At 43.0% G+C, this 72,089-nt stretch overlaps 1 protein-coding gene and 1 pseudogene across 3 annotated transcripts; one reads left to right on the top strand and one right to left on the bottom strand.

The window, feature by feature from the left end:
- Window positions 1-32,865: 32,865 nt before the first annotated feature.
- LOC144710825 (28 kDa ribonucleoprotein, chloroplastic-like) lies at window positions 32,866-35,559 on the top strand (annotated as a pseudogene). The gene is made up of 4 exons (XR_013583428.1): window positions 32,866-33,612; window positions 33,929-34,030; window positions 34,535-34,785; window positions 35,434-35,559. The product of XR_013583428.1 is annotated as a 28 kDa ribonucleoprotein, chloroplastic-like (transcript).
- A 244-nt stretch (window positions 35,560-35,803) lies between these two features.
- Window positions 35,804-52,849, bottom strand: LOC144710824 (RNA-binding (RRM/RBD/RNP motifs) family protein). Of its 2 annotated transcripts, XM_078584634.1 has the most exons (8): window positions 52,432-52,849; window positions 51,682-51,757; window positions 51,543-51,610; window positions 37,835-37,924; window positions 37,611-37,741; window positions 36,396-36,518; window positions 35,995-36,025; window positions 35,804-35,891 (listed from the first exon to the last, which is right to left on the bottom strand). In XM_078584634.1, exons 1-7 carry the CDS (start codon window positions 52,736-52,738, stop codon window positions 36,002-36,004), a joined length of 819 nt encoding a protein of 272 aa, XP_078440760.1. In that variant the 5' UTR covers window positions 52,739-52,849; the 3' UTR covers window positions 35,804-35,891; window positions 35,995-36,001. The 2 variants fall into 2 exon arrangements, with proteins under 2 accessions (XP_078440760.1, XP_078440759.1); XM_078584633.1 differs by having other exon boundaries at window positions 35,804-36,025.
- Window positions 52,850-72,089: the final 19,240 nt, after the last annotated feature.

The following is a 72,089-nucleotide window of genomic DNA, read 5'->3' as shown; positions in this document are numbered from 1 at the left end:
CCATGGGTATACATAGTATTAGGTTTTGACGGTCCTGGTCCGGTCCGGTTTTCTGGCATGGACCTAAACCATACCTGAAGTTTGGCCCGGTTCTGGTCCAGTCTTGTTCGGTCCTGGTCTGGTCTGGTAGAGGGGTGGCGGAGGAGCATGGGGGTGGTGAAGGCATTGTGCGCGTGGAGCAGCGTCGATGAGGGCTTGGGGCGAGTGATGGGAATGTCGATGGGGAGGGGGATGGGTAGTGCGTGGGATAGGGTCCGGTCCGGTCTGGTCCGGCTTTTTTGTATGGACGTAAACCTTACCTGAAGTTCGGTCCAGTTACGGTCCGGTCTTGTTTGGTCCCGGTTCGGTCCCGTCCGACCGATCCATGGTACAAAATGTCAAAGCCTACATAGTCTCATCCGTGTATGACTACTTAATTCTGTCCATGTAACGAGCAAGGGATGTAAGCTATAATGTGCCCCCTTCAGCAAAGATGGCGATGGGGCACTTTATTTTTTTAAGAAAAAGAAGAGTAATGCCGGCAGAAGTTTTCGTAGATGGATAGGTTGTCAATAAAAATGTAATCAATACGAAAGAAAATTATTGTAGAAACAACTCGAAATAAAATATGGAGAATAATTTCAAATGGTGTTACATAAGGGAAGCCAAAACAAGCTCTTGTGAGCAGAATAAAGAGATGAGAGGCGACTCGTTGCAAACAAAAACAAAAATTACGAAAGGAAAGTGAAAGAGATAATCTTCTTGATATATTTTTTGCTCATTTATCGAGAGTGCTTCAAGAAAAGGAATCCTTCTATTGTTAGCACCTTCTGTTGTTGCGGGTTTCCTTGTCTCGTATGATGAGTCCAACTTCGGCGGTTTTTTCCATATGGTATGCTGTGAGGTTGTTTATCAATTAAGCCTAAATTTGGGTGTGATTAACGTGAAATCATCATGGCCTTCGGAAGGGTTGTCTACTTGGAATGGTCGTATACTCGTCTATATAAATTCACTCCTGTCTACATCAAGGAAGCAGGATCTTATAGCCCTCCTCATGACTCTTTGTTGATACAAAATCAGAAAGAAATATGGTAAAACGAAATTAAAATGCCCATTAAGCTCGCCATTCTGTTCTGTTGTTGTTCCCTCACGCCAGCAGTTCCGTGAGGACACAAGTTCTGTTACCCCAGCTGTTCCCCATCAGAGACAATTGGCTTATTTGAATGGAACACAAATCTTTAGTTGTTGGTCCCGTTAAAGGATAAGTGATTCTTGAATTCATGTCTGTGTTCTTTGTCTCTACTGTATGGATGAATCAAGACCAACTTGGTAATTAATTCTGTCCTGGATAACAAGAAAGGGAAGACTCTTCCGTTCAGTCATCCGTCCATACGCACCATTTCTCAATCATTACACATGCACCATTTTGCATACGTAACAAAAATGTCACGTTCAGATATTTTACGTAATCAATGCCCCCTTGAAACGTACGACCCACTCGTTTTCTTCGAATTTTACACTTTCAGTGCGATAATTTACGTATCTTAGGCGACATTCACGGGCCCTTTCATTCTGTGTCGTATGGCGCTGTCCAGACAGTATGCGAGCTCTCGTTCTCGATTCCCAATATTGGCGCATAGATGTTTGGGTAAAAGTGGGCTTTACGATATACGTAAAGCTTTCATTCCCTTATTCTGCAACTAGGAACGCTGTGCGGCCATACAAGCAGGCTAGTTGCCAGTTATTGGGTGCAAAAAAAGACGAGGGAGGACACGGCGGAGAAACAATGACGGTGAAGAAAGACAAGTCCGTCGAGAATAAAAAAAAGACACGCCGGCGGAGAAGCCCTCCTCAGCAGATGGCTCCCGGGGGGACGCTTCTACGGCAGTACGTGAGAAGAAGGGCCAGGTCGCCGGGCACGGTTATACGCGGGCCGAGGAAACCCCGCTGGTTCGCCAGGCAGAGGCAGGGTCCAGTCTGCCGGTCAGTGAGCCTTCCGATTACGCTGCAGCAGCCGTTCAGCGGCGGAGGTAGCCCGCGTCTGAGACGGGTCAGAACTTGGCCGCACACGTCCAGCCTGAAGGGCAAGATCGGGCAGAACGCAGGCGGAGGTGGAGATGGTGGTGGCGGAGATGGCGGTGGCGGGGGAGATGGCGGCGGCGGAGGTCGTGGCGGTGGCGGGGGCGATGGCGGCGGCGGCGAACGACGGATGGGGCGGGGGCGGATGGGGAAGAAAAATCTTGAGCCCTGTGCTGACGCTGTGTTGGGGAGGAGAAGAGACAAAAGGAGCACAAGACCCACGACTCCGCCCTTAAAGGCCATGGCAGCTGCGCAAAGTGCGTTGCTCTGGCTTCTGCCTAAAGAAGGGACAGTAATTTATAGAGGGAGGAAGGTTATGTTTTAGGAAGGGAAGTCACCGCGTTCACTCTCGTGTGGATCGCTTCCAAGTTCCGAGTCTGCGCTCTTAGGGAGCTGGTGGAAGTGAGCTTTCGCATTTAAGGAGGATGGGTAGGATAGCTGTGGCTTCAAGATGGAAGAATAATTTAAGGTTTTGACTTTCTGGCATCTCGCGTACTGAAAGATGCTTATGTCTACGTGGGCCTGGGGTTCTTCTGGAGTAAATGTCGACAATTGAGTTCTTTACTGCCCTCGTGATTTTCATCTATAGCAGGGGACGCGTTAACGAGGTTTCGATATGAATTATTCTAAGAGTGGGTCAGTATTGGGACGGTATGATATGGCCCCAATGTGTGCGTCGATGGACACAATTGGCAAATGGCAATATTCTCTAAATTTTCTTAAAGGTCCGACTTTCCTGTTTTCTTAGTATAGGCCCACACGCGTCGAATCAAGTTGATGAGTCATTGCCATTGGTGGAGCCGTCTAGACGATAAGATCTAGTCAAACGGCCTTGTGTCTATTTTCCAGATTATATGTTCAACAACTTTGCGCCTAAAGATTTGACCGAGAAATGTGCACAGATTTCGGCGCGTTCAGAATCAGTTAATTAAGTCTCGAATAAATTAATCAACATAAGGTTGTTTTGTATTTATATTTGTCTATAGTAGCTGTCATATTCATGAGTTTCAATAACTTAATCTTAGCAGGTATAACCAAATATAACGCCTACACTAAGATGCAATCCTAGCCATTAAAGGTTTTTCCTATCTAGATTTAATCCTAGCCATTTATCTATTGTCCTATCTATCTTCTAAGGTATATTGAATCCTAGGCGCTAATTCATAATGGTTAGAGGGCATGCATTTATTTTTTACAATGCAATCTTTATAACAAGTCCAATTGGTCCATACAGTGCTGATTTGGCAGCTAAGTACACAAGAAATTGATAACTCACTTAACACCCTCCGTCAGGCACAACATTGGCTCCGTCAGGCACAGTGTATGAGCTTGTCCATGACCTTATTGCACTGAGATTTGGGGAGCGTATGGTCAATGCATCGACTAGCTGACCCTGATAAAATGGAAATCAATGTTGATGTGTTCAGTCCTGACATGAAACACTAGACTTGGAGCAAAATATGCTGCTCCAATGCTGTCAAGCCATATGACTGATAAGTTCTCAGTTATAGGGAAGGTTCACATTTGATGTGATGTACAGTAAGGTTCAAAAATTTAAAGAGCACATCGCACACCTGCCGGAAAAATTGCACCGCATATGCGCACAGATGCCGGTGCGAAATGAATGTGCGGTTGTGTCCCATCTTCTTTTAAAAAGGATAAATTGTTCTCTCCCTTGATCGTTCTTCTCTCACTCCTCTCCCTCTATCGATCTTCTCTCTTGCCCACTGCTCTCTCTCCCTCTCACAATCTATCTCTCTTCTCTCTATCCCTCTTTAACTCTTTATCGCTTCTATATATCCGTTTCACTTCTACCGCTCCTCTATATCCCTCTCAATTATATCACTCTTCTCTCTGTCCCTCTTTCTCTCTCTATTATCTCTACCTTTTCTCTCACTCAGTGATGCTGGACGTCGTCTAGGACATCGTCCAGTCGACACCGAATATGATGGTTCGGTGCCAATAAGTGATGATGGTATCGAACGTCGACAGTGTCATCATCCGACGGATCAAACCCTAATGGGTCCATGCAACTACGATGTAATGAACAGGTGTCCTACGTGTCGTAAGTGCAGGCTCCGACTCGACGGAGGTGCCGAGCTCCGAGCTTGGGTAAGAGTCGCCGAGCGTCGGTGATGGTGACCTCTCTAACCTCGTCAGAGCGACGAGGACGTCTACAGCCAAACGGACTCAATCCGTTGGGCTCGCACGTACTAGACGTAGTGGTCCATACCGATAAGACACTCACAATCGTAGTTTTCTCTCGTTTAGCCTCTCTCATCTACCTAGCCCGAGCGCGGCGGAGACAGGACGAAAGAATACTGCAAGAGAATAATTAAACGAGTGACGGGAGAGGATGGCATACCTCATCGATGGTAGCGCATAGTGCAGGATCTCGTCTTCGTCAATTGCATGTCGGAGCAGGTGGGGCGGAGAGATGTCGGAGTACACACGGCGGCCCGACGGGCAGCGGATGGTGCTAGAGCTATAATAAGGCTAGAGATAGACAGTGTGTGGGAGCTTAAAGAGCCTGCTCAAGCGTTGACTTCCCCGGCGTTGCTGTCAGGTGAGCAGTGCAAACAGGGTCGAACGACGGGGCTACGAGCAGTAACGTTCAATGTGTGGGCAAGGTGCAAGTTGATCCACGTTGGTTAATTGAAGTAGCCCTGGATACCGGGCATCAATGACGGTCGCAGCGTCGAAAGACACCGATCAAACGCTTGAGGCGCACGAAGGTGGGTGGTCTCGGAGGCCTATAGGTGGTGCACTACAGGCTCAAAGAGGAATATTGTCACTAATATCATGCGGCGCCAGACTTTCTGGCTCGATCGGTACACTCTCAGTCCTCAACGGCAGATTGTGCCCAAGCATACGGCAACGATCAAGAACCCCGTAGCTGGCGGGTGGGGGGGGGGGGGGGAGCGTTCAAGCCGTTCCATGGCGGTGGGGCGATCTCCCGTCACCAGGCGCTCTTTCTCTCTCGTTGGATCACAGGTCAACGACAGCGAATTTCAGATCTCCGCGCACGCGACGTTGATCGTGAGCCCTGAAGGTCAACAAGGAGGGCTCAATCATATCGATGACGCCAGGGGAGGCTGATTTCACGTCGCCTGACACACGGGGATGCTAGAGTCTCAATCCATGGCCAATATACTGACCAGACCAGAAAACTCTGCAGGTTCTGCTGGGGCGGACGGGAAGATTCACTTTGATTGGGCGTACGCTCAGGAGAGAGGGGGCGGCAGGTTTGATTCACTCAAAGAGGAGGGTAAGGTTCCTCCTCGTCTGGCCCACTCCCTTCCTATATTCTCTGTGGCACTCTCGTCTTCCTTCCATGTTGTCTTCTCTTGATCGAGGAAGGGAGACCCAAAAAACGCACGATTTTTCCTTCTTTGTCTTCTTGGTCTGCAGTATAAGGGCGCCCTCTCTTCCCTTATAAGGGGGAAAGAGATGGGCCCTAACATGGGCCATAAAGGGGGAATCCATTAGGGGAGCCCTTGTAAATGGGCTCCCCTCATTACAAACAAAGATAGACATAAAAACAAGGGGAGATGAGGGAATGGGAAAAGACAAGGGAGGGAGAGGCAAGGGGGAAGGGTCAACGGAAGGTCCCTCCCCTTGAGGGTAAAATGACGGATAGGCAAACATGTCGCAGACGCGACAAACACTCGACAAAAATGAAACGGACGAGAACGGAGAAAAAGACAAAAACATGAGAGAGAAGCAAAGAAAACAAAAGATAAACCAGCGTCTATCACCTGGTCTTCGACGTTGAAGGCGGGCGACACGGACAACGTCATTGACGAACTTCGATGGCGTGCGCCATCACTCAGTCACTTTTTTCTCTCTCTTATTCTCTCTCCATTTTCTCTCACTTAGTCCCTGTTTTCTTTCTCTCTCCCTTTTCCATTCTCTCCCTCTCTTTCTCTTGTTCCTCTCTCTCCTCTCTCTCATTCAGCTCTCTGGTTCCTCTCTCTCCCTCTATCTTTGATTCGCGCTTCTCACTCTCCTTCCTCTCTTTCCCTCTCTCTCTTGTTCCTCTCTCTCCCTCTTTCTTTGATGGACTCTTCTCTCTCTCCTTCCTCTCTTTCCATCTCCCTCTTTCTTTGTCGCACTCTTCTTTCTCTTGTTGCTCTCTCTCCCTCTTTCTTTGTCGCGCTCTTCTCTCTCTTATTCCTCTCTCTCCCTCTTCCTCTCTCATCCTCTTCTATCTCTTTTGTTCCTCTCTCTTCTTCGCACTATTCTCTCTCTCTCCTTCATCTCTATTCCTCTTTCTCTCCCGCTCTCTTTTCTCTCTCTCTCACATTCTCTCTCCCTCTCCTTCTTTCTCTCTCCCTCTAAATCTATGGAGAATCATCTATTTGTATGTATATAATTTCATATTGTTAAGCTATTACTTAGAAATCCCAAGTTTGTATGTGATCCACTGAATGACAGGATTAAAACATTTATGACAATAAGTATGATTATTAAATGTGTATAGGCTAAGGATGTCTGATGTAATACGATGTCGGCCGGGATCGATCGGCTTGTATTACGTCACAGGAATTATGATGCGAATGATGTGAGATGTAATTCAAGTAATGAGAAAACGGTGAATGAGCAGTTAGGGAATCGGCGGATAACGGCGTCGGCCATGCCGATCAACGAGAGAAGAATGATCCTAAGATCAAACTCCCAATGACCCGCAAAATGAACTAGACGCTTAAGCGGTGAGGGGCGTATGACGGCCCTGGAGTGTTCGGCGTCCAAGTCAAATGAATATCCTTTCAACCACAAGAATTCCCTACTCTCAACAATGGTGGCTATCCTATCAGTGCAGAGGAAAGTTGGGCAGAGGACGCGATAGCAGGTGACGAGACTAGAGAAGATAATAATGCTGGAAGTATGGAGGGAAGACAAGACTGACCTTTGGGTCGCTTAGTCCACGACGTAGAGAATCGTCTCGACTGATAACGAGGTACGGACGAATCGTTGGAGACGACGATCTGGATGCGGCTGACTCCCAGCGGCGTGGTCAGCGGATGCGGGACGACTCTGGCGGCCAGGGTCAACGGTGCACAGTGGGCGGGCGTGCGGCCAGCAAGGGCGTGAGGTGCGCGCACGGGCAGGCCGGAGAGCGCGCAGAGGTGGCCGCCGCGTGGGAGCGTTGGGCGGGTGTGTGAACGCCCATGCGAATGCGGGGTCACGGCGGGGAGAGGCGTGGCAACGAGAGGGGCGAAGGCGGCAGTGATTGGACTAGTGGGGGGGGGCAGAATGGCGATGTTGGCCGGGTAGGGCGACCAAGAAGGTGTTGGGAAGGGAGGGGTGACGGGAATCCAAGAAATGGAAGGGAAGAACGGTGGTAGATCAAGAAAGAGAGGGCGGAGGGTTGAGGATTCAAGATTTCAAGAATTCAAAAAAAACGAGGGGTGGATGACAGATCAAGAAAGTGAGGGCGAAAGGTTGAGGTTTCAAGATTTCAAGAATTCAAGAACGTGGAGGAAGGGGGAGGGAGAAATTGTCAAGAACGTGGGAGGAAGGGATCAAGAACGCGGGGAAATGGATCAAGAACGTGGAAGAAGGGATCAAGAACGTGGAAGAAGGGTTCAAGAACGTGGAAGAAGGGATCAAGGACGTGGAAGAAGGATTCAAGAACGCGGAAGAAGGGATCAAGAACGCGGGGAAATGGATCAAGAACGTGGGAGAAGGGATCAAGAACGTGGAAGAAGGGTTCAAGAACGCGGAAGAAGGGATCAAGAACGCGGGGAAATGGATCAAGAACGTGGAAGAAGGGATCAAGAACGTGGAAGAAGGGTTCAAGAACGTGGAAGAAGGGATCAAGAACGTGGAAGAAGGGTTCAAGAACGTGGAAGAAGGGATCAAGGATGTGGAAGAAGGGTTCAAGAACGCGGAAGAAGGGATCAAGAACGCGGAAGAAGGGATCAAGAACGCGGGGAAATGGATCAAGAACGTGGGAGAGGGGATCAAGAACGTGGAAGAAGGGTTCAAGAACACGGAAGAAGGGATCAAGAACGTGGGGAAATGGATCAAGAACGTGGGAGGACGAACGGGAAGGCCAAGACGAGGATGGTTGGGGTTTCAAAAAAGGGGTGGAAGAGATGGGAGAAGGAGGAGAGTGGAGATCAAGAAACTGTCAAGAACGGGTTTCTTGATTGGTCTGGGCGAGCTCTCTCGATGGAGCGGATCTCCCAGGTCGGCGTCGCGTCGTCGTCATCGTAAGCCTCCAAGAACCTCCGGAGTGATCTCGACGAAGGCCTTCTCAACTTTTGACGGCGTCAACTTCTTGAACTTCTTTAAGCGTACCGGAGTGATCTCGACGGCACGTTTAAGCACGGTCCTCTCGGAGTGATCTCGACGAGAGAGACGTGGGCTCTAACCACGGAGTGATCTCGATGTGGATGGGGCTAGCCAAACCCCCTACGCTACAAACTATGATAGGGGGGAGACAAATTGTGAATAAAATTTTCAACAATGACTCCAAATGTTCCTTGGGCATGCCATCCCCTTATATAGGGAGGATGGGTGCCAAGAGAACGTGGGAGAGGACGAACCGTCGCAAGATGTGGTTCGGCCTCTCCTTACAAATTCAAAAATACAATTATAAAAGTAAAAGGGAAATGACGAGGACGAGGCCCAACAACATTGGCCCAGTCCACTACTCCAAAAATACAAACAAACATGAAATGAACATAAGTAAAGATAGGAGTTCTTACACGGGGTACTTGAACCCCGGGTGGCGAGCATCGGCGCGGGCTGCTCGACGTGGCTGCTGTCGTCCTGGCGCGCCGTCTCCAGGATGGTCCTCCATCATCCTCCCGGGGTGGGAGGAGCTCGACTACGGCGAGCAAAGCTCCGCGATGTCCTCGAGCGGCGAGAGTAGGTCCGGTCGGAGTTGGCGAAGATCGTGCTCGGAGATCCACGTATCATCTGAAGATGGTCGCCCCTGCCAATGGACTAGAAAGGGACAGCCAACTCGCTTCCCCTCAACGTGAATTACCTCCTGCAGTATCGTTTCTATCTCATTTTGCCATACAAGGAGTGGAAACAAAGAGGGAGTGGGCTTGCTCTCACTCTCACTACTATTGAGGCTCAATTGGCTGTGAGGCTCAATGATGGGTGGCGAAGGTAGGTATAGGGATAAGTCACTGACGTTAAACGTCGAACTAATCCCCCAATGTGGTGGGATGCTGACGACATAGGCGTTGTCGTTGATCCGTTGGGCAATCGGGAAAGGTCAGGTGCTACGAGCATGGAGCTTCGTAGCGACCCCAGGAGAGAACCTCTCGGGCCTCAATCTGACCAGGACCAGTTCTCCCTCAGAGATGGACCTACGACCCTTATCCGCGGACGCCTTATACTACTCATTCATGGATGCGATGCGTGCGTGGATGTCATGATCCATACTTCTAATTTGTTCAGCAAATTCTAATGCATTTTTTGAGACCCTATGTGTTTCGTGTAATGGCATGAGGTCGATGGGTCGACGTGGTAGTTGACCATAGACTATCTCGAACGGCGCCTTGCCCGCAGTGCGGTTGACTGAAAAGTTGAAGGCGAACTCCGCTCGTGGTAGTACTTGATCCCATGCGACTACATGGTCGCCAACGATAGATCTCAGTAAATTACCAAGGCTGCGATTCAATACCTTGGTTTGGCCATCCGTCTGCGGATGGTATGCTGACGAAAATTTAAGTTGTGTGCCCATGAGGACCCACAACGTCTTCCAGAAATAACTCGTAAATTTTACGTCTCGATCTGAGATGATCGTCTTGGGCACTCCATGTAGCTTTACGACGTGGTCGAAGAAGAGGCGCACGATCCGGGAAGCATCGGATCTCTTGGAGCACAGTATGAAATGTGCCATCTTCGAGAATCGGTCCACCACGACCATGATAGAGTCGTGGCGGCGCGCTGTTTTGGGTAAACCCAAAACAAAATCAAGGCTGACATCCTCCCAAGGCCTTTCGGGGACTGGGAGGGGAATGTATAAACCCGTGTTTTGTTTAGTGAATTTCACACGGGAACATGTGAGACATCGGGAAACAAACTTCCCGACGTCTCCCTTCAGGGAAGGCCAGTGAAATTTTTCCTCAAGGGCGTGTATCGTCTTAGTGATCCCAAAGTGACCACTTAACCCTCCGGCGTGGGTCTCATGGATGAGGAAATCTCGGATGGAGCTACGCGGGATGCACAGTCTCCGTCCATAGAAGAGATAGCCATCGTCGATGAAGTAGTCTCTCGACCGGGTCGCGGGTGAGCTCGTGAGGGACGAGTAGATCGCTGAGAAATCGGGGCATTCCGTGTGGTCCTCCTTCATCTTCTCAAATCCAAGGACTTGGGTCGTCATGATACTCATTACCGTTGGGCGTCTACTTAACGCGTTGGCGATGACATTATCCTTCCCCTTCTTGTGGCGGATAACGAAGGTAAAGTCTTGAAAGTAAGTGATCCACCTAGCGTGGCGATCGGTGACCTTCTTCTGGTCATGCATGTGTCGTAGAGCTCCGTGATCCGAGAAGAGTACGAATTCCTTAGGAAGTAGGTAATGTCGCCAATGGCGGAGAGACTGGACGAGAGCATAGAACTCTCGTTCATAGTTATCATACCGCTTCTGAGTATCATTCAGCTTTTCGCTGAAGTACTCGATGGGATGGCCTCGTTGGCTAAGTACGCCGCCGATGCCAACTCCGGACGCGTCGCAGGCAACCTCGAATACATCGTTAAAGTCTAGAAGCTTGAGGACGGGTGCCTCGGTCATGAGCTTCTTGAGAAGCTCGAAGGCCTGGTCGCCGGAAGTGGTCCACTCGAATTTTTCCCCCTTAAGGATGTCCGTGATAGGGGCGGTGATGCCACTAAACCCTGGAATGAACCTCTGGTAGAAGGTAGCTAATCCAATGAAGCTTCGGACGTCGTGGATGCTCTTAAGTTTTGGCCAAGAGACGATGGCCTCAACCTTGGCCGGATCGTCGGCCACTCCCCTAGCTGATAATATAAAACCGAGGAAAGAGACCTCGGCGGTGAAGAAGGAGCACTTCTTCGGATGCGCGTACAATTTCTCCTGTCGCAGCGAGGCGCATACTTGCCGGAGGTGCTGTGCATGATCTTCCCTATTCTTACTATATACTAGGATTCGTCGAAATAAACGACGACGAACCTGCCGATGTATGGCCTAAGTACCTCGTTCATCAACCGTTGGAAGGTACTAGGGGCATTCGATAGTCCAAAGGGCATGACATTCCATTCGAAAAGGCCATCCTTGATCTTGAATGCCGCTTTCCACTCGTCTCCAGGTCTTATCCTGACCTGATGGTAGCCGCTCCGTAAGTCTATCTTGGAGAAGATAGACGCGCCTACAATCTCATCAAATAAGTCTTGGACACGAGGGATGGGAAAACGGTATTTCACCGTTATCTTGTTGATGGCTCGTGAGTCGTAGCACATTCTCCACGTGCCATCCTTCTTCCGAGCGAGCAAGGCGGGGACCGCACAGGGGCTAAAGCTTTCCCGGATCAAGCCTTTAGCTAGGAGCTCCTTGACATGTGAGTACAATTCCTTATACTTAACCGGGTCCATCCGGTAGTGAGGGAGGTTAGGGAGAGTCGCTCCCGGGACCAAATCGATAGCGTGCTGGATATGCCGTAGGGGCGGGAGCTCGCTAGGTAGCTCGGTGGGAAAGACGTCGCCATACTCCTCGAGGAGCTGGGCGATCTCCAGAGGTGGAGGGTCGTGGGCCGGATCGGCAACTCCATCCGCGAGGGTGACGGCGTAGCTGATGAGCTCAATTTTAGGGTGTTTTTTTTTACTGGTTATTTATCAGTTGAATTCGTGTGAGGATTGAGCTTATGCAACGAAATTTATAACCTCACAGCCTTTGGCAAGCAAGGGTCGATCCACAGGAAGCAAAGAAAACAGCGGAAAATTCTTTTCTATTAAATCAGTCTATTCAGTTCTCTAATTCCAAGTGTTAATCTCTGTAGAAATTTTCTTCAGAATAAGTTGCAGAGAATTCCTTGAAAGTATGGATTCAGCTAATTCTTCAGTCAAATTATCTTCAGTTAAGTTTTAGGGAGATATCTTGGCAAACTCAATTGAGCAGAACCGTCAGCAGAGAAATTTTCTTTGTTGACGGTTCGCTTATGCCCTGTGAGGCAATTGAGCAAACACCCTGCGGGTGTTTGTGCACGCGCGAACGCCTGCGCGCGGGTGAGCCTGCTCGCGGCGCTGCTGCGCGCGGGCTAACCTGCACGCGGCGCTACTGCGCGCGGGCTAACCTGCACGCGGCGCTGTTGCACGAGGGCGAGCCTGCTCGCGGCGCTGCTGCGTGCGGCGCTGCTGCGCGCGGGCGAGCCTGCTCGCGGTGCTGATTCGCGCGGGCGAGCTTGCTCGCTGCTTGGATTGCTGGCAACCTAGGCTGAGGCCTAGGTTGCTAGCAGTTGGAAGTTCTGCAGGGAAGGAGTTCACGATCGGATGCATGCGAGAACAATGAAATTTTTGCTAGACAGAATGGAAAACGATTCAATCAACTATGGGATTCGAAATCAAACGTAACCAAAGGAACAACAGAAATTGGAAATGCTGAAGACACAGCTTGTGATCTTCAGCCCAACCCTGATTGTCTTAGAAGGGAGAAGAAGATTGTACCAAAACCGAAACGCTCACGCCTCCTTGTGTCACTCCTTCCGGGCAAGGCGACGATCGTCGTGCTCCAGCTACTCCTCGGCTTGCTTCTCTCCCAGCTCCAATGCTCATCAGCCTTGGAGGGTCTGCAGAAATCCTTTCTCTCCAAGCCCTAGCTTCCTTGAGAGAAATTCTGGACAACCTAAAATCAACTCTCAAGAGAGTATTTATAGGTTTCTCTTAAGTCATGCCCAGGGGCATTTTCGTAATTTCTGCTTCTTTGAATTTTTGCCCGCTCCTCTTGATCCTCGTCTCTTTCCTTGATCTTCTTAACTTGTCTCTGAATGTTTACTAACCATAAAATGTTAAATATATTCCACTGGATTCAAAGGATCAAGTGGGGTTAGTGATTTTATAAAATGATGCATATGCATGATATTAGCATGAATTAACATTATAATTTCGATGAATGAAAACTAAAAAGTTTAATTATTTGATGACATATTTGAGAGTCATCAGTTAACACCTTTTATATTTGCCCTGGCCCGGCCCACATTTTTCTAAAAGGCATAGGGCCTCATATTTTAAACGTTTCATGGTTGTGCCATGCAGTGTGCTCCTTTTGCATGTGGTTCCAGTTGTGGCCCTAGTGCTTTCTACCTTAGCACCTACGGCTATGGTTGTGCCTGTGGTGCTGCCTGGCCATGCCTTCTAGGCCACAAAATTTTGTTCCTCTTTTTTTAGTAAACATTAATTATTACTTAGCATACAATAAATATATTATATTCATTGTCATAATCATGCTAAATTTATAAAAATGGGAAATTTTATATAATATGTGAGCTGATGCATAGAATGGAATCTATTCATCACATATCAAGAAATATGTATATTAATTCCATCTTGCAAACAACATATGACCTTTAAAGTGATAAAATGCATGCACAAATATCAATACATCAATCCCTTTTATTGTGTAGTGATCTAAAGACAATATAGCTTACGTTGTTGATAAGTTCAAAAAGTATGTCTTTAAATTTGTCGTTACTTAAGGGTTTTTGAACTTAAACACTAAAAATTTGCGATTAAGAAAGAGGTCGAACCCTAGGGAGACAACGGAGATTTTCAACTTTGAACGAATTAGGGTGAAAAGTCTAATTTTGGTGATTACTTATTTATCCAGATTTTTTTACTATTATGTGAGAGTAAGAACTGTTCTCTTTCTCATAAATATATATATGCATATGCATATATAATATAATATATATATATGTGTCTATCTAATTTTTTATTCCTAATTATTCACAAACTTGTAGTACAATACCTTGAATTTGAAAATCTTGGTTAAGATTTACTAGTCAAGGTAATTAGTGTCTTAATGTGTGTTACTAAGTGTGTACGTTACTCACGGAGTTTATAATATCATCAATGAATATCACATTATCAAGTAGCCCAAGAAAATTGAAGATGACGAGGGTTAAAATCGAGAATTGAGAGGCAAACTTGAATTTGAACTAACTATTTTGTATTCATCCATGTGTAATTCATAAAAACCATTTAAAAGATCATCAATGAATATTACACTATTAATTAATTCAAGAAAATCAAAGATGAAAATGATTAAAGTAGAAAATTAAGAAGAAAATCAAAATTGAACAACTCAGGGATTCAACAGAGTTTAGAATGAAATAAACGAAAATGTGATTCTAACCAGGCCTTGAGATACTCGCATTCAATTCGGTCTTGACTTGGGAAGCATCAGCACAATGAAGAATCTCCAAATTTGAGAATTCTGCTTCCAATTTTGGGGAAAATTGGAAGCAGAATTCGCTGCAAGCTGCTCCTGAGACAACAAGGGGGCTAGGCAATCTTCCCTTTGATAACTTGCAAATTATCATGTTTAATTAAGGAATATTACATTATATTTATGTGTTTTATTGGCCATATTTGCATGTGGTCATAGATAAATCGGGATAAATGAGTTACACTTTGACTTTATGTATGTTTCTAATTTTTTATTGATTTTACATGGTATTTAACCTCATTTCATTGACCAAATATTTTTTGACAGGGCCTTAAATACTTGGCTAAAAGTTGGTAAGGGTTTTCCTAATTTTTTTGGAATTTTCCATATTTGTTGATAATTTTCTGACCATTATTTAGTCAAGCAATGACTTTAGAATTAAAATAATTGATATTTATTAATTTATTTAATATTTAAATACGAATTTTCTATTAAATAGGTGGCATCCACGTCATTTGCCCGAAAATTCAGGGCGAATGATTGGAAGCGCCAGGATTAATCAATGATTGGCTTATTATGGCATCGCGAATCGCGATGCCATAATGAAGGAATGATTGCTTAAAAGACAGCGTGGCACGCTCGGCGAGAAAAGTTCCATTTTTTAATTTCATTCAATAAATGCACGCAGAGAATCGATCTCCACGTGCATTTATGACGTACTTCCTCATACGTACAGTTGGTAAGCCGCGTGCATTGATTGCACGCGGCAACCGACAGGCGCGTGTATAATTATTTAAGAAGTCATTTTAATTAATATATGCGGCGTCGATTCACCGCGTGCATTAAATACACGCGGAAATCAAAGCTACGTATATTAAATATAATGACGGTAACCTCACCTCTCTTTTATTTTTTTATTTTGAAGGCGCTAACGAGGGAGACGTTGCTCATTTTAATCCATTCAAAGAGAGCATTGATTCACCAATGACTGCGCGCTGCGGATGCGGATAAGGATGTGTCAGAACGCAATCCGAGAAGGCAGAAAACAAGAACAAAAATGAGGCAACCAATCAGAAAATGCCATTTCCTAGCTTCTTGGAGGAGAGATAAATTAATCAAACGGCTAGGATTAATCCTCAGTAAAACGATGATATCTTGAGATCTAGCCGTCCGATCGGGCTGAAATTTTGAGGGCATTGTCTTTCCCCCCCTCTACAATCCCTACGGTTGGATTTTTAAATAGAGGTCTGGAAAAAGGCGAAATTGACTTTTTGAAGCTCTCCCTAATAATTTGGCCAGGAAGGACACAGGAGTTGCTTTGGAAGTCGACAGATCTTGATTCTGCATTCAGTGTTTTAAGTTTCTGATTTGTATTTTGAACTTCTTCTTGAGAGATTCTAAAACGCCTTGGCATGGGCGAAATGTACATACCCTAGAAGTTGTTTTGAATGAAATTAGCATTGCAATTTAAGTCTGATTTGAGATCTGATTTTTAATCTTTAATTTTAAATAGATTTGGAACAATTCTGCAGATTTAGATTCTTAATTTAGGGTCAGATTTTACCTTTTCCCAAAAAAATTCACTTTCTCTCTCTAGATTTCAAAACTGATTATTTGGAAATTTAATTCAATGTATAAAAAACCTAAATATAAAAATTCATCTGAAAATTTATCCATCTTGAAGTCCGATTTCAAAACCCCTTTCTTGATTATTAAATTCCAAATTTTAATTCATAAAAATTGTCTTAAAATTTTATAATAATTGGGAAATTAACAATCCAAATTAATCTGATCTTACAATTAAAATTATCCCAACTTGAGATTTTTTTATCGAAAATATTTAAAATCAAAATTAAGTTTTTACTTAATTTTGATTAATTAAAATCATCATTAAGTATAATTAAGGTTTATTAATTGCAAAATTAATTCATCTTTGAATTAATTCATTAAAAATTGTATAAAAATTCTTGCTTGTTGCCACCGTTTGGTTTGACGTCTTGCTTTCTCTATACACTGTATTTAGTGATTAAGGGTATTTATGAATTTTATTGTATAAGTCTAAACGCCAAATCAACGACGTATTTACACATCATTTTTAGGCTTATCACCCTTACGCTTTCAATATCAAGAACACATTCCCTTTCTTCTTCACGCCGATTTATAGCCAAAAATCAGAAGAATGTTCCCTTCCAATTCTACGATAAATCGCTATTATTCCCTTTGTAAGCTGGTGCAACAATGCTCTTTGATTGGTCCACGTAGGATACTACAGCGACACCATTCGTCCGCACAGCGCTACGTACTCAAGTACTGTATGCGCTTCACTCTGATTCAAAAACCCAATTCATGCTCTGATTGGTCCCTGCGTGCCATGCACGGACTTAACTTGTTGCGTCACACACAGCGAGTTGAGTTGTTTTTCATTTGCCCTTAACAGTCACGTATGCATTTCCTGCGCACTACACAACTCATTAGATTTTGAACTGGCCCACTAAGGGCCAGTTTCATAAGAAAGACAATTTTATTTAAATGAAAATGAAATGCCTGGTGCAACCAATTTATTTATGCATGCAATGGTCTATCAAATTCTTAAACATGTTTCTTCATTATTATTATTTTTTATAGAAATAGGTCCATAAAAAAGTGCTTGATTTTCTTATAAAATTCAATTTTAAAACGTTTAAAATGTGTTGATTGCCCTAATTATTTATTAAAATTATTTTTTTACTTGGGAATTCGCAAGATTCTGACTTTAACATAAAATCATGATAACATGCACTGAAAATTAATGCTTTTAAACATTAAAAGCTCACAAATATGATGAAATTAGTACTTTATTAGCTCTTTATCTTATTTGCATATTATCAGTTGTATTTTACATGAATGTGAGCCATATCATGGTTGGTTGAACATGGCTTGTGGACAATGATTTGCATCATTATGGACAGTCAGCACAAGCTGTAGCAAACAGAAGGCAACATGAGTGTATGGCATCCCAATAAAAAGGGCCCCCAATGCTCTAATGATGAAATTATTTGACAGGCAGCACTTCAGCTGAGAGCTAGAGATTGATTCCATATTCCTAGCTATCATTACAAAATCCTCCACTACATTAATGTATTCTCCTGTAGTTGATTACTGAATTAAGCAACATACTGGTAGTTAATGTGGGTAAGTTAAAACCAAGATGGTGTTTGAACAATGTTAAAAAAAGTCAACCTATCATGGCAATAAGATTTAGGCCAGAGTGGACACAATATTTTTTATACAGCCTTGACTATTCTTTAATGCTGATAAGCCCTGATCAAATTTTGTGCAAATTTCCAACTAGAAAAGTGCCAAGAAGTATGTTGTAATGGTAATAAAAAATTTAGGGTTAAAATTCTTCGTTGGTGATTGAGATTGTTCAATAAAAACATATTTAACCGTATTTAAAAATACGAAGTTAGTGATGAGTACGGATCGTCTCCACTGCGAACGATGATTAAGGAATTACTTTCGTAGACTAGTGGTGATCAACGAGAGGATCAACGGAAACAAGATTCAAGGACTGAGCTAGTGATAGGGATTAAACATATGTAAGTTATATGTTAATTTTAACTATAATAAAAGGGTACATGTACGGGATGGACATGATGATGGATGATGGTATGAACAATGATAATGAGTAAATTTGGAGTGGTACGATGACCATGATGAAGGAACGAGAAAATAGAGTAAAACGAGAGTGCAAGTACAAATATAAACCCTAATTATGTTAACTATAGTGACGGGAAAGAGGCAAACGTAAGGCAAAGACACTTACCATAGATACTTACGTTCCCCCAGGATCACAACGATTAACGAGTGCCGGTAAGCTCCCCCTGTTCTCCAATGCTTCGTCCCAGACACTCAGGACACCAAGAACACTCTTGATGGATCTCAAAAGTCACTATCTTTCAATCAGCCCACAAAAGTATGAAGCAAGTTCAAGATGAATTTTACAATGACCCAGGCCTTTATTTATAGATCAGAAGGTATGGATAGAAAGAGGGGGGAGATGAAGCAACGCTGAAAATTTCAGCTAAATCGGAGTTGTAGATCAAAAGTTATGGTCGTTTGAAGTTGGAGAAATCCTAGCCATTTATATTTTCTGCCTCCTCATCATCATCCTCGTTTTCCACGCCAAGTAAGAAGTCAAAATGCCTCATCTTCCATGCTTTTTTATCCTCCACGTGCGTTTGATATTATAAACACCATTCATAAATAATTTAGACTGAAAATATTTTTTTCATAAATAATTGATATTATAAACACCATTCATAATATTAAATTTTCAGAAAATTCAAAATATCATTCTAAAAACAAATTTAATCATTTAAGGATTGATAGCACGCATGTGTAATCAACGAAATATGAATAAATATGTAAACATGGTCATATTGATAAGCCAAAATTGAGGGTCAATTATGCACTTTATTATCCCTTATGGTTGTTGATTTCAGCTTATACAGTAAAATTTATAAAACCTTATGATGGAGGACCATCAAGAAGCTCCTATTCAAGTTTGCCAGCAACCGCGACGTAATGCACAAGACGACGCGAAGAATCCGACCTTCAAATACACCGCTTGACGATAGATCGGGTAATTTATGTGGTTTATTTTAATTATGTTTTTCTTTATGGTAAGGAGATGTAGTGAGCCACCTGTTTAGGCCTAGTTTTATTCTATGTTGTATTTTGTTTAAATTGGCCCATTAGGGAAAGGTTTCTCAAATTGAACCATTTCCTTAATGATCCATTATGGCATCCGCCTATATAGAAAGTGGGGTATGCCTTAATGGAAGGGCAGAGAATTTGGCATTTAAAACATTTCGAATAGCGTTGTTGTTTCTTCTTCCTTCTAGTGGTGGGACCCACTGCAGATCTAATTGGGGGGGAACGGTTATCGTCGACAACGTTGGTGAAGGTGTTTTCCTCCGCTCATCTCCAACGTGACTTTCTGGTTGAAGATCAAATCTTGCCAGAAGAATAGATACAATCATCCCTGCCGGTGCATCAGATCATCTCGAGAGCCCAATATTTTCTTCAAAAAGAAAGCAACTTCTTTGTCTTAGATTTTCAAGGATGATTTCTTCCTAATTGATTCTGGTACAGAGTGCTGTAAGAATTTGACCACCATTATCCTATTTGCCTCGATTGGTTGTCTTTGAATCTTGAGACAGAGTGCTCAAACTTGGTTCCTTCCTGCCTGTTTTTTTCTGATCGAGAGCTGGTCCCATTCACTCCCAAATTTCAAGTACCACTGTTCCTTAATCGCTCCAGCCATCAATGACGTAACGACTATAATTCTGATTGAAATTGGCTATGATTGCTGGCCGATATTGACTAATTTCATGGATTTGAAGCTCAATCACGACAAAGGTTTATCTCAAATTGCAGTTGCCGGTAGTTTTCTTCAATAATCAAGCTTCAAAAGTGATTTTCCCATCGAGAAATACCGATCGCTGCTATTAGATCTTCATCCACGGCATTTTCTCTGCTGCCACCAGATTCCTACAATCAAGCTCGACGGTGCTGCCGTGAGATGCCCTCCGCGGCATCTTCTCCACCATTATCGTCACCGGGAAAATTAACATCATCGTTCATCGGCCATTTTCCCGATTTCATCTCACGGATTCTCCATTGTCCATTCACCGGGCCGTGGCTACTTATCAGACGTGAATAGTCTCTCATGCCCAATGGAATGCTTGCCTGTAAACGACGACCAAATTTGGGGACTAAGGGATTGAATTGATTGACTCCTAGCTGCGTTGATGTGAAAGACTCCCATCTTCGTGAGCCTGCCAGTCTACCATAGCTACCTCAACAATGAGAATTCTGCCACTTCTTTCCAAGGGCTTCCTCGACGATGATGACTCCAGATCAGGTCGCTTCCAGTCATCCCGTAAACCCCTTGTAAAATTTATAGCTTAATTACGTTCATAAGTACCGATTTCAGCATTCCTCTACCAATTAGATTATTAGGATTATCCATCACAATTGATTGAAAGTAAGGATTTATCCATTTTATTTGTGTTGGATTAGAGTCGTCATGGACGAAGGTTGGGACGCCTTTCGGGTAGTGATTGCCTACCCTTCTTTGCCGGTATTAGAGCAGATCAGTCGGGTCATTGGGAGCCCATCCAGCCTAGACCCCTTCGTGTATTTATATTGTTTCTATCGATCTGGTCGGTGGTTTTCTGAGTACCAATGTTGAATCTTGTAATTCACAATTTCATTTACCTTGCATATCAAAAATCGACCGTGTGGCGTAAACCAAGTTGATGACTTCGTCGAGTCATTTTACATCACCTTAACTTAAGATGTATAATGACAAGTATAGGTATCGTCCATGGGAAGCTTCTAAGGTAATTTGATGGCGCAGCACTGCCCAAGGCCCTAGAGACGTCTTCAGAGACGTCACCGTCACCATCAACATCGCCACCGGTACGCATTCAGCCCACCCGGCAGGCCCACGCGACGGTACGAACGCCCGGATTCAAGTACTCCGGGTAATGGACACTTTATCTTCGTTATTCCGTTCGTCATTTTCATTCGTTGTTTTGGTTCGTAGTTCACCATTCATTGTTTTGAACTCCGTTACGTCATGTGTTTCGAGGGAAGATCCACTCTAAAAGGATCTCCCTCTATGTCTTTCTTTTCCACTTCCTATTTGCCTTTTTCTGTTTTGTGTTTGGGACTTAAGTTGTAAGGGGTCATCCACGTTCACCTATAAAACAGAGCGTTGGATGCCCTAATCGATCACCCTTGTTTTTTTTAAGACAGTATTTTGAAGAAGAAGGGTCATCGCCCGTAGAGAAAGCGAGGGAAGGAGGGGAAGAGGAGAAGGGAGAAGAAGAAGAGGAGAAGAAGGGGAGGGGAAACTCTGCCGCCCCCGCCGCCTCAGGCCGCCGTCAAAGGAGCCTCCCCCCCGGCCCGCCCACGCTGAGTTTTCACGCTCGCGTGGCCGCGCGCCGTTGTGCCGCATTGCGCCCGCCGCTAACGCCCCATCGGCCTGCCACTGGGCGGCCACGCTGTCCGCGCACGCCCCCTCGCCGCAGCCGACGGCCACTCGGCCACCGCCTGGTGACGTCGTCCTCCCGTCCTGCTCCCTGCCACCTTCGACGCCTCCGCATCACGCCCCATCCCTGGTGCAGAATGGCGGTCTGATGCCGCCGCCCTTGAGCTGCTAGCTGTTGCTGCCGCTCAGGTCGCCAGTCGCCGCGCCGGCCAACCCTCCGGCGCCACGTGTCTGCCCAGTTGCGCCGTGCACGCCGCTCCGCATGCCTGGTCCCCGCTCATCACCGCTGACCGCGGCCGCAGCTGCACTGCGGTCGCCCGCGCCTCAGTGCTCGCCCGCGCCGCGCCGCGTATCTCACCTGCGCCGCGCCGCACGCACTTGGGTCGTTTGAGGCGCCCGTCTCATCCACTGACACCCTAGTGCCGCCCACGCATCAAACCGTCGTTCGCCCGCCACTGTCCCTCCTCACCAACGACGCCGCAACCAAACTATGCACGAGACTAATACGCCCCGTCCCTAGACGATGATGAGGCACGCCGTTCTGTCCCGTTTCTCATTTCTTGCAGTGCATTTTTTATTGCTTCCACTACGCTCAGGTTAGACGTAGGTGATTGTGACAGGCTGAGTGAAAACATATCGCAATTTGAGCGCCTCTCCCGTTTGGTACGAGTCAGGTCCGCCCGTCCATGCGAACACTTCACAGCGGGAACTTTCCCATTCGGCGCTGTAGCGTCCTCGTCCCACCCGGACGAGGTTCAGGAGGTCTACCAACCGTCTCCGGGCGACTCCATCGACGTCCCGAAAGTCGGCACCCCATTGCTTGTCGGCAGTCGCATATACTAGAAATTCACGCACGTGCATTGCATCGTAGGTCTTCATCGTAGGACCCCCGTGTCGGATGACTACCCCGGGTTGAAGTCCGACATCGTTACCCTCGACACAAGTCCATTCACCTCGGTGATGGCAGGACTTCGTCTTTGACATTGTCCTGCATCATAATTCAATTGTGATTTGCGTGAATAATTTGACCCTAATTAGGATTAATTTAATCGTTAATGAAGATCAAATAAACCTAATTAGATGAAGATTTTAGAAAGGAGGGTAGGAGAGATGGAAAGAGTATAAAAATTAGGGATCTCTAAATTGACCTCTTTGATTCAATAAAAAGGATCAAAGGAGTCAAGTAGAGGGGTTAAAAAGGAGATTTAGTTTTAGTTTCTTTTGGGGGAATTGGTTATCCAAATTCACTGACAATTATATCATAAAAACAATCTAAAATATCCTAGAAATCAAACTTTTATAAATTTTTCTTAATGTGCAAGTTTCAAAGCTAGATCAAGTTCATAATCTCTCCTCTCAATCCTAGTCAATGCTTTTACATGACTCTCAAGCTAAACGATTTAGAAAAGCAGGCAAGGATCAACGGGAAAAATCACAAATTTGACTAAAACATAATCCCAATTACAGTAAAATTCAAATACAATGAAGAAAACTACCAAATAGGGTTGGTCCAGGATGTAGCTCCTCAGTCATGCATTTGTGAAAGAGCCACCTCCAGAATGACCTCCTCAACTTGAAATTCTGCTATTATACTTAGGTTAAATGGGAAAATTACCATTTTAACCTAGTTAGTAATTAATTTTTATCCATTGATGTAGGCTAGATCTGAATGATCCAACCATATGAATAGAAAGAGGAGGTCAAGACAAGCAAATCCATAAAACATTTACCTCAATTCCACTTCAGGAACAAAAGTTATTAATAAATGAAAATTGGTCAATCTAAGCTATTGAATCAATTTTCATTTATTTAATTTAATCATATGATCACTGATTGGATGGTGCATTTAAAATACCTTTGGTGCCTCCTTTCTTGGTGTACCACGCACCCCCTGCTAGAAATAGGAGCAGAGAAAAAAAATACATGCAACACATTTGAAACACACTTACTTGAGCGCCGCCCAATCTGAGGTTCCCACGTCCACCCTTGTGCAGACACTTTGTCTGCACGGGCAGTGCACTTACCACCCAAGAGAGATATTTCTTCTGATGTATTCAGTTTGTCAGGTTCGTTTCCGATGGACAAGATTGTGCCATGTGTTCCTGCGAGATTAAGGGCTTGAAAATTTGCGCAAAAACCTGAATTAATATGCATGCACAAATTGACACTGCCCAAAATATAATTATGTACATGCCCCTACGCTTTCTCTCTCCTCCATATTTCCAAATAAACAATACAACAATCCCGATAAATTTGATAAAAACCCTGAAATATTTTAATTAGATCTTTACGCTGGCAGTGGGCGAACAATAGCTGTTTTAAAGGCATAATGGCAACGAATATTTAATAAAAACCCCTACGACTTTAGAAATTTATTGAAACTCCTATTTACCTTATAAATATATATTTTTTCTATTTAAATATTTATTTCTTCCTCTAATAAATTCCAAAAAATCCAATAATTCATCCCCAGGTTAATTAAAATTAAAAATAACTTTTAAACCTGCTATTTTTATTTAAATAGAATTATTCCAAGCTTAAATAAATTCCATTAAATTGAGAAATTAACAGAAAATTAGTGAAAAATCAGAATTTACTTGGAAAATTTATTTACCATTTAAGTATATGATAACAACCCTATTGTAAACTCTTTAAATGCATAAAGTTGAGCTATTACTTGAATTAAATACCAACTCTAGGGTGTTATCACATATGAACGAACTAAGAGGCATGTTATTATACCCCCAATGTAAATCATTGCTATTTCCTTACCAATGGCCAGTATTCTTCTTTCAATCATCCATTCACCATATGAACCTAACAACATGAGCATGAAGTAAGAAAGACATCAACCACTTCTGAGTATGAATATACCCATGTAATACTATAGTGCATATAGCAGTCTCCGTTGTGGTTCTCAACAGATCTAGTGGTCCAAAAAACTATTTTATGACATGTAAAATTATTTTTTAAATCAACATAAGGTCATAAAAATATATAAAGTATCAAAAAATATAGAATCAAACTAAAGGCTGGTTTTATCAATATAGATTATGGTAATATGAAGATATGGTCATTTGGATGTACATTTCTATGGCATGTGCATGATATTTTAATAGTATGTTTCATGTTATCAATAATAATAAGAAGATGATGAATCATAAAGAGAAGAAAGAGAAGATGAGAATGAGAAGAAGGGACAGGAGATGATGGAAACTAGGAATTATAAACAGAGGAATAGGAAGAGGAAGAATATGGATAAGAATAAGGAGAGCAAGGAGGAGGAGAATGATAAAAAGAAGGAGAAGATGAGTAAGTGGAAAAGTAAGGAGAAGAAAGAGAAGAGAAAGAAGGACAGAAAGGAGAAGAGGAAGGAGAAGAGGAAGAAAGATATAGAGAAGGTGTAAGAGGATGAAGAGGAAGACGAAAGACACAAGAGGAAGGAGAAGACAAAGAGGAAGGAGAAGATGAAGAAGGAAAAGGGATGAAATGAAAGACATGGATGAGTTAATGAAGTATAGAAAGAAGAATAAGATGGAGAAGAATAAGTGAAAGGAAAACAAGAATAAGAGGAATAAGAAGAAACAAGAAGAGGAAGAAGAAGAATTGGGAGAATAAGGAGAAGAAGAATGAAGAAATGTAGAAGAAGGATAAGATGGATAAGAATAAGTGCAAGGAAAAGGAGAAGAGGATGGAGGAGAAAGAGGAAGAAGAGAGAGAAGAAGAAGAAGAAAATGATGAAGAAGAAAGTTGAAGGTGGAGGAGAAGAAGAGAAAGAACACGGAGAAGAAGGAGAAGAAAATTAAAGGTGGAGGAGAATAAGAGGAACAAGGAGGAGACATTGGGATATATATTTGGAAGAAAGAGAATCAGAGGAATAGTGCCTATATTAGGAAGAAAAATATAGTACAATTTGCAACAGAATACAAAAATGAAATCATAACAACAACATTAAAACCATGAAATGAATCACCTCGGCACAGATTGCATCTGTGATTCCTTTGATCCTCAAGCGAGACAAGCTACTCATGTGTAGCCTCTAGACGTATCCACGTGATCCTCGGGATGTCATATATTAGTCTTCACCTTGACATGCTCCGTTCAACCTCGCTCATCATCTTTACATCATACCAATCGCATCAGGAATTGAGAGGAGCTATCAGGAAAAGAGATAAGAAGGAGAAGGCCCTTGAAAAATTCTGGCCTGGGGACTGGCCATACCCATCGTATGACTGAGGCTAGATACTCCTGTTCTATCTGGATACTTTGATGTCCTTCTCGTGTATCATTTGAATAGAAATGTTTAGGACACATGCTTAAAGACGTGTTTTCTCTGTATTACGATCTCATCATAATTCACAAAGTTTGATCATGTATTCATGAACTTCATTATGAGCATCACATGTGCATTATAATAAATACATTTTATTAATGAATATGGAACACGATGTGGAATGTATGATTGGCTTGCCGGCCACAAATAGTTCCATCAGGAGAGGAGGAAGAAGGATAAAAAGGTGGAAGGATGAGAAGAAAAATAAGAGGAATGAGGAGGAGGAGGAGAAGAAGAGGCAGCAGGAGGAGAAGAAAAAAATGATGAAGAAGGAGAGTAGGAGGAAGAAGAAGGAGAATAATGGGACGGGGAGAAGGCAAAAAAGGACACAGAGCATGAGGAGAGACAGAAAGAAATGAAGAATAAGAGAAAGAACTAGGAAGAGGAGGACACGAGAAGAATAAGAATAAGGAGAAGGAAAGGAGAAGTATAAGGAAAATGAAGAGAAGAAGATGAAGAAGATTGACCCTTCAAGAAGCCTAAAATTGGATGTGTTTTAAGGTGAATTAATCATGGCATTGTCATTAAGGCTAATGCAATAAAATTTATAAAACTCCCTTCATCAAAAAGTATAGATATAATAGGATGAGAGAAAGGTCGATCCACAGGAACACCCCTACCTATAGGAACCTGAATTCATATATTGATTAAAGTTTTTGAAGAAAATATAGAAAGTAAGAATTACATCTATGGATTTTTAACGATTGTAACAATATGAATTTTATGGATATTATTTTTTGGTTAAAAACTTCAGAACTGAAATTTATGCCCAAGATTCAGCTTAAATTGTAGAATAGGATGCAGTTAGATTAATTTTTTTTAGCAGTATTCATTTACAACTCTAAAGAAGAAAGAAATGGAAATTCAAATTGAAGGAGAAGATGAACGAATATTTTTATGAGATTTTGGGAGAGAACATGATAGACAGTTAGTGGAAATTTAGAATTATTAAATCCCAAACCTAGAGAGAGAAAGTTGAGAAAAATGAACAAAACAGTTGTTTAAATGGAGTTAAAGTGAATGTATGAATTGAAGATTGAGAATGAGATGCGAAACTTCAGGGAGAGATTATTATGCTTTTCGATATTTTCTTCAATGAAATGAAGTGATATCAATCCCAAAAAATATTCCAAGCATATGAATATGTCACCCATGCCTCGGGAATAGCTAAAGAAGGAAACCAAACCAGCTTTTGCGTCCTTCCTTCCTGGGCAAGCTTCATTATATTTTCTCTCTCCTCCATAATTTATTTTAAGAAGCCAACCATATGGATTGATAGACAGTAAAAAAATGAGGCATACCTCAAAACTTGAGCTCAATCGACAATTGGATCTCAAGATATTGCTATTTTAGATGGTTTAATCTCCATTGTTGGATTTGATACATATGATTGATTCGTCCAAATGGATTTCTTGGGGACTCAAAGAAGATAGATCGTACAAAAAATAAAAAAGGTAAGAGCCCTCATGGTGCTGGACAACTAAAAGAAAGAACTTTTCTGCTTTGAATTTTGTGAAGTTATAGCATCTCACACTGCATTTATTGCAGAAAAAATATGATTTTAATTATCCACATCAGCATGCCATCGTTGAATTTAATAAAAAAAATTGAGCATGCCATGTGCAATTTGAATTCCAAGAATCTTGGAAATTATTGAATTTCTTATGGCATCTCAAACCCTGATGCCATAATTATTCATTTTCAATTGATTGGTGGAGCCAATCACTGGCCAACAATTGGCCAATATATGCAGCATTGTGTGGCACACAGGATACTTCTATGGTGATTTACATGTTATAACTAGCATGTTGGGTTCTCATGCCGTCGGTAGCTGCCGCTAGAGTTCTCACATAATGTGGTGGCTGGTGCCTCCCCCCATCACGATTGCCAATCTCTCAGTCTCTCGCCAATGCTTACAGACCATCGCCACTTCCCATTTCTAGCTTTTGATTTTGGGAAACGAGTGATGATCCAGTATATGGTTATATAATATGTAATACATAATACGTTTTATGTGTTATTGTAGTTTATGATGATACTCATATTTGGATACATATTGATATCGGAGAAGCCAATGTCCAACATCAATATCAGCCATCATTGTCCATCCCCTAGTTGGAGACGGATACCAATATTGAGATGGAGGACAATATCAGATCCCAGTACTATAGAAACTGATATCCAATATCATCATCCTTGATGTACGACAATGGTATGTCGTCGTCCTTTAGGGGGGGTATCCGAGGTGATGCTCGGACACCGGGGAGATGGCAGTGCGCAGACGTCGTCGAAGACGTCGTCCGTCAGTGTGGACCTACCGAGATGCAACTATATGATGCAATGAAAACCCTAGATGATGGTACGCGCAGGCCCCAACTCGTGGGGTTCGCCAGGCTCCGTGCTCTGGGGCGGACGACTGATGACGACGACAGTGACCTCCTGACCCTCATCGGAGCAACGAAGGAGTCTATGGCGCCTAACGGACTAAATCCATCGGTGCTCTCACGTAATAGATGGGCTTGGCCTGTACCTAGGGAAGACGCTCGTTGGACGCTCTCGTGTCCGTTTACTCTCGCCTACTCTAACCCGAGCGTGGTGGAGTGCAAATCAAAGGGCATACAACAAAGATAATTAACGGGCGGGCTAGAGGAGCGAGGTATCTCTTGGCGATGTTGTCCCGGAGTCGTACACCCGTTGATGCGGAGATACCGGCGGGCAAGGTCGGTGGAGCCGTGCTGGTGGCGGCACGATGTCGCTCGACTGTGGTGCGGCGCGGCTCAAGAGTGGTGGTGCAAGAGCGGAGTCGGCCAGGGAGAGGCGCGCAGCATGGGCGACGCTCGGGGTAGCAGCTCTCGGGGTGGCGTGGGGGCAATGGTGGCATGTGCGGCGGCCGAGGGCGGCGGCGGGCGGCGGCAGAGGGCAGCAGCGTGCGGGGGCCATAGGCAGCGGCGTGCGATGGCCGAGGGCAGCGGCAGGCGGCGGCCGAGGGCAGCCGTGTGTGGGGCCGCAGGCAGCAGCGTGCGGCGGCCGAGGGCAGCGGCAAGCGGCGCGGCCAAGGCAGCGGCGGCGGCGGCCGAGGGCAGTGGCGTGTGGCAGCCAAGGGCAGCAGCGTGCGGCGGTAGAGGGCAGCGGCGTGCGGCAGCCGAGGGCAGCGGCAGGGGGCGGCGAGGGCAGCCGTGTGCGGGGCCGTAGGCAGCAGCGTGCGGCGGCCGAGGGCAGCGGCACGCGGCGGCCGAGGGCAGCGGCGTGCGGCGGCCGAGGGCGGTGGCGGGTGGCAGCCAAGGGCAGCAGCGTCGGCGGTAGAGGGCAGCGCGTCGCGGCAGCGAGGGCAGCAGTCGAGGGTAGTGGCATGGGGCGGCCGAGGGCAGCGGTCGAGGGCAGTGCCGTGCGGTGGCCAAGGGCCGTGGCATGCGACAGCCGAGGGAAGCGGCAGGCAGCGGTCGAGGGCAACAGTGTGCGGCGGTTGAGGGGCCAACGTGTGGCGACCGAGACCAGCAGCGTGCGTCAGCCGAGCCAGCGGCGTGCGGCGGCCGAGGGCGGCGGCTCGTGCGACGGGGCGATGACCTCAAGGAGCAAGGGGCGACGGCCTCAGGGAGCGTGGGCGGGGGCATTGTGCGACAGGCGGCGGCCTCAGGGGGCACGGGGCGACGGCCCCGTGCGACGGGCGTCGGCCTCAGGGAGCCGGGGGCGATGGCCCCGCGCGACGGGCGACGGCCTCAAAGAGCAACGGCGGCAAGAACCCATGGCCTGGGGTCACGGCGGCGGCGGCGGCCGTCTAGGGTTTCATCTGCGGAGCCCGACAGAATGGAACTCGGAGGGACAGGACGTGCGACGAATGTCGGCCCCGTTCCCGTTCCGCCCTTCTCTCTCTCACTCTTTTTGTCTTTTTTCTCCTTTTTTCATTCCTTTCTCTCTTCTTCCTCTCACAAGAGGACGGGACGGGTTCCTTCCTTGTCCAAAAATTCAATAAGACTTACCCCTCATGACGCCCTCTCCTTCCCTTATGTAGGGAGGGTGATGGGCCCTAAGGAGGGACCAAAAGAGGGGGAACCCATTAGGAAAGGGGCCCCCTCTTAAGACCACTAATACAGGGTTCTTAAACAAAACGAAGGGAAGCAAAGGAAGAGGGTTCGAAGTGGAAAGACAAAACGAAAAGGGCCCATCCGAGGATGATGGCCCGAGAAAATCAAATCTATCTAGATACCTTTCGCCCTTTGGCGGGCTGATCTGGCGGGGCTCGAGCCGGTGGGAGTCACCGACGACACCGGGGTCTTTGGCGTCGTCTTTGATGGAGCGGGGTCTCGTTCTCCATCAATCCTGTACGCGGATATCACTTGAGACAAATATAAGAAATGCAGTTTCCCATATCTGATTCACATCTGTCCCGATATCATCATCTGATATGGGTTACAGGATGGGCAAACACTACTTCCAATCCACTAAGGATCCTCAAATTCACAAATAACCAAACTTACCCGCTGTGAGATGATTCAAACAAAGTAATTAATGACTTACTTGGAGCATGGGCTTATATGCGCACTCCATTTAATTTGTCTTAACTTTGACTTATAGTTGAGTTTCTCTTAGATTTTCATGTGACTTGAAGTTGACTTAACGTAGGGTCGAGTTTTAAACAGGACATATAATGATGAAGATAGCGAGATGAAATTGTTTAGAGAAAAATAATAACTGAGAGAAAAGAGATTTCTAAGAGAGATTGATATGCAAGTGAGGTGGATATCTCTACCCATCTAACTCTCCCTCGAGCTCTTTATGTCTATCTATCTAGCGCTTTATGTCTCTCTAACTCTCTCTTTAGCTCTCCATGTCTATCTAACCCTATCCTTAGCTCTCTATGTCTGCCTAACCCTCGCTCTCTAGCTCTCTCCGTCTCTCTAACTCTCCCTATAGATCTATCTGTTTATCTCTTTCCCTAGCTCTCTCTGTCTCTCTAACCCTCTCTTTAGCTCTATCTGTTTATCTCTCTCTCTAGCTCTCTGTGTCTCTAACTCTCTCTGTCTCTAACTCTCTCTTTAGCTCTATCTGTTTTTCTCTCTCTCTAGCTTTCTTTGTCTCTAATTCTCTCTTTAGCTCTATCTGTTTATCTCTCTCTCTCTAGCTCTCTCTATATCTCTAACTCTCTCTTTAGCTCTCCCAGTCTGTCTAAACTCTCTTTCTAGCTCTCTCTGCTTCTCTAACTTTCTCTTTAGGTCTCTTTCTCTAGCTCTTTGTCTCTCTAACTGACACAGCCTTAGTACACGAACAGCGTAGGAACAGGAGTTGAATCCACAAGCCTTGCTCTACTTGAAGGAGCTAAGTCCTAAATCCACAGAACTAGCCTCTAACCCTTGAATCCACATGGGGTTGTACTTGAATCCACAAGCACAAAAGCACTCTCTAACAGAGAACACTCAGAGGGGAGAAACAACAGTTTCAACAAGACCATAGATTTCAATAATGCTCATTGAGGGGTACATGGGGGCCTTATATAGGCCACAATAAGTGAAGTGTCGTCCATAATGACTGTACCCATGACAAGACAAGTCAAAACATTGGAAAAAACAATTATGACAAGCCAAAACAGAGTATAAGCAGCCTGCCATGCCTGAGTAGAGATATCTTGCAGATTTTGGGGCCTGCAGAAACTGTCAGGAGATATTTGTGTGGCTCAATAAGATACTGATGGGACAAAACAGAAGATATGCAGATCAGACAAGTTAGAGCAGAGATCCTAGCAGAAGAAGAATCTGGTAGAGGATTCTGTCAGAAGATATTGTCAGAGATAATCCTATCAGAAGATCTTGTCAGAGAAAATCCTGTCAGAAGATTTTGAGGGGCTCTAGGTATATTTCTGCAGATCCTGTCAGTTCTAGAAGAATCTCCTTCTTGGGCCACAACTTGCTAATGGGCCTTAGAAAATGGGCTTCTGGGCTACATCACTAACTCTCTCTTGAGTTCTCTCTGTCTGTCCAGATCTCTCGCTAGCTCTCTCTATCTCCCTAGCTCTATCTCTGTATCTCTCTCTAGCTTTTCTCTCTAGTTATTTCTCTCTCTACCTAGATATCTGTCTCTAGCTCTTTCTCTCTCTATATAGATATCTCTTTCTGTCTCTAACTCTGTCCCTCTGTCTCTCTCCCTCTGTCTTTCTCTGTCTCTCTCTCTCTCTTCTCTCACTCTCACTCTCTCACTCTCTCTCTCTTTCACTCTCTCTCACTCTCACTCTCTCTCACTCTCACTCTCTTTCTCTCTCTCACTCTCACTCTCTTTCTCTCTTTCACTCTCTCTCACTCTCTCTCACACACTCTCACTCTCACTCTCACTCTCTCTCTTCTCTCTTCTCTCACTCTCACTCTCTCTCTTTCACTCTCTCTCACTCTCTCTCACACACTCTCACTCTCACTCTCTCTCTCACTCTCACTCTCACTCTCACTCTCTCACTCTCACTCTCTCACTCTCACTCTCTCTTCTCTCACTCTCTCTTTCTCTCTTCTCTCTTCTCTCTTCTCTCACTCTCACTCTCTCTCACTCTCACTCTGTCACTCTGTCACTCTCACTCTCACTCTCTCTCTCTCTTTTCTCACTCTCTTTCACACACACTCTCTCTTCTCTTCTCTCACTCTCACTCTCTCTATCTCTTCTCTCACTCTCACTCACATACACACTCTCTCTCTCTTTTCTCACTCTCACTCTCACTCTCACTCTCTCTCACACACACACTCTCTCTCTTTTCTCACTCTCTCTCACACACACTCTCTCTCTTTTGTCATTCTCACTCTCTCTCTCTTTTCTCACTCTCTCTCCCGTTTTTCTCACTCTCTTTCTCTTCTCTCATTCTCACTCTTACTCTCACTCTCTCTCTCTTCTCTCACTCTCACTCTCTCTCACACACACTCTCTCTCTTTTCTCACTCTCACTCTCTGTCACACACACTCTCTCTCTCTCTTTTGTCACTCTCACTCTCCCTCTCACACATACACTCTCTCTCTTTTCTCACACTCACTCTCTCTCACATACACACAATCTCTCTCTTTTCTCACTCTCACTCTCTCTTACGCACACACTCTCTCTCTCTCTCTTTTCTCACTCTCACTCTCTCTCACACACACTCTCTCTCTCTTTTCTCACTCTCACTCTCTCTCACACACACACTCTCTCTCTCTCTTTTCTCACTCTCGCTCTCTCTCACACACACACTCTCTCTCTTTTCTCACTCCCACTCTTTCTCACACACACACACTCTCTTTTCTCACTCTCACTTTCTCTCACACTCTTTCTCTCTCTCTCTCTCTCTCTCACACTCTCTCTCTTTTCTCACTCCCACTCTCTCTCTCTATCTCTCTCTCTTTGTCTCTCTGTCTCTCTGTCTCTCTGTCTCTCTGTCTGTCTGTCTCTCTCTCTCTCTGTCTCTCTCTCTCTCTCCTAAACCCCTCAAACCCCTAATCTTCTTCTTCTTCTTCGTGGTTGGTTATGGCTGCTTCGACAGTGTTCAAGGCCACAGTGACCAAGCTCGATGGATGCCAGAAGGCCATCTCCCCCGACAATCGCCGCTCCTCCCTGGCCTTTCGCGCTGAGCAACTCCCCCTTCACCTCACACAGTCCGCCGCGCCGTCGCCATTGGCGAGGAGGCGCTTCTCCTCCTCCGCTCGAGCTCTGCACAGCCAGGTAATCGAGAACGACGACGCGATTTCCGACTGGAAATCGGACGCCGAGCCCACGCAAGGGGTGAAGCTCTTCGTCGGCAATCTTCCTTACGATATAGACGGCGAAATGCTGGCAAATTAATTCTAACAATCTGGAATCGTGGAGGTAGCTGAGGTAAACCAGACACTAATTTGTTTCAAGTCTTCTTCTTTTTTTCTTTATTCTTGAATTTTTTGCTGTGAAACCGATCTTAGATCGATTCGGCTTGGATTTTGATTTTTTTTGTTTTGTTCTTGAATATCTTGCTGCGTATTCGATCTAAGATCATTTGGCTAAGCTTTTGATTTGAAACAAATTAAACGTATTCTTTGTTGTTAGAATATAGGATGGGATTATTACTGTTTGATGTTCTTTTTTGGAATTTGAACTTCTCAGCAGTCCAATTTCTGAAGAATTTTGCATTCTTGAGAGGAAAATTGGTTCTTTTCAGGTGATCTATGACAGAGAGACTGATCAGAGCCGTGGTTATGGCTTTGTGACGATGAGCTCGGCAGAGGAGGCAGAGAAAGCCATGGAGAAGCTCGATGAACAGGTAACGTCAACCCTCGTTGACGATGTCGTTGACGAATTTTTGGATGAACGGTTGATGTTGATGATGACGAGGTACCTGCGATGCTATCCGTCAATGGCCATGTCAACGTCAACGTCATCAACCATCGTCAAGAAGGGCGAAATCATTTCAATTTGACGCCGTTGACGGTGATGGTCCTCGTTAAAATGCCAACTACTCGCCAACGTCATCTTTGCTCTGAGCCCATTTCCTTCTGGTTCTTGCATATGGATCAGCTAATGATCTTCGATGACGATGATGATGACGATCATGGAGTTTTGGGTGGCTAAGTTTACAAGATTATTTGACTGTTCATGTTGATGTCTGCCATCAACTTTGAAAAAAAAATCTTCCACCCCAAAACTGACGGTTGACGGTGACAAAGATGCCATAATTGGCACACAGTCAACCGACGTAAAAGTCACAGGTCAACGGTGACGTTGACCTGGAAAAGCTTAATCTTGTCATTGCCTGGAAAAACAACAGGATCTTCGAGGAAGGGAATTGACTGTGAGGAAGGCATCTCCAAGGGGAAGCGGGAGGACGGAGCGGAGACAGTCGGAGAAGATTTATGTGGGCAATCTGCCGTGGAGCGTGGGCGAGGATCGTCTTGAACAGGTTTTTAGCGAGTATGGAGAGGTTGTGGATTGCAGAGTGGGCTCTCCCGGGGGTTCGCCTTTGTCGCCATGTCCTCTCCTCAGGATATGGAGAGGGCCATCTCTGCCCTCAATGGCCAGGTACCCCTCTAAAACCATAATCCTCCTAAATCATTAGAAAACTTACTGAGACCCAAGAAACCATAAACCACATCAAGACTAGAGTGGGCAGACAATGATGAATTTGGCATTTTTGTCTTTATTTTTTTGTAATGGGCATCATCATCTTACGAGCAGACGATAATGTTGATGGCCAGAAATTAGTCAGACAGTTGGATGAAAAAATTATTTAGTGCACTGTGCATGTGTTGGCAAAAATGATGAGTTGTGATGAACTCATCATTGTTGGGCTTGAACAAATAACGGTGACAATGATGAATTCTCCATCATTTTTTAGCAAGTTGAGGATTATCTTTCTTTATTATGAGGAAGTTGAGGATCATTTGTCTTATTTTTACTATTTTCCTGAAAAATATTGAAGCTTCAGATGTCTTGAAAATCCTTTAAAGACCAAACATCAAGCTGTCTCGTCTACCCTCTGAAATCTGTTTGCTGGACATAATCAAAGGATGTCAAGGTGTCCCTTGCTTCCAAAATTAGTCTCTGGGCTAACAACTTCAGTTCAGGCCCCACGAAAGAAAATTCAGCAGATTCTATAATTTCTGTTTTTTTTTTGTGATGGTTTGATCTTTTCTAGTCCTTGGTACTGATTGCCCTGTATTTTTTAAGAATTTGGATGGCAGGACAATCAGAGTCAACGCTGCTGAAGAGAAGCCAACGAGAGGGGCTTTCTGACTGCCATAAATTGATAAATAGATGTATCTTATGTTTTTTTATCTAGTACTTTAAAGCTGATGTCTAATTGTTCTAGCTTGGCATTACTTTATATAAAATCTTCCCTTGTTATAGGAATATCGTTTAAAACTCCTCCAATAATTCGTTTCCAAATGTATGAATGTCAAGGTCATACGTTAGTATTATTTGAAATAATTACCAGAATGGCCAGATATCTTAAAACAACATGGTTTAGAATTGCAACTGAAAAAGGGCAATGAATAACTGATGTCATAGAAAGTTTGAAGAAATTGAGACATCATCCTGAGAAAAAAGAAGAAGCTCCTTTTCGGAGAACCTGGTCCAGGTACTTCTGTAGCCAATTTGGCAAGAGCGTCCATTAACTTTGTAACCTTTAACATTAGGAATTAAACATCCATCACTAGCTTTCATAATTTCTATCAACGACATTACCCAAGTAAAAAAAATAATCCTAGGCAGGCACTACAGGTATACCGCGTGATTATGCTGAGATATTGCCAAAAACCTGCAGCATTCAGATATAGCAAAGATTAATTTTCAGTTAGTTTGTAATCAGACAAATTGAGACATTGTGGGAAACCAATATTATGCAAAAGGTACAAAAAAAGAAGCTCCTTTTCCGAGAACCCGGTCCAGGTACAAAAGTACCCATTAACTTCATAACCTTTAACATAAGAAATTTAAAATCCATCACTAGAAATTCACAATTTCTATCAGCGGTATAATCCAATAAGAAAATTAATCCTAGGCAGGCACCGCGAGTATATGGCGTGATTATTATCAGATATTGCCGAAAACATGCAGCATTAAGACATCATAATGATCAAGTGTCGGTTAATCTGCAAAATGGATGCTAGTTCAAGAGGGAAACATACCCCTGCCAATACGTCTTTAGAGAGCTTTCCCTTTCTATTACCATCGTCCAGCGGTTGATTTTGGGAAAATTGTCGATATATTTTGCCATCTCCCGATGATTCCACATCGGCAATTTTCCTCTTCTGCATTACCCAAAGGAATGGCCTCAAGTTTAATTCCAAAAACTCTAATACCCGTAAAAAAATATCATAACGTTTTAACATCAGTCCTCCACCATTATTCAGAAAATTTTAAGAGCAATAACAAAAGTTAGAACGTCTTAACATCAGTCCTCCAGTTTTGTTTTTATAGCAATAACAAAAAATGATGTCTGATTTCTTCTAAAGGAACAAAAAAATATATATATAATGTCTTAAACTTCTACGATTCAACAAAACCAAATCTCTGATTTCAATATTAGCGAATTTGATATAAATAAATAGTTGATGCGATAAGCAAAAAAAGGAACGTTCCCTGCATAGAAAGAATCCAATACCGTTCAGTTAGAAAAATAACATAATAAGCAAAGGATCATGTTTTAAGCCACGTCAGTAACTTATGTTGACCATTAATCAATTTTAAAGAGTACATCTGATAGCCTGTATTCATAAAATGCCCATATAAATATATTTCGTGAGAAAATGTTGGAACCCGTTCGCATGAACAAAAAAGTGAGATGTCGTAATCTATAAGTTCACTTTGACCATGAATATAGAACTAGAGGCAGTTGTATAATTTTCAAAAAGATAAATAGCTGATTTAAATAAATGATTATTCGATACACGTCAATAATAAATGCAATAAATTATAGTTATGGAAGGATAGAAAGGGTCCAGAAGTTTTTACTCGTAAAGATAAAGACAATAGGTAAATTGACAGAAAATTATTTATCCAGGTCAGAAACTTTAGACGATCATCAAGTAAATTAAAATTTTCTCTAATAAGGTGTCGCAAAAAACCAGATTAGAATAATTCCAATGATAATCTATAGGAACCTCATTGGGTCAACAAAAAAATGAGAAGAATGTGATCAATAAGAATTTCGAATCAAACATTGACAAAATAACTGGAACTTTAATAGCATTTACTCAATAAGAAGTGAGTTTGATAAATAACATATTACTAAGAGGATGAATGCTCCGTAATAGAAAGTATCCAGAGCCTTCTATAAATAAATATAAAATAATAAGAATAAATAATAAAAGAGGAATTAATAAAGTTCAGCTGTCCAGAACCTTCTTCAATCGTTCCTCGATGGCACTCAGAGCTCGAGAATGTGCATACTTAGACAGCGTGTAGTTGCGCTCCCTCTTCGCAGCAGCTATCTCTAGGGCCATCTTTTTCTCTCTAACGGCATTCTTATGAGCTACAGACAAAATACAAGTCATTCACCGAAAGGAAACCATCCAGAAAAGACAATGATCTATTAAAATTTTTATCAGGAGTTCAGAGCTCTTACCAATTTCGCCTGTCAAATCGTCCCACTTAAATTTTCTCAGATATTTTATATTCCATATATCATAGAAAAATGATGATCTTCTCCTCCCTCCTATAAACAGAATATACATCAGTAGGGAAGAAAAAACCATAACTGCTAATCACAGATGGATAAAATCGAAAAAAAGGATGAGTGTTCTTTTTAACAATTATAAAACAACCGGATTTAATCAAATAAATAATCATTCATTGTTTAAATAACACATCATCATGACCTGATCGAAGTTTATGGTTAAGGTTAACCAAAAAGTACCACTTTAAAACGAAAGTATATCGTTTCAAAGTCAAAAATAATGCTCCAAGCATCTTGAGGATTTTCAAGAAAAAAAGTAACAAAGTAAATATTTTTTTAGCCAGCAGAATTTTTTTCATATCTCGATGAAAGATCAAATGCAAACAGGAGCATAGAAGATTTTTAGCTTGTTTCATGGTAGATAAGTAGAAAGAATCAAAATTTTGCCACATTTTCTGAGAAAACAAATTTGCCACATTAATTGGACAAAGCTTCAGGTTATTTCAAGCAATCGCAACCAGCTAGATGAAGGTTTAGCTTCAAACTTGATGCCATACGACATTAATGAGAAATTATGTAACCATTTATCTCAAAAACAGCCAAAGAGTTTACACGGTTTCTCTAATTCCCCACCACTCTCAGGGATACATTCTCCATTTTTCATTCAGGAAAGTGTTGAAGCACAGTATCCTGATTGATGATGAAAAATAGAGCCCCCGCTATTGGCTATAACTTGTTCCACAGTTGGTAAGCACTTGAATCTGACATGGTTTCTGTGAAGAATGCAGAGAATTCTGCCTTTGGGAACAGATAGGACAAATGAGGCCTTTTTGAGACAAATGAGAAAGATGCAGAAGAAGTTTATTGAGATTTTTGATACAGAGAAAAGGGGAAAAGCTCACATGTAAACAGGTTGGGAAAGACTTTCCTTTATAGGCTAAGTCCTTTCTCAAGATAGCCGTTGGGGGCAACGGTCATATAGCCGTTGCCCCAACGGCTATTTTAAGGGGCAAAAAGGTCATTCTTTGGGGAGCGATAGAAAAAGAAAGAAAAAAAAAGGAAAAGAGAAAGGAAAAAGGAAGAGAAAGTAGGAGAGAGATAGGTGGGCCATTTATAACTCATGGCCCACCTTTTTACATGTGTGTCAAAATAGAAAAGGATGAAATTAGATGTTTAACACTCCCCCTCAAGTTGGGCATAGATGTTAATCATGCCCAACTTGGACGCCAAATCTTGAAACTGTCTTCCTGGTAGTCCTTTGGTCAGAATGTCAGCCACCTGTTGCGGTGATGGTATGTATTCTGGACTGATGAGTCCAGAATTAATCTTCTCTTTGATGTAGTGTCTGTCAATTCTTGCATGCTTCGTACGATCATGATGCACGGGGTTCTTGGCTATAGCAATAGCTGATTGACTGTCAGAATATAAGATGATTGGCTTTGGAGGAATGAGTTTTAAATCAGTTAGAATATCGTTAAGCCACATTCCTTCGCAAACACCTTTCTTTAAAGCCCTGAGTTCTGCTTCAGCACTCGATATTGAGACTTCCCGCTGCTTCTTGCTACGCCAGGTGATTAAATTTCTTCCCAAAAAACTGCAGTAACCAGATGTAGATCGACTATCATCCAGAGAGCTTGCATAATCTGAATCGGTGAAGATTTTAACCGTAGGGTCTCCCCCTGCCTGAAATAGAAGACCCTTCCCAATTGTCCCTTTCAAATAGGAGAGAATACGGTCAGCTGCTGTCTGATGAGACTGTCGTGGATCTGACATATACTGACTTAAAGAGTTCACAGCAAAGGATATATCTGGTCTTGTGTGGTTTAGATAGAGTAATCTGCCAATCAATCTCTGAAATGATGTCTTATCGATGGGGTCATCCTTGTCGCTCTGCTTGGCTTGAAGTTTGACATTTGTATCCACTGGAGTGCTTACTGGCTTACAATCCAATTTACCTGTATCCTTGAGTAGATCCAGGACGTACTTGTGTTGAGATAGGACAATGCCGATCCTGGAATAAGCTACTTCAATACCAAGAAAATAAGTGAGTTGACCTAAAGATTTAATACCAAAGTTGCTGGTCAGATGACGTTTTAGATTTCCAATTTCCTTGATATCATTGCCAGTAACGATAATATCATCAACATAGACGATTAAAATAGCCAGTTTGGAGTCTTGGCCATGTTTGAAGAATAGGGTATGATCACCCTCACTTTGTGAGTATCCAACTGATATGAGAGTAGATGAAAATTTCTCAAACCATGCTCTTGGGGATTGCTTTAATCCATACAGAGATTTCTTTAAGCGACACACATATGATGAGTTTTCATGCAATAGATAACCGGGGGGAGGAGCCATATATACCTCTTCTTGCAGTTCTCCATGTAGGAATGCATTTTTAACATCAAATTGCGAAAGATCCCACTGATGCATGGCTGCAAGTGCAATTACTAATCTTACTGTATTCAGCTTGGCGACTGGAGCGAATGTCTCATGATAGTCTATTCCATAAGACTGGGTATATCCTCTGGCCACCAGTCGAGCTTTATACCTTGCAATAGAGCCATCTGAATTATGTTTAATCGTATATACCCATCTGCTACCAACCAATTTTTTTCCTTCTGGGAGTGGGCCCATATCCCATGTACCATTCTTCCTTAATGCCAACATTTCGTCATCCATAGCAGTTTTCCATTCGGCTTGAGACATAGCTTCTTGAACATTTCTTGGAATGACAGTGGTCAGTAGTACCTGAACAATCTTTCTGTAACCTGAGGACAGACGATCATAAGACACATAATTGCATATGGGATATAATTTCTTACTGCGGCATTCCGAGTACCCTTGCTGATGGCAATAGACCAACCTTGATTAGCTGGTGCCGAAAAGTCTTCATGAGTATCTTCCTCGTTCTCCATCTGAGTAAACTCTTGTTCTCCATCTAACTCTGGATTGTCCTCAGCCGTTTCCGCTCGATCCATAGCTGGAGAGGAATTTTCAGATGGATTAAATCCCAGATTTTCCGTATCTAAATCTGTTCCTGTTTCATTTACTTCCAAATAACAGTCAGATCGATGTCCCTCATTGTAGAACATGCTGTATTCATCAAACTTCACGTCTGCGGTAACAAATGTTTTCTTAGTAAGAGGATGGTAACACACATAACCTTTCTGAGTAGATGAATACCCCACAAAAATGCACTTGAAAGCTCTGGAGTCCAATTTTCCTGCAAAGTGGGAATAAACATATGCTACACACCCAAATACTTTAGCAACCAAATTTGTATGAAGAGATAATTCTGGGTGACTTGAGGCTAATAGATCAATCGGTGACAGTAATGACAGGGTTCTAGATGGCGTTCGGTTGATAAGATGTACAGCAGTAGCCACAGCATCACTCCAATAAGTCTTGGGGCAGTTTCCTTGAAATAATAGAGATCTGGCTGAAGACATAATGTGCCCAATCTTTCTTTCAGCAAGTCCATTTTGCTGAGGAGTGTTCACACATGAGGATTCATGGATAATTCCATGATCATTCATGTATTGATTTACTTCAGAACTGAAATACTCCCTTGCATTATCAGATCGAAGTATTCTAACCCTTATCCCAAACTGGTTATTGATCAACTCGATGAATCTGATGATCACGGTTGGGACTTCTGATTTGTGTTTAAGCAGGTAGATCCAGGAATATCTTGAGTAATCATCCACAAAGATTATAAACCATCGGTGCTGCGATCTTCCTGTAGTAGAACAAGGACCCCAAACGTCACTATGAACCATATCGAATGGAAATTTCTTCCTATGATCAGTTCTTGAAAAATGAGATCTTCTATGCTTGGCAAATTGACAAGACTCACAAACCAATCTTTGGATATCAATGTTTTTAAACAAATCAGGGTACACTTGTTTCAGAAGATGAAAGGAAGGGTGTCCAAGTCTCCTGTGCAGTAAGAAAATACTGTTTCTTGACTGAGTGTTGAGAACCATCTTCAGAGTCCTCTGTCCTTCTAGTCCGTCCACTAGCAGGAGTCCCCCTTGCCTTCTAGCAGATAAAGTCTTCTGGCCGGTTTCCTTTTCACACAAAAAACAGTTAGATGAGTCAAATATAAATCTCCAACCTGTGTCGTCCACTAGTCGTTGTAGTGACAACAAGTTGGCTTTAAGTCCTGGTACATGAAGAGCACTTTGTAGTAATACATCTTTAATCTTTATTTTCCCAATTCCTGCCACTTTTAGAATCCCACCATTGGCAGTAAAGACAACATGATTATCATCTATTACTTTATATTCCTCAAAGCATGATTTATCAGGTGACATGTGATCTGTGGCTCCAGAATCTACTATCCATCCATGTGATTCTGGTTGAAGATTTTCATATGTAGTAAATGCAATACTTTTATATTCACCTGATTGGGCGAGAGACGTGGAGCTGAATTTCTTGAATACTTTCTCGACTTCTTCAGCTATGAGCTTTTGAATATCTCCTTCTTCTTTCTTTGGTGCTTCTCCCACTTGACTGCTGGAGGATGCAACGTAGGCTTTATTCTTTGCTCCTGGGTTCCATAACCCTTTCTTTTTGAGGTCTTCCTTCCATGCCAGCTTCCGGCACTCCTTAATATGATGTCCTGGCTTGGTGCAGTAGGCGCAGACTACGGGTTCTGTGCCGGTTGCTTCCTTAGACACGTGCTTAGACGATTTTTCTCTTGACTCTTCTTTTTTAGCGGCATGTGCTACTGAGACAGAGGGCTCAGTCGATAATTGTTGCTTTTGGCCTTCTGGCGGCTTGATCTTCTTTCTACAATCGGCACTTGTTGCCTCCGAGATCGCTTTTTCCAATGTAGGGAATTTCTCCCGATGGATTAGCTGGGATCGGAGACTTTCATATTCAGAATTTAAGCCCATGAGGAAGGTAAGTGTTCTTACTTTAATCTCCCTTTGCCAGTACTCGAGATTCTGAATTGAGACTGGCCATAGCTGATCAATTTCCCTCCATATTGCCTTGAGTTGGGACGCATATGAAGCTACTGATAATTCCTTCTGCCGGATGAACTTTACTTGAAGAAGGAGGTCATACACCCTCCAATCGTTTTGCATTTCTGCACAGGATTTACGGATTTCCCTCCATATATCTGCAACAACATCCATTAGATAATACTGATTTCTTTGTTCTACCTCCATATTTCTCACCATCCAGTTTGTGATGTATGCTTCTTCTGCGCGCCAAAGCTTCAATCTGAGCCTATCGGTAGGTGGTGAATCATCAGTAAGATGGTCACCCATGAAGGCGGCGACCAGTGACCTTTTGGTCAATTTCATCCAACTATATCCGTTTGTACCATCATACTTAAGATCCAGATCTGGTATGACCAGTCTGTTCTTAGTATAATCATATATATGAAGCACTTCGTCTGCAGAGGATTCTTCTTCCGAGCTGTATGCAGAAGCTTTGGCCTGCTTGGAAACTTTCCTGGAAGCAGCCTTTTTTCCCATATGATGATAGAACTTGCTTGCAGACTTGCAGACTTGCAGACTTGCAGACTATGGAGCTCCTTTTGTCAGGGAACGTTGAATGAATCAACCTTGCTCTGATACCAAGTGAAGAATGCAGAGAATTCTGCCTTTGGGAACAGATAGGACAAATGAGGCCTTTTTGAGACAAATGAGAAAGATGCAGAAGAAGTTTATTGAGATTTTTGATACAGAGAAAAGGGGAAAAGCTCACATGTAAACAGGTTGGGAAAGACTTTCCTTTATAGGCTAAGTCCTTTCTCAAGATAGCCGTTGGGGGCAACGGTCATATAGCCGTTGCCCCAACGGCTATTTTAAGGGGCAAAAAGGTCATTCTTTGGGGAGCGATAGAAAAAGAAAGAAAAAAAAAGGAAAAGAGAAAGGAAAAAGGAAGAGAAAGTAGGAGAGAGATAGGTGGGCCATTTATAACTCATGGCCCACCTTTTTACATGTGTGTCAAAATAGAAAAGGATGAAATTAGATGTTTAACAGTTTCAGAACCAGGTGGCAGGTTTGAATACCAGAAGCAAAACACTGCACATTTGGGCCACCAGCGGCAGGTGTTGTGGGGGAGTGTTGAAGACAACATACTGATTAACGATGAAAAATAGCACCTGGCTTTGTGCAATAGCTTTTAGCACAGTTGGTAAGCACTTGAATCTAACAGAAAGTTTCCCATTTCTCTGACGAGGGCAGGCAAGAGAGATGTAGACAACTAATTCGACAATGTAGGATTCAACATCAGTCATCTTCAACACCATCATTGACAGTGATGTTCATGATGATGTTGGTGATTTCCAGGGTGGTTGACAATGACAGTGACATTGATGTGGTGTCCTGGACGGTTGACGAGCGCTTCAACATTGTGTCGATATAAAACTCAATGTCAGTGTCACTGGGGAGAGCCAAACAGACGGAAGTAGACGTCAACCACAGCTGTCACATTGACTATGATGTCAATTGTTTTGGTGGTTGACGATGACTGGCACCCCTGGGGAAGGTTGACATCGACATTGACATTGCCAGCCGTTGATGTTGACAGCATCAGCAATAAATCTCTGACCAGTCATCAGTATCACTGTCAGTGTCCTCATGCCAAGATTGTTGGGAAGGTCGGTCCCCAACTCTGGGCCTGTTGCCACTACTGCTCCCTGTAACCTTCCTGTTTTCTCTTTCTATTGTAGAATTTTTCTCTCTTCCCCTAAAAAGACAAAACCTCAACATAAACATCCTATTTCATAGAGTTTATCTTATTTTCCTAGATCACTCATCCTCTCACACACACCCTCTCTCTGAGTTAAAATCAGCAGTACTTCACAGATTCTAGTAGGAATTTTCAACTTTTTTTCTCATAAGGATCAAAGCTTCAAAATTCAATAGTACAGCTAAATTTATCATCAATACATCTGTAAGAAAAAAAAATTAATTATTTATTCTGGAAACCTGTCAGACATGTATCCATGATTTAAAATTCTATATTTTGCGATCAAAAAGTGAGATAACCCAGGAAAATTCAATCACCACTAACATGGAGGAAGAACAAAAGGGATTAATTAATACTGACAACTTCGAGACTTTTTTTAGAATCCCAAAAGACTAAATACAACTTTAAAACAAATCTAATAATACTGAAAAGTACATATTTTCTATACAAGTTATTCAGCCTTTCCTCTTGTAAAGATCGAAGCCTCAATCTTCAATAGGGAAATTAAAGTTATCATCAATCGCTTCTGTATGAGAACAGAGTAAAAAATATTTTCCTTGAGAAAATATCATTAGCCTTGATTAAAAAATAATATTTTGCAACTTAAAAATGAGACAATATCATGAAATTTACATAACCGGAAGAATGGAGAAAGTTTGTGATATGATACTGGGCCGCATTTATGAGCGGCGGCTGCCCAAACAGCAGCAGAACCCAATAGCAACCCTAACTTAAGGGTTGGGGAGGAGGAAGGGAAGGAGTTTTTTGAATCACCGTGAGTTTCTCTCCCTCTTCTCAATTCCCCTCTCTCTAGCGCTCACCATCGTGTTTCCCTGTTCTGCAGAAGATCTTCCCTGCACGCAGAGGATGCTCTCCCTCACTCTCTCTCTCGCACTTCAGGAGGCGACGCTCTTTCCGTTTCCTGCAGATTCCTCTCCCTTCTCTCTCTATCATCCCGATATACTGTTTACCTATCTTCCCAAAATCGTGGATTGAACGAACTCTTCACTTACTGTGAGAAATCGTGGTTCGGGGTTTCTCATCACTGGTATCAGAGCCCGGCGACATTGGGGCGAGAAAATGGCGAAGAAGAAGAACGCGGCCGGCGGCCAGGGAGCGTCTCAAGGGGCAGGTGGCCGAAAGCGCCCGGGCGACGGACGTCCAAGCACTCAGAGCGGACCAGGTGCTGCTCCATGAGAAACTAGACACCGTGTTGGCCAATCAGATCGCCACCTCTGAGAGATCGGGGCGCTCACGGAGGTCAGATCGAGCTTCCCGATCGGGGTCCAGTAGCTCAGCGTCGTCCCCAACATTTCAGGAGGTGGGAGGTGCAACAGAAGGACAACCGCCCACCGTTATCCAAGCGCCCGAAGGGTTGTTGCCCCGACCGGTGAGGGAAATTGGCGTGGTCCAGAATCGTGGGAAGCAACCTCTCATCGAACCCACCCCAGCCACACCAAATTCGCTGGTCAGACCCCAGGACAATGCAACCGATCACCGATTCAATCGGCCCCGGAGGACTCATCGGGTCCATGTGGGTCCGGGAACGTCTCGAAGCCCGCTGGGTCACGGGACCGAAGCGCGACACAAAGAAGAAGAGGGGAATGCGTGCCCGCCCATCCCAGGCCAGTGGTTGGGGATGATGATGGATCGAAGGGCCCCGTTCCACCGCCATCCCACGGAACCGTTTCCGCCACACCACCATAAGGGAGCTGCAGATCACCCTTGGCCAGTAAGAGAGCCACACCACGGCGCCGACGAATTTCCTGAGCAGACTGCCGAGGGAGAGGAGGACCCACTCCGTGGGGGTCGCCATGATCGTCGTCCAGGGGGCCCCAGGCACCGAGAATGGGGGGAGCGCCTTCCCCCTGTCATGCCCCGACACGACCGGGCAGCAGGCCCCAGGCGCAACCACACTCGACATACGGACGAGTACTCGGACGCGGAGGCCTATCCACGAAACCGTCAAAATGCAGCAGGGCAACGTGGGGTAAGGCATTACCACCGCGTCGCTGACATTCCCTTATTCTCAGGAGGGGATCCAGAAAATTGGTTGAGAAAAGTGGAACAATATTTCCGCGCGCATCCGGTCGACGAGGGAGAAAGACTGAGGGTGGCATCTTCCTACCTGGAGGGCAAGGCGTCTAAATGGTTCTGCTACAAGGACGATCATGCAGGCTTCCATAGCTGGGACGACTTCAAGGCTCAACTGTGTCATCTGTTCGGCCTCAAACCACACCAAGCCTACACCAACCTTTTCCGGATGCAATAGACGGGAACGGTGGATGAACTTCTTGACGAATTCGTCCGTTTGGCAGGCTACATTCCCGACTTGTGCGAGAAGACTGCTATCAATGCGATACTGGCTGCTCTCAAGCCCTCCATACGGAAAGAGATTCGTTGGCGCAACCCCCAATCGCCCGACGAGCTATTTGACTTGGCACTAGAAGTTGAAGAAGTCCTACAGGAGGAGACGGAAGCGGCTCCACAGCCCCAAGGATTACGTCACATGAAGCACAAGGAGACACGGGATCATCGGGGCACTGGGGCCGAGCTCACCGCGCCTCGCACCAACCTGGGGCTCAAGCATCGGCTGCGTCTAACGGTGGAAGAAGTGGCTCAGCGCAAGGCGCAAGGCCTTTGCTTCCGCTGTGACGAAAAGTTTACTCCTGGCCATCGCTGTCGAAAGGACCTCCAGATCCATCTCCTCCAAGAAAAAGACGCCGGGGGAACCGATGACGAGCCCGGAGATCACGGCATCACCATGGACGCCGACAGCGACACGGGGGATGAGGCAACGCTAGCTGTCCTCTCCTCTAAGACGGCCATGGGGGTGCCCACTCGTCGCTCCAAGAGTTCCCTCCGACTGCGGGGTCGTATCCAAGGAAAAGAAGTGGAAGTGCTAATCGACACAGGCGCGACGGATAATTTCATCCATCACCGTCTGGCCACCATGCTACAGCTACCCGTCCGTACCACCACACCATATGACATCCGGCTGGGAGATGGACGCACAATACGGGATCGGGACTGCTGCCCGGGGGTCCGCGTACAGTTCCAAGGATACGCCGCGGTGACAGATCTCCTGCCCGTCCCGGGACTCTGCGTCGACGTCATCCTAGGTCTGGCATGGTTGAGCACCCTGGGATGGACTCAAGCTCACTGGGGGCTGCTTCTCCTCTGCTTTCAAGAGGATGGGGTGTGGCACACCCTTGAAGGCGAACCGGGGACGAGCCGCCTCACGGAGACTCCTAGCCGCCAAGCGTCAAAACGTCACCAGCACCGAGGAATGGAGCTGCAATTATTGACAGGCCAACCAACAATCCAGACGGGGGCGCACACAAGCGGGGTCACGGCCCCTGCTGACCTCCGACACCGATTCCCCACGGTGTTTGCACCTCTCTCTACGCTGCCGCCCCGACGCCCGACGGACCATCAAATCGTCTTGCTGCCTGGTACGAGCCCTATTAACTGTCGTCCTTATCGATATTCTCACTTGCAGAAGAACGAGCTGGAGAAGCTTCTGGCCAAACAGCTCGCTCTAGGGCTGATCCGGCCCTCCCGCAGCCTGTACTCCAGTCCAGCATTGTTGGTGAAGAAGAAGGACAACTCGTGGCGATTCTGCGTGGACTTCCGGGCGCTCAACAAGGTTACCGTGCCGAACCGATTTCCGATTCCCGTGGTGGAGGAATTACTCGAAGAGCTACACGGCATGACCACGTTCTCCAAGCTCGATCTAAAGTCGGGCTATCATCAGATACGCATGTGCGAGGATGATGTCGAGAAGACGGCCTTCCGGACCCACCAAGGTCACTACGAATACGTGGTGATGCCATTCGGCCTATCTAACGCACCGGCCACCTTCCAAGCATTGATGAATTCAATCTTCCAGCCGTGCCTACGCCGATTTATCCTCGTATTTTTTGACGACATTTTGATCTACAGTAAATCCGGGGAGGAACACAAGGCTCATTTAATTCAAGCATTGGACATCTTGGAGAGGCACCACTTGCATATCAACCCAAAGAAGTGTTTCTTCTATCGGCCACAATTGGAGTATTTGGGGCACTGGATCTCCGCCAATGGGGTCTCCACTGATGCTAGCAAGGTCGAGGCTGTCACCAAGTGGATGCCCCCCAAAAATGTTCGAGAGCTGCGGGGTTTCCTGGGCTTGGCCGGCTACTATCGGCGTTTTGTAGCCGGGTATGCATCGGTGGCGTGGCCCCTCACGCAGCTATTGAAGAAGGGAAAGTTCGAATGGACGTCCGCAGCCCAAGACGCGTTCGAGGCACTCAAGCAGGCTTTGTCCACAGCTCCAGTCCTCGCACTGCTTGACTTCACGCAAGAATTCCTGTTAGAAACCGATGCATCGGGCGTCGGGGTGGGTGCAGTGCTGATGCAACAGGACAGACCGATTGCCTATTTCAGCCAAGCCCTTCCACTGGCAGCACGCACTAAATCCGCCTACGAACGCGAGTTGCTGGCCATTGTCTTAGCCGTCCAGAAATGGAGACACTACCTGCTCTTCCAGCACTTTACAATCCGCACCGACCAGCGCAGCCTCAAGCATCTGTTAGAACAGCGGGAAGTGCCGGGGGACTATAACCGTCTGCTGACAAAACTTTTGGGCTTTCGTTTTTCAATTCAATACAAGGCAGGAAAGCTGAACCAGGTCGCCGACGCCCTGTCCCGGATCGAGGCACCTACAAGGCTGGTGTGTCCTCTCTCGGTTAGCAACTGGGTTAATTTCCACGAGCTCCAACAAGAAGTCCGGAACAACCCGGAGCTGAGCAAGCTGAGGGACTCCATTCAGAAGGGCAAACCAGCCTCCGCGCCTTACTCGGTCACCGATGGAAATCTTCTCTACAAGGGTCGCTTGGTTCTACCCTGGACATCGGCTTTTATTCAACTGATTCTACATGAATTTCACAACGGGGCGGTGGGCGGCCACGGGGGGTTCCTTAAGACCTACCAGCGCATACGTCAACAGTTTTACTGGAATGCCATGAAACGCGACATCAAGACATATGTCAATCAGTGCCAACGCTGTAAGCAGTGCAAATCTTCGTACCTCGCACCCGCGGGTCTCCTCCAACCGCTGCCCGTGCCCGTCCGCATATGGGAGGATATTTCCATGGATTTTATTGAAGGACTTCCGGCGTCAGGGGGGGTAAATTGCATTCTGGTGGTGGTCGACCGACTCAGTAAGTACGCGCACTTCCTTACTTTACGACATCCATTTACTGCCAAAACCGTGGCCGTCAAATTTGTCCAGGAAATTATTCGCCTCCACGGCGTGCCACAGTCCATCGTCTCGGATCGAGGCAGCGTCGTCATGAGTTCGTTCTGGTCGGAACTCCATGCCCTGCAAGGGACCCTCCTCAAGCGCAGCTCTGCATACCATCCACAAACAGACGGGCAGACAGAGGTCGTCAACCGCAGCCTCGAGACTTATCTGCGCTGTTTCGCGGGGGATCATCCGCGTCGTTGGAGTACATTTCTGCCCTGGGCGGAGCTGAACTATAATACAGCCTATCATACCAGTATTAAGACGTCCCCCTTCCGGGCCGTCTATGGGCGTGACCCGCCCACGATCGTCCGATATGGGACTCAACTGTCACCCATCGACGACCTTGACAAATTGCTCACTGAACGTGACCAAATGCTTGATATCCTGAAGACCCACCTGGCACACGCCCAAGCTCAAATGAAACTCCATGCGGACACGAAGAGACGTGAGGTGAGCTTCCAGCTCGGTGACGAGGTTTACGTCAGGCTCCGGCCGTTCAGGATGAAGACCTTGGCTCAGCGGCCCCACGAGAAGTTAACCCCCAAATTTTTTGGCCCCTATCGCATCCTTCAGCGTGTAGGGCCCGTCGCTTACCGCATCCAATTTCCGCCCGAGGTACGCCTCGATCCTGTTTTTCACGTAACCCAACTCCGGAAGGCAGTGGGCCCAACGGATCAGCCGCTACCACTCCCCTCATTCCTCTCGGAGGATAACGAGTGGATCGTCGCGCCGGAGTCCATCACAGCGTTCAAGCCGTCAGCTCAAGGCCTCCTCGTGCTCACTCATTGGAAGGGTTTGCCCGCCCACGAGGCCACGTGGGAACTTGCCTCCATGCTGCGCCAGCAATTTCCGGAATTCCAGCTTGAGGACAAGCTGGTCAAAATCGGAGGGAGTATTGATATGATACTGGGCCGCATTTATGAGCGGCGGCTGCCCAAACAGCAGCAGAACCCAATAGCAACCCTAACTTAAGGGTTGGGGAGGAGGAAGGGAAGGAGTTTTTTGAATCACCGTGAGTTTCTCTCCCTCTTCTCAATTCCCCTCTCTCTAGCGTTCTACCGCTAGGCATCCCTGCTCACCATCGTGTTTCCCTGTTCTGCAGAAGATCTTCCCTGCACGCAGAGGATGCTCTCCCTCACTCTCTCTCTCGCACTTCAGGAGGCGACGCTCTTTCCGTTTCCTGCAGATTCCTCTCCCTTCTCTCTCTATCATCCCGATATACTGTTTACCTATCTTCCCAAAATCGTGGATTGAACGAACTCTTCACTTACTGTGAGAAATCGTGGTTCGGGGTTTCTCATCAGTTTGCCGAAGTTAAAATTGTCATAGAATACAAAAGAAGAACATAGAATACGAAAAGGAACTTTAAACCCATATATAAACACAAATTAATAGTTTCTCCAAAGGACCAAAGCTTAAAATTTCATTAGCCAAACTAAAAGTACCATCATTAACATATATTTGAGAGCGTGAAATCTGAACCATGATTTAGAAAAAAAGTTTCAACCAAAAAATGAGCAGCATGAAAAATTCACCCGAACACAAAAACAGCAAAAGACATAAAGCGACCACCTACTTCAAAATTTGTAATAGAATCCCAAAAATATCAAATAGAACAAAAAATGAAACAAAAGAGCCAAAGAGAAGACGAACCCATCTGTTCTCCATTCAGCATGTTTGCTACACTTTTCGCCACGCTTTTCTTCACAAATTCAACCCACCTAAAAAATTCGAATAAATTCGGATGTAATCTCTTAAAGACATTTTTTAAAGAATGTTCCAATTCCTTTACCCCTCGGAGAATGCCTGACCACGGGCGCCCCCCGTTCTTCTCCGCCTTCCTTGAGTTGCAGTCGTCGGATCTGGCCCTGTACAATGCAGATCATTAAATTATCATAACAACATATTTAAAATGGAACAATAATCGTTGAAAACGTTTATAAAAAACATTAATTGGTAACAGAATAGATTTACAGAATTGCATACGAAAACACACTCGTCCACATAAGTCTTCTCGTCTTTCTTGAGTCATGTCCGAGGAGAATAAAATCAAGGCAAACATACACTAGTTTTCGCTTCTTAGAGGTGTTCACTAGAAGGGAAATGATAGATACGATCGATTTCACTCTATAGAGAGAGCATGTGGCGGAAATTTCATTAACAAAAACTAAAATCATCATGAATAACATAAATTTGAGAACCTAACATCTAAGCCATCTTAAAAAATAACTTTGATTGATTCTCTACAACCTCTGTACCAGTCATGTCCAGCGAGAATAAGATCAAGGAAACATACAGTAGTTTGGATCTTTAGAGGTGTTGACCAGAAGGGAAAAGATAGATACCGTCGATTTCACTTTATTAAGAGAGCATGTGGCGGAAATTTCATTAAAAAAAAACTAAAATCATCATACATAACATCTATTTGAGAAAGCAACATCTAAGACATTATTAAAATAAGTTTTTTTTCTTGATTCTCTACAACCTCTATGCGAGTCATGTCCAAAGAGACTACTAGTTTTGGATCTTTAGAGGTAATTACCAGTAGGGGAAAGATAGATACGGTCGATTTCACCGTATTGGGAGAGCATATGGCGGAGACTCGCAGGGTCCATGTTGGGAGGGATACGGCTGATATAGCAGATTCCTCTCTTGCTGTAATCCTCGGAAGAACCCCTCTTTCTCTGCTTCTTCTTCTTCTTCTTCAATTCGTTTTTCCTCTTCACCATGTCGGCTGCTTCCTCAGCCGGGCCTTCGTTGCCATCGCTCTCATCGCTCCCTCCATTGATGGGTCCTTCCTGCTCATCTCCGCTTACTTCTTGCTCCGATTTCAGTTGCACGTCAGTCATCGCTCAGAACCAAGAGAAGGGTAGTCGAAAAAACTGGAATTGCAGAGAAGTGTCGACTGATCTTCCGACCTGACACTGCAATTGTAGAGCACGCCGACCAACCTTCCCTTAAAACCCACAGGCCACAACTTATAGCTCAGGGACGCGGACGCGGACGCGGACGGGACGATTTTTCGTCCCGTCACAGGGTATGGACGAAAATTCGTCCCGAGGACCACGGGATGGCACTATTTTCGTCCCGTGGGATGAAATAACCGTCCATCTGGAGGTCTCAGACGATGGATGGACGAATGTGGATGAAAAACCGCCGGACTCACATCCGACGGTTGAGATGTAGCCACGTGGCCTCGCTATGACGATTTGCATCAAAGTCACTGTATTTTTAATTGTACATATGTTCATTTGGATTCTCTCTCCTCCATATTTCCCTAAAAAACTTAGAAAATTCAATATTAATATATTAAAAATATCAAATAGTTTTTTTCGTCCAGGACGACGAGACGGTTTTTCACCTGGACGGGATGAAAATTTGTCCCAGGAGGACTGGACGGGACGGTTTTCGTACCGTCGGACAAGAATTTGTCCCATCCTTCGTCCCTACACTGACTCCGGACATCGGATGGGATGAAATTCGTCTCATCCCCCCCCTCGTCCATCGTCCACGTCAGGGACGCTCCGGAACTATACCCACAAGAGAGATAGGGAAGGGGGGAGAAGGATCCTTTTTTCATCTGGGTTTGCTTGAAATCTGAATTTTATGCAAGGAAATTCTAAAAAGTTTATGTTGAAACTATTTGACCCATATTTACAAAATGCCTGTTGAAACTGTGGAAATTTGTGTTTCCAAGTCTGTGATCCCCCACAAAATACTTCTGGAAACTATAAGATTCATCTTTATAAAAAACCTTTTGAACTGGTATTTTTTAAGATTCTTCTTTTAATAAACTCCAGACTGAAAGAATAGAGGAAGACCTTGTTCTTTGAGGAAAAAACCAAACATAATGTTTAGACCTTCGAAAGAATGAAATGAGATATTATAAATGTTAATTTTTATAAAAATATGATGCAATTTCCTTCTTAGTTAACCTCATAAAAATGGTTATGGTTTATTCTTGTATTTTTGTATGGATAAATTACAGGTCAATGCTAAACACATGATTGGCCACGAAAAATAGCTTTAATAGACCAGAATCAGACTTCTAGGGCACAGACATTGGTCTAAAATAAAAAGGCCAAAATTGGGGATCAGCTAGGGATAGCTGAGCTCATAAGAAAATTTTCAGCAGGACTCTCCCTTGGCTAAAATTTTGAAAAAGATGGACGGCAATGTGTTAATAGCAACTCTCATGTAAAAATTCTGGGACTAACAAATCCCAACAAGCAACCCTAGAATTTTTTGAAGAAAAAGATGTATAATACTGAAACTGAAGAAAAATATGTTTAAAAGATTCCAAAACTTAGAATTTTAGGTTACGGTTTGAGAATTTCACATGGCAGGGTGTGGAGAGGTCTTACCTGCATATCAGAATAACCATATGTTAGCATATTGGTCCTTATCCAAGCATTGGCCTCTAATATGGTGTGGTACATGGTATAAGATGACATCTTAGTGAGTCATGCAATTGGAAGTCAAGTTTTGGCCATAACCTACCTCAAAATTAGGAAACTATTTAAATATATTTTTCCATAAGTATAAATGATAAAGCATAAACTAAGGTAAAACTTGTATTTTAAGGTTCTGATTTAGGTAAAAATATTATTAATAAATTCTTTATTAGAGTAAGGGTCAAACAAAAAAGAGCAAGTTTTAACTCAGTGATTATCCAGTTAAATATATGCTTAAGATTTGAAAGTATTTTTACTTATTTGGATTCTTGTGAATTTTATATGAAGTAAATTACGTCACAAAGAAATAAACTAGCACAAATTAATTTAAACAAACCAAAATGATAATGATAAGTCCTGGTTTCAATTTTAGTGAATTTATCTGAAATTTGAAGAACTATTAATTTTTTGCAGAGAGAAAATAATATTAAACATGGTACAAATACATTTCCAGCACTTGTGATGTCATACAACAGTTTGGAGTGGTGGAGGGTGACAGTGGAGAGTGGTGGTCACAAAGGCATGAGTTGAGGGGGTGTGGGGGTGGCTATGGTGGATTGATTCAGTTCAGTTTGATTTATTTTGGCTTTGTTTCATGTAGTTAATTTCAGTGACTAGGCCGAGTTGACTGATACAACCTGGTTATAAGGGCCAGCAATCTATGAGAGGCAATTGTTGGTGCCGCCACCATTTGGCCATTTAAAAATAGTGATTGGGCCAGCAAATGTCACAGTATTGCAGTGGTGTGGCGGACTATTTTGTCCATAAATGTTGCTTTTGGTCAGATCTCTAGAGATGGTTGGCGTCAATTGAAAGCTTTGGGATGGATGGTGATGTAAAACGATGGTCGGGATTGACACTTCGTAATACGTTCGAAGGGTAACTCCTAATATGATGTTAATGATGATGATTAACGTATATGATTTAAGAAAATAATAATGAGAAGTAAGCAATCGTCGGGGAACCGAGACGCATCTCAATTGGACGCCACATGACGGGGTTTGTCTCGATCAAACTCCCAATGATCCATGTAATCGGCTCGAAGGGATCGACGTGGTGGGGAACGTTCTTCGTCCAATAACGTCCACACCATCGACGTGAATGAGGTGATCCGATACGCCAAAGAAATTCTCTATCACGATTAGGTGGCTAATCTTGTACTCACATTTAAACTCTCTCCTGGCATAGGAGCAATCATAAATCAATACTGAAAGACATAATAAACACTATAAAGAAAGGAGAAGGTAGAACCTTTGGGTTCGAGTGCCTTCGAAGGATTAAGACACCCTCGTTTGTCTACGAGTTTGTGCCAGCAAGCAGATGACAGATCGGAGTATATGCGATTGGGAAGGTAGCGATCTCGGTCAAGGGATTCTTTGATCTGATAACCAACAGCTCCGTTGAGGATTAACAGCATCTATCAGATCTTCCATATCAATGGAAGATTGTGATCATCATGTCTAACCCGCATACTCTCCATTCTGCGGCACAGCCAGAAACTCCATGCGGAGCAACCGTCCCGGCTAATGGAAATATATGTGGCGGACAAGCCAATCACACATTCCACATCTCGTTCCATGTTTATCATAGAACACATTCATTATAGTGCACTTGAGATGCGTAGAGTGAAGTCCATGAATACATGATCGGACTTAGTGAATTATGACGAGATCGTAATACGGAGATCACTAGTCTTTAAGCATATGTTCTAAACATTCCTATTCAAAGGATACGCGAGAAGGACATCGAAGTATCCGGATAGAATAACACTATCTAGCCTCACTCATATGATAAGTATGGCTGGTCCCGTAGCCATTAGTGTGGGGACACTAAGGATATATAGTGGGTGCTCTATAGTGGAAAGAGTTCACTGAATTGATCCGTACGAATCCCTGAATGGTATTATACCGAACTGTCAATCAGGTTGATTCACGTCATGGTTGTGTAAGTGGTCCTTAGACTTGAGACACTAAAGATGTCATGTGGACAGACAGTTGTACTTTGGCAATGGCCAACGTGTCTCTAATCATGGGATTCTAAATGGTCTTAGTTCGGGTACATCAAGAAGTTCACGAAGATGATTGAGTGGTCAAGATGGGATCGTCCACCCTTGGTATAAGAGGTGACAGCTCAAGGAAGATGATGTGATGAAGTCCTCGGCCAAGGTAGTGAAATATTAGAGAAGAGTTCTCTGATGATTTCCGAATGCATCAGTACTAACTCAGATGATCAATTAGGGTTTGACAGTTGACCATACCCTAAGTCGTCCAAGGATTGTCAAGTGGATGAGGGATTATACAAACATGGTAACCGATGATGAACAAGTTCCATGAGTGAGTCGATACACACTTCTTTGTATCTTCTAGGACACGAGGTGTAGCTTGGCACCCCACGTGTTGGAGTCTCGACCTATCGATTGGGTTAAATCAATCCGACATTAATAAATCTATATGATGATATAGTTAATTAATTTTCAAGGCCAATAAAGGTTATTGGGCCGCTGGAGTCGTTAACTAGACTGATACATGGGCCTAAAGGGTCACACGCAAATGGTCTTTTGGACGTCGGAAGATATACTTAAGTTTTGGGGGTTTTTATGAAAAATACCCACTTAGTATAAATAGGGAAGGCCCTGAATGAAATTAACCCAGGCCAGAATTGTTCAGGGACCTTTCCCCTTCTTCTCCCATCTCCCAACACCCCCTCTCCCTCCCCGATGTGATCATGACAACGTAACGACGCCAACGGAGAAAGAACGGGGCCCATCAATGAGAAGGAGGAGATCTGACGTGCCGAGGACCGCGTGGATATGTGTAGAGGCTGCACACATGAGCAGCTTGACACGGCTCACTCCAGGATCCAAGAAATCACAAATGCGATCTGTGGAAAGATACTTCATTTAATGTTTTGTTGATGTCGTTCGATTCGTTCAAGTCTTCCGCTACGAATTGTTTTGATTTGTTCATCTTGATCTAGGCCTCTAGAACCCAGCACCGGCATGTCTAGAAGGTCTAGTGACGAAAGAGAGAACATGGCAAGTGGGCACGGCGTGACAGCGGCATCCCGTAAGATTGGTTCCACAGACTGTGTTGGTGCCTCACGTAGGGTTGACCGTGGTCGAGGACCCTTGGTGGTGGCAGTTACGGACACGTGAACGACCGTGGAGGGATTGAAAGGAACCTGATCCGCATGATCGAGAGGAGTTGGAAGCAATGGGGTAGAAGACTTAGGAGTCGAACTCTTTGGGACTATAGTGGTGGACCCTTCAAGGGTTGACCGAATGGCTGCAATAATCCATGGCCGACGTGTGAGAATATCAGCAGTACAATTGTAAGCGCGGGCGGACAATGCCGACCCGATGGATCAAAGACAGCAATCAGTTTCGAGGAGCAACAGTGTCCTTGGGACCGCTAGAGCGGAGGCTTGGATCGCAACAGCAGTCGTCGCCATTAAATTGCAATAGCAGCAACTTGTTGAATTGCGGTGGTTCCATGCCGGTGCGGAAGCAATCAAGTTAGGCCAAAATTGATCGATGGGGTAGATCACTGGTCGAGGGAGATGGGCACCTCTGTGAACTTGGGATGGGAACGAGTTGCACTCATAAGCGTCTTTCGAATGATCAACCCCTGCAAATCAGTGTAAGGGCCACGCACGGTAGAGCCGGCACAATCGAAAAGGATCACATGTACTAGGTATTCTTCTTCTCCACGCAATACGATGATAAACTCTTCTTCTTCTCAAGATAACAACTTCTTCTACTGGGTATTTCTTCTTCTTCTTCAACGATGTATTCTTCTTCTTCCTCAACGATTCCTGATTCTTCTTCTACAAAATCTTCCTCTCTTCTTTAGAAACCAACACGATAAAAGAAACAGTAACTGCCAAAATGGAACTTCAGATCTGGAGTTTTCACAAATGATCAAGCCTGTCCTCCATGTTCACCCTCCCCCTTTTCTTTTAGTGGAAAAGGGGCGAGGGTTATGGGTCCATGATGGGGCCTCTTTTAAGAGGAAGCTTATTGGGCTTCCCCTTAAGAAGATCCTTTAGGGAGAAAAAGGAAGTCCATCTAGGCTTCCTCCCCCCCAAAGGTGTAGATCAACAATCAACAACATAGACACAAATGTATATGGGGGGAGGCCAGTACATGCGCAAGTGGGATCCTCCCTACAGTCAAGGACGACAATGAAAAGTAAAACAAAAAAAAACAAAGAGATGATGAGCCCATACACAAGGAATAGGCTATCATGAACATAAAAGAACACGATGCCTAACAAGACGAAACGACTGCAAATTTTCAAAATTGGTAGTGGAAGTGGGGTTCTTCACGTCGGCTCGGGCTCCGCATAGGAGTTGATGAAGCATCTGGACGTTCTCGCTCGGATGGTCCTCCATCAGATGGTTTCTATCTTTCATAAGAATAGCTTTAAATAAAGACAAGATGAAACAGGTAACATAATTAAACACAATGTTCCATTTGTCTCACTTGTCAGGGCCCCTAGATAGTGTTTTTTATTCTTCATTCCAGATCAACATATTTGGATTGATGTTTTCTCAATTTTTAACCCTTAAGAAATATTAAATGAATGAAAGTGATTTTCTAAGGGTTGCCAATACTGAATGTATTCAAACATACTTGAAGGATGAAATACAAAGATTGGGTAGAGTATCAAATAATGATTTTAGTTCTCAAAGTGAAAATGAAACATTGAGTGACCTTTAATAAGTCAAATGATGACCCAGATCTTGTGTTTCCATATTTTGAAGTCAGTAGTCTCTATATCTGAATTTAGTGTCCTTCCTTAAGAATGGGTTTTATCCTTGAATTGAACTTCCACTCTGCATATCAGATTTTAGAGTATCGCCATGGGCTTGAATGTGGTATGGACTCATCTTTCTCTTAATTCAGTATCCCAAGTTATTTATGAAATTACATATGTGCTACATGTCTATAAAAATCAAAGAAAAGAATAATTATAATCCCCTTTGTTACTTTCATGAACTAATACATTGAATAAATGAGGACTTAATAAGTAATACATGTTTTTCATTTTTTAAGCGTAAATAATGGATAATATTTGTTTATAATTAAAATTAATGATTAATAAACATGATCACACATAATTAGATATTTATATTTTATGTTATTAATATGTCTAATAGAATTAGTATCTACCATTTAAATGATTAATAAGAGTATTTATTAAATATAGAACCCAAACCCTCTCATAGGTTTCATCTAGCTCTCAAATCAAAAAATTATGTGTTATTTAAATTTCCATAGAATTTAGGATGGAATCACATTCAATCAGAAAGCACTGCAATGATAAGAATTTTATCTTTTTACTTATGAATCTCCTTTAACATTTTTTAATTGATTTAGTTGAAATACATAAATGTTTATAAAAATATGTTTCCTCATTTGTTTTTATAGCCCATTTAAAACTCATTATATATCAAGGAAAATATAATTACACACACTTTTTAAACTAGATCCTCAGATATTTCTGTCATCATTTTAATCCACACTTAATGACAAACATTTTTATATTTATATGCATGGAACATCAGTAACAAGTAAATACCATGGCATTTAAAGAACACCGAATATCGACCAATTTCAGGATACTAACATACATAAAAACATATAACTAAAGAAGAATTGTCATGGGTGTGATACATCAACTCACTTAATTTCAAATATTTTTGCTAAAATTATTTGCAGCATGTAAGCCAGTCTCACATGTCTGCACCCATCGGAGCTGTCACGATGCCGTTACCAGCTTCTAACCTCAAGAGGGACCTCCGCTGGCTGTTTCTTTTTCCTGTGATGAAGATCCCAATATTAGGCCTTCAAAATCCCTCTTTAAGGGGTTGAGAGAGATTCACTTGACCCCTCAAGGGATCAGGCTTGATTGCACAGCCCCTGAAGGGCAATTGGATCTGCTCGTGGTCCCCTTGTCGACAGCCTCTGCTAGTCAGCCTATGAGGACGAAGGCTGGGGGGTGAACAAAGACAATATTCCCCCCAGTCGTTCGATATTCTCTTGAAATGGGTCAATGGCTGCAATTAAATCACACTTGTGGACCCATTTTGATTGGTGTACCCCTTTTAAAATGTCAGTTGCATCGTTAGCATGCCCCATCAACCTCTCCATCAGCTGCCCGTGCTCTGATTCATTCGCTTGATGATCCCCATCTCCCCGTCACGCACAACAGCCAATCCAAAGGCCTTGAAAATAAATAAAAAATCATTAGATATTGCAAAAAAATATAACCGTCTAGTCTTCCTTCTGCAAATTGGGCGGTTGAGATCATATCTGTCCACTTAAAAACGGCTTGAAATTATACGGGCTTCGGGTCAGGTCGACTCAAAGCCTGATTTCAACTTCTCCTCTCATTTTTATTATATCTGGGCTCGGCCTCACATGAATCTGATAATACAAAACATCCACTATCCCATATTGGAAACTTTTAGGAAACATTACTCTATATAAATTTTGCATGATATAATATATCAAAAATAAATGACTTCCCTCTCTACGAACTGAACCCCAATAGGCATGTGTGGGCCTGCTGTTGGGCCTCTTGGGCCTTTCTTGTGCACTTGTAGTAGACCAGTAGTTGGGCTCCTTCTGTCCGCGGTGGTCGCTGGCTGCTGGCTAGCTTGAGCGCTAGGATTCATTAGCTGGTAGCTGGCTTGAGTGCCGCTGGCTCCCCCCTTCAGCTCGCAACTTAAAAATTATTTTTTATCTTTATTTATTATATTTTTCCATATTAATTTTCAAATGTTTCCTAAATGAAATTAAGAAAATGGCTTTTAAACATTAGATAGAATTTTAATAAATTTACATGGTCATATTGAAGATTTCAGTAATTAATGCATCGAAGAAAAATGTATAATAAAATAAAGATAAAATTAATAATATCATGCATAAGCGTAGTCTAAAATGTGTATGTTTTCGATAATAAAAATACCTTTTCACATACTGGTAAAAAATGGTAGATTCAATCACAATCAATGCCATTTTGGAACTAGAAAAAGAGTGTACAAGTTAATATATCAAAATTATTTTTAATTCAAAATCAGGATCAGTATTCATGAAAATATAGTGCACTTTTTTATCAACGACATGTCTCTGGTCAATATTTAATTACAATTAAAAAAAATAAACATGGATTGATGGGGAGAGAGAGACCCAACAGTTGAGAATGATTCAACTTTAAATCAAAATATCCAACTATCCAAAATTTGAATGAAGTTTTAAGGGTATCATTGTCTATCTCCTCTATCCATGAATACATCTATAAATACATCTCTATCCATGAAAGGAACATATTGGAACTGCTTCTACTTAGAAAACAAAGTGGAAGAATGTAATTTTTGAGATTTTTTCAAGTTGTCTTGGTGTTTTGGTTATTTAAGTTAGAAGATGAATTTGAAGTGGAGAGAATCTCCATTTGTCACAAATTGCCTTGATGATGGACGAATATAAAGATCTGTTGTGAGTCTTCTTCTAAACATGTAATCCTAATCTTCAAAACATCCATGTAGTATTATTCATCCATCCATGCCTATCCATAAATTTCAACCCATCTCATCCATATGCATCATTCATAACATCAAGTTAACTCAAAAAACTATAGTTTTATACTTCATTTTACCACTTATTTTTAGGTTTTCACTTGCATTAATCACCATTTAATGATAAATGAGAAATTTATCATTTATTTTACTAAGATGTATTTTTATGTATTTCACTGATTTTTTAGACTAACACCACTGGACTCGCTTGAAATATGAGACATAGGTAAATGGTAAATTCAGATGAAAAATGGGATGAAAGGAGAAAACCAAGCCATATAACAAAAAGAAACCCAATACACAATGACCCACTTAAAGCCCATTCAAACCCTCTTTAAGAACCAGGTAAACTAACAGCAAGAATTGTGGAACTAGCCCACAATTTCAATTTGAAAGGTCTATTTTCAAATATGGGAAGGAGGAAACATGTATGTTGGCTAGAAAATAAGTAATCTCAGCCCTCCAAACACTTGAAATTACATTTTTTAGTTTAGGTACTAAAGGAATAACCTAAGAGGGGGAGTGAATTAGGTTCTCTATTTATATTATATTATTATTTTTAATTAGCCAAGGATTTTTCTACCAAAGAAATTATGTAGGGGAAATGGGAGACACATTTATTATTTTTTAGACAGCTTAGGCTAATCCTTAATGATGTTCGGGGGTATCCATCCCGAGGTGATGATGTGCCCTAACCGAGTATGTATGAATGCCCCCGAGCAAATCACTTGGAAATAAGGCTCAACAAGGATACCAAGAAAAAGAAAAAGTCGATGAAGTTTTGTCGTCCTCAACCCTCAAAGGCTTCCACAAAATGATATTGTTTGATCTACTTCAACTTGGCCCCCCAAAGTCTTCTTCTTATCGCCCCCAAAGCCTTAACCTGAGTGATCACAAAGATCTAGCAATAACAGTATATTTGTGAATAACGTCTTCTCACAACAGCACTTAGTATTGATGGCTACTTAAAATAGTATTCAAGACAAGGATCAATTTTATGTATTTCAACAAGAATACTTTTATGTCAAAATTTTACTAATTCAAATATAAAGATTCATAAATATACCTATGACTTCCCTTCAGTAATACGTGCTTGTTCGTAGTCATTCTTTCTTCAGTCCTTTTCTCCTCCATGTTTTTCTTCGGATGAAATTCTTGATTTGAGTTTGACCTTTGATGTTTAAATCTCAAATATATTTTTTCAATCCTTCAAAAAATGCGTAGATTCCACCTGGAATGGTTATTTAACACAATTTTTCACAACTGTGATCACAAAAAAGTGTTCAAAAACAAAAATATAATATCTAGAGATTAATTTTTCCACGCCCTTAGTTTACCGCCCGATCCCTCCGTGTCCAACTTTAAACCCCTGTGACTCTTTTAACTCAACCAAATGATGTGATTTCATATGGATGTTAGCAACAATTGATATGTTCAAAAAAAGCTCAAAATCATTACGAAAGTTATTCTAAATATTATAAACTTATCACAAGGTCTAGGATGTGCAAAGTTCAGATGCCGGCCTTCTTTCCTTCGAATCTTGAAATACCCTACACCAAAAAAACATGATTCCAAGTTCTATGGACTTGCATTGATGTTAGAAACAAATAATCTCTTCAAAGATTTCTCAAACACTGCTTGAAAATTGCTTCACGAATTGAGAGATCTCTCTAGCTTTTAGACTGTGATTTTCAAAGGGCAAGGAGAATGGGGTTTGACATTAGGGCTAAAAACTGTATACATGGACTTAGAAATATGAAGGGACATAATGGTAATATTTAAAAGTTATAACAGTCTTATGCATTGATTATGATTAAGAAATATAAAATAATAATCATTTTAACTTTGATTTTTCATATTTACAATTTTTCCATCAGTTCAAAATACCTTTCAAGACTTAAGAGCAAAAAGTAGCAGTTATGCTAATGATTTGAGTTTTAAAATAATCCTAAACTTTTAGGTATGTTCACCACATCATTTAAATAAAGATATCATCATTGGATAGTAATATCTTCATGAAATTCATTTTCATTAAATCATTAGTAAATTCAGCCTTAAATACTCAAAGGTAGTAAATAGGATTTTGAATAAGTTATTCAACCAATAAAATGAACAAAAATTCACACAAATACCTTAATAGTGTTAAAAACTATGTTTATCTTCAAGTCATAAAAAATACAAGTCCTAAATACATGATTTGACTTGTTCAGCTAATGGTAAAACTAAGTAGCCTTTTAATATATCTAAGGGTCCTATTTTATCTTCACATACAATCAGTCAACTACTTGACTGAGGGCCTATTGTGCTTTGATAATAACCCTTATTGAGGTATACATCATTGCGAACATTCATCGAAACACACATTAAAGCATTGTGCTAAAATTGCCCTTAAAGCTTAATCTTCAACATCCAAGTACTAGGAGAGCTAGGATTGTTTCTATTGAAACTATAATCCTCTCTTTGTATCTCATATTGGATTTCCTCTCCTAACTTGTCGGTGGAGACCTAGTAAATCATCTTTCTTTGATCCATTCTTGTTCTAAAAGAGATCACATAAACTGTGACTAAGGTTCTTATAGAAGGACCATTGCTTGGCCCTTGAGGAACGGGCAATAAGGTTTATGTGACCTCTTTAATGTTTAGTTTGAATTTTCTCATCTTTTTGTGCAGGTAAACATCCATGGATAGCCTAGATGACAAGTTTTCCAATGCATCAAACCGTGCTAAAAGATTCTTTATGTTGTGAAAGTTACAATTTCTTCATTCACTACACATTGATGTCCCATTTCTATCACCCAGTGGCATGCCATTGTCTGAAAATTGTGTGCCATTCAAAACAAATGCCCACAGGTTTTTTCGTGGGAGTGGCAACCAAAGGTTATATTAAAAAATATGTATTTTTGATTTCTCTAAAAACTCCACAAAAATCTTACAAATAAATATAACCTCTTAATAATTGAATCTATATTTATTTCATTTATTTGATATAAATTTGACTTTTTTCCTTTTTTTAATGAGTTTAATTTCTAGAACATATTCTAAATGAAAAATAATATAGAATCGCCTTTGAAAATATTAAAATATATATGATACACATAACATACGCTCTCATTACCTGATCCTTGAGTATTCGGCCTTTACTTTGGCTGTATTGAATAAGGAAAACATTATACATATTTTTGCGTAAATCAGAGCCATAAAATGATATATTTTAACCCAATAAATGTTTTATCAAGTATCGACCATTATTTAATTTTCAAGTGGCACTTATCTATTTTCCCATGTTAATTAAAATTTATAATCATTTTTTGACATATATTAGTATATGTTTACTTATCACCGTTAACATTCCACCATATTCTTAATTTATTGAATATTTTGTATCATCACATAATAGCCACTTGAAAAGGCACTTAATATCTAATTTATGTTCCTAGTGGGGATGACCCCTGCTCATCACTAGCTAGTCATATTATTTTATGACTCAAGGCTTTACAAATTTTATTGATTAACTCAACTACCATCTGCAAATTATTTCCCCAAATTTGAGTTCATTCTGTCACCAACACATATTTGCTGAAAGTTTTGCAGCAACTAGAGAGGGTTCTTCAAAAATCTCACTCCAGAATCTGCCATCATTTGACGATATCAGATCATGGATAATGTATTTTAATTAGAAGTAATATCATTCCTAATATTACATCTAGAGATACATACTAATAAATTCATTAGCCTTTTCCCTGAAGAGCAAGAAGTATATCTCCTTACTTTGACACAAAAAATGGTTACAAGATCAACCACCGTCATAGTATGAGCCGCAGTAGATAGAGCTGCTCTACAAGGATATTTTGATATATTTCTCAAATTCTTATGAAAAGACCAACTATGTCTACATGTTTAAACATAGGAGTCAGTTTTGTATGATCTCATATTAATTCACTCATCATTGGACATATCATTGACTACGTCAAAAACATCTCACAAGAATAATATGAGGGGTGGTGTTTTGTTTTGTATTATTTAGGGTCAAAGCTATAGATCTAGTGGGGGATTGTAGGGAAAAAATTGGATTTGTGGACAGATAAATTTGTAGAAATAGCTAAATAGAGAGATAAATAATGTGGAAAATAGATGGCATTGGTAGGGCTGGTCGAGATGGACTGAATACAAGTTTCTAATGCATTGGTGTTCATGTGCTAAGCCCCTCATTGTATTTACCTCACTTTGAATATTGGGACAAAATAAGTTGATTTCTGTTGCAAGAACAGGTTAGACAAATAGAACTCACTTCAAAACGTTGCATCAATCATATCAAAATGGATCTTATATAAGGTTTTTTATTGTTGTCCAAACTCACTGAAATTCCTTTCTATAGTTATCAAAATTCCCTGACATGCCCTTTGGCATAGTTACTGAAATTCCGTTCTATACTTTCCACTTATCTCCTCATTCCATATTTTCATATTTTATTATTGGTTGAGACATCCTAGATTTGAGTGTTGTGTTCCCCCTTTCAGAGGGACATAAAGGTCTAGTAAATGGATAAAGCCTTTGCCTCAGACCTCTCTAGCTGCTCCTTTGAGTAACAACTCAAACTCAGTCCATTTTCATATAACAAGTCTGATGGACTAGCTTTAAGCTCCCATGGAGTAATCCAGGCCATGGATAATTATCACATGTAATTCCTATAATCCTATACAAATGTGACAAAGAAACCTTTTACAATAATAAAACTGCTAGATTTCTACAAAGTAAAGCAGTATTAGTTTAGAACTAGCCAAAAAAGTGTAAATAGCAATTTTTAGTTCAAATTTAGGAATATTCATCTGACTATATTAATAACATATAATATTCTTAAATGACCTAAAGGAGAACCAATATTATTAGCGTTGGACAAGTTTTTTTTTGAAATGCATGCCTACTCAAATACGGATCACAAAAAATTAGGGTCAAGTTCTGATTGTTGTTGATCTTGACTACTCAGTTATAATATCAGCTTGAAAACAGTGTTCTTTTTTCAACCTATTTGGAAAGAGCTAAAAAAATATTCTAGAAGTGGAAAAACATTTTCTGTATCTCTAGTTCTTAGAGTTTCTAAAAAATCAGAAAAGGGTTTTTAAAGATTTCAAAATTAAAAAAGTATGGTTAACAAAATAGTTCAAGTTATAAAATAAATAATGGAATCACTTAATCTCTAATATACTTAATTTGTAATTATTTAATTCATACTCTAATACCAGAAACATTTGTATTTGGGAAGTTATATTATTGAGATAAACATTTTTTTATGAGAAAGAAGAAGAATATAGTTTCTTTCGAGATTTATTATGTGTTACTTTAGGCTTATCATCTGTGATATTAAAAATATTTAAGCCAAAATTTTCACAACAGGAAGATAGTGTTGTACCATAGATATTCTCAATATAGACTGGGATGAAATGAGGGTGAATTAAAGCTTGAGAATGATTAATGGAGGTGAAATGATGTAGGGGAGAGATAATCATATATATGGAGATAAAGGAGAATATTTTAACATGAAACATCCAAGACTTGGATGAATGTATTAACATCAATTATTAGACCAAATGAATAGATAAATTTGACACAAAACACTAGCTTCTGGTTATCGGGTTATGATGCCTTGATTGAATGATCAAAAATACTTTTTCGTGCAACGGAAGCATTGATTGATTTCAAATAGATCTCTAAAACACTATACATGATATCTACTTTCAGTGGAACTTATTCCACCCTTTACTTTCTCCCTCGAAAAAAAATTTCATGTCATTCACATGCCCAGCCTCTAGAAATATCCATGCGATCAATGATGGATATTATGTGGTTGCAAGTCAATCACACCACTGTGTTTATTTAAGTTCATTGAATAAAATATTTACATTCATTATTATTCTGTGATGTTTATAATGAAGTCCATGAATACGTGAATGACTTAGTGAATTATGATGAGATCAAAATACAGTGATCACTAGTCTTTAAACATGTATTCTAAATATTCATATTCAATGGATAGTCAAGATGGACATCAAATTATCCGGATATATTGACACTATCTAATCCTAGTCTTCTGATAATTATGGTTGATCTTGTGGCTGTTACTGTGGCGACACTAAGGACAGATAGTGGGTGCTCTTTGGAGAAGAGTTCACTGAATTGATCCGTACGAATCCCTGAATGGTATTATACCTAAATGTCAATCAGGTTGATTCAAGTTATGGTTGTATAAGTGATCCACTGACTTGAGACACCAAGGACATTGGCGCCGGATGTCGTCAAGACGTCATCCTGTTGACACCGAGGGTAACGGCTCGGTATCGAATCAGGATCTCAGTCGGACGACGATGGGCAACGTCGTCCGAGGGTGCTAATGGACAGGTATGTATGATGACGTTGATGCATGAAAATCCTATTGTCGTACGTGCGTGCGCCGAAAAGCGGTATTTGCCGTTCCAGATATTGACAGGGTCGCGTCTAGTGAGGTCAAACGGACCTCCAGAACTCGCCCGAGAGGGTCGAGGGCGAGTACGTCGCCGAACGGGGAGACCCCGCCGAAATGCTCACACGCGTCGGGAGAACCCGACTCGTACCGGGCAGGTAAGACTCTCGTGAAAGTATCGTCGTTTTCTCAACCTGTCTCACTCTCACCTATCTAACCCGAGCGCGGAGGAGGCTATACGAAAGGGCACTGAAGAAAGAAAGAGACGTAAAGGGTAGGATGAGGGGGTACCTGCGTCGCGCTGGCGACAGAGATCTCGTACTAGCTAGATCCATAGAAAATAGCGAGACCGGTGGGACGCTGACGTCGGACGGGTGCAGGAGGTGAGCGAGGTGGTGGAGTGGACAATCGGCGAGCGTGTGGTGAGTGGGCACGGTAGGGTGTAACAGGCTCCACACAGGGCGGCGTTGTGGCGAGAGTGCACGGCAAGGGCAGCGTAGGGTGCGGCCAGCGCGGGCGCACTGCGAACAGTTGGCGGCGGCTACCGGCAGGGCGCGGCGGTCGTTGCGACTTGCGCGAGGCGCGGAGCGGCGAGGTGCGGTCGTAGCCTGAGCGTAGAGCAGGCAGTCCGTCGGCAGAAAATAGAGGGCTGCCCGTAGCAGGGGCGGTCGGGCTTGTCCTTAGCAGCGTCGATCGCGAATAGCACGGGACGGGCAGCAATGGCGCGTCGCGCGCGCGAGAGCCAGGCAGTTGTGCCAAGCCGAGGCGGAGGGCGTGTTGACTGGCAAGGCAGTTGGGAAGCCGACCGGTCATCAACGCAGCAAGTCGTGGAGGCGTCTGTTAACGGCAGCAAGATCGGCGACTACGACAAAGCCTCTCAAGCGGCAGAAAACTCCGGCGGTAGTGGTGGGAACGGCGGGCGACGAGGGGCGCTGCGGGCGACGGCGGAAGGGCGGTTGTACAGCGCGGGACGGCGGTTCACGGTGGGTTGCCGGCGGCGGCGTTCGAGCAACGACGGTGGAGATCCGGCTGAGTGGGGGAGGACTGGTGGGCGACGGTAGACCAGGCGGCAGACGGGCGGCGGCGGCGGACCCCTTTTCTTCTTCTTTCTCCTCTCTCCCTTCCTCTTCTTCTTCTTCTTTCTTCTTCTTCTTCCTCTCATGGTCGTGACTCTTGGTCTCCCACAATATTATAACTTTCAAAATGGAAAATTCAAGAGTAGTGTGGGGAGCGCCCTCCCCTTCCTTATATAGGAGAGAGGAAAATGGGCCCCCATAACACAAAAGGAAAAGAAAATAAAAAAAAGGAAGAAGATAAGGGGTGTTAGGCCCACTAAAGCATAGGGGAGGGGAAGATGTCCTCATATGGGCCTTCCCCTCACTACAAGGACAAAATGAAAGACGAGACGCGACGAAAGGAAATAAGAAATGGATAAGTAGAATGCTCTGATGATGGAGATGGCGCGTCGTCATGCCGAGTATCTGAACCCGGGGTCGCGCGTCGATGCAACGGCTCGTCGTGTCAGCTGGACACGTGTTGGTGGCGGGCTCGATGATGGTGCTGGCTCCTCGCGTGACGATCTTGCGGTATCGGGTAGGGCCGCGCCATCAGACATCTCATGAGTGGACGACTACATTTTGACTACAACTTATGACCCTATAATCACGGGATTTTAATAAGTTATAGATCAGATGTAGTGAGAAGCTTACGGAGATGATTGAGTGATCAAGACGGGATCATCCGCCCTTGGATAAGGCATTCTCAAATGATCCTCGTTACGCATTAGCATTAATCGAATGACGGATTAAGGTTTCATGATAAACCATACCCTAAGTCGTTTGAGACTCTCGCGCGGATGATGGATTACACATATACCATAATCGATGAAGGTAAAGGTTCCATAAGAGAGTTCGAGACTACTCGGTATCTTCTAGAGCACGAGGTGTAGATTGGCACCCCGTGGGCTGGAAACTTAACCTATCGATTGGGTTAAATTGATCCTTATTTAATTAATCTATATGTTGGTATAGTTAGTTAATAAGGTTGGTCAATAAATGTTATTGGGCCACTAAAGTTATTAACTAGAACGATATATGGGCCTAGAGGGTCACACGCACAAGGTCATAAGGGCATTGGTGGATATATTTTACTTTGTAGGGTTTTTGAGAAAAACCTTAAGTAAAATATAAAGAGGAAAATGGAACTCATTTTAAGCACCCATGCAAGCCTGATTTGAGAGATTTCCCTTTCTCCACTCTCTTCTCCACTCATCCAAGGAGAGTGTCTTCATGGTGAGAAGATCTTGTAGATTTTCAAGAAGAGTTGAAGAAGAAGACGTGGAGATCCAAGCACCGAGTGATTGCGTGGATAATTCTAGAGGCCGGACACATGAACGGCTTTAGAATGATCTCAGAGCAACGGGTCAAGGCTGGAACGAGTTCCCCAAAAGGTACATTTGATATTTCATTTTAAATACCGATTGTGAATAAATTGACATGCTTGCGCATCCATGGAACTGTGTTTTCCATGGACAAACCAAGGCACCAAACCCAACAATCAAGGTGCTATGGGATCTCTACTTCTTCTCCTCCTAATCTTCTTGAAGATCTTGTAGACCCTCTCACCATGAAGACTATATTCTTAAATGAGTAGAGACAATCTCAGAAAGCAGAAAGGGAGGGGCGCCCAGCTCTGGCTGGCCTGGGTGCCTAAAATCGGTACCCTTCCCCTACTTATATTTTAATTAAGATTTCATAAATATCAATCAAGTAAAAATATACTCCCCAATGCCCTCATGATCTTATGTGTGTGACCCTCTAGGCCCATATATCATTCTAGTGAATAACTTTAGTGGCCTAAGAACAATTATTAGCCAACCTTATTAATTAACTATATCAACATATAGATTATAGAACTAAGGATTGCTTTAACCCAATATATAGGTTAAGTTTCAATCCCATGGGGTGCCAAGCTACACCTCGTGCTCTAGAAGATACTGAGTAGTGTTCAAACTCCCTCATGGAACCTTTACTATCATTTGTTACCATATATGCATAATCCTTCATCCGTGCGAGACTCTCGAACAACTTAGGGTAAGGTTGATCGTCAAACCTTAATCCATCATTCAATTAGTACTGACGTGTAATGGTGATCATTAAAGAATGCCTTCTGAAATATCCTCACTACTATGGCCTGGGATTTAGCAACATCATCTTCCTTGAGTCAATCTCCCCTCGTATTGAGGACAAATGATCCCGTCTTGATGACTCCATTTATCTCTATGGGCTTCTTTGAATATGTGAGCTATTACTTGTTTGTATCCCATGTTGAGACTTGTAAGTCACAGTCAAAATTTAGTTCTCCATCCATGAGATGTCCTTAGTGTCTCAGATCAATTGATCACTTATGCAATTGTGGCATGAATCAACCTAATTGAGGTTTAGGTATAATACCATTCAGGGATTCTTAGGTTCAATTCAGTGAAGTATTTCTCCAAAGAGCACCCATTATCTCTCCCTAATATCGCCACACTAACAACCACAAGATCAACCATACTTATCAGAAGACTAGGATTAGATAGTGTCAATATATGCGGATAATTTGATATCATCCATCTTGACTATCCATCGAGTGGGAATATTTAGAATACATGGTTAAACACTAGTGACTATTGTATTATGATCTCATCATAATCACTCGGTCATTGTGCGT

Source organism: Wolffia australiana, chromosome 13 (assembly GCF_029677425.1).
Source record: "Wolffia australiana isolate 7733 chromosome 13, ASM2967742v1".
In the NCBI taxonomy this organism is placed as follows: domain Eukaryota; kingdom Viridiplantae; phylum Streptophyta; class Magnoliopsida; order Alismatales; family Araceae; genus Wolffia; species Wolffia australiana.
Note: the sequence above shows the minus strand (reverse complement) of the source record. Positions and strands in the feature narration are given on the sequence as shown.

Coding starts and splice junctions, on each gene's coding strand:
- LOC144710824 (XM_078584633.1), bottom strand. CDS start 52,738: ATGACTGACGTGCAACTGAAATCGGAGCAAGAAGTAAGCGGAGATGAG. Junction 37,925..51,542: donor GCTGAATGGAGAACAGATGG/GTTCGTCTTCTC, acceptor TTCTGTTTATAG/GAGGGAGGAGAAGATCATCA. Junction 36,519..37,610: donor TCGAGGAACGATTGAAGAAG/GTTCTGGACAGC, acceptor TGGGTAATGCAG/AAGAGGAAAATTGCCGATGT.